The sequence below is a fragment of the Homo sapiens genome, chromosome 13 (assembly GCF_000001405.40).
Source record: "Homo sapiens chromosome 13, GRCh38.p14 Primary Assembly".
Taxonomy (NCBI): domain Eukaryota; kingdom Metazoa; phylum Chordata; class Mammalia; order Primates; family Hominidae; genus Homo; species Homo sapiens.
In genome coordinates this window covers 65901872-65973960 of record NC_000013.11, presented here as the reverse complement: position 1 = coordinate 65973960, position 72089 = coordinate 65901872, and the positions used below count along the sequence as shown (strand labels likewise).

The 72089-nt window shown below is 34.9% G+C and overlaps 2 long non-coding RNA genes and 1 other non-coding gene across 3 annotated transcripts, besides 2 other annotated features; 1 reads left to right on the top strand and 2 right to left on the bottom strand.

Moving 5' to 3' along the window:
- Nucleotides 1-7531: 7531 nt before the first annotated feature.
- MIR548X2 (microRNA 548x-2) lies at nt 7532-7631 on the top strand. Its single transcript, NR_039692.1, has one exon. It is a non-coding gene; the product is annotated as a microRNA 548x-2 (primary transcript).
- Nucleotides 7632-36793: 29162 nt separating this feature from the next.
- On the bottom strand, nt 36794-37674 carry LOC105370244 (uncharacterized). Its single transcript, XR_001750019.2, has 3 exons — nt 37580-37674; nt 37396-37439; nt 36794-36910 (listed from the first exon to the last, which is right to left on the bottom strand). It is a non-coding gene; the product is annotated as an uncharacterized LOC105370244 (long non-coding RNA).
- Nucleotides 46545-47044: an enhancer, noted in NCBI's record as "H3K4me1 hESC enhancer chr13:66501049-66501548 (GRCh37/hg19 assembly coordinates)". NCBI's record gives its function as "activates a minimal SCP1, AML or CMV promoter by ChIP-STARR-seq in primed H9 embryonic stem cells {active_cell/tissue: H9 hESC(primed)}" and the evidence as "EXISTENCE:reporter gene assay evidence [ECO:0000049][PMID:30033119]".
- LOC105370243 (uncharacterized) lies at nt 58854-71144 on the bottom strand. Its single transcript, XR_942033.2, has 3 exons — nt 71072-71144; nt 69735-69799; nt 58854-59166 (listed from the first exon to the last, which is right to left on the bottom strand). It is a non-coding gene; the product is annotated as an uncharacterized LOC105370243 (long non-coding RNA).
- Nucleotides 59687-60886: an enhancer, noted in NCBI's record as "P300/CBP strongly-dependent group 1 enhancer chr13:66487207-66488406 (GRCh37/hg19 assembly coordinates)". NCBI's record gives its function as "activates an origin of replication core promoter dependent on BRD2, BRD4, P300/CBP, MED14 and CDK7 cofactors, with strong dependence on P300/CBP, by STARR-seq in HCT116 cells {active_cell/tissue: HCT116}" and the evidence as "EXISTENCE:reporter gene assay evidence [ECO:0000049][PMID:35650434]".
- Nucleotides 71145-72089: the final 945 nt, after the last annotated feature.

Genomic DNA, 72089 nt, shown 5'->3' with positions numbered 1-72089 from the left:
GGATGACATCATATTAAGCAAAATAGTTCAGGCACAAAAAATAAATACTGAATGTCTCACTCATATATGAGAGCTAATATTAAACACACACACACACACACACACACACACAAAAACACAAAAAACTTGAGCCCATGGAAGTGGAGAGTAGAGTTGTGGCTCTTAAAGGCTGGGAATTGTAGGGGAGGGGAAGATGGTAAGCAGTAGAGTAATGAGTGTAGGGAATACAAGAGGAATGAGTTCTGGTGATCTGCAGCACTGTAGGGTGAATATGGTTAACTATAATTTATTGTATATTTTCAAAAAGCTAAAAGAGAATATTTCAAATGTTCACAACACAAAGAAATGAGAAATGTTTGATGTGATGGATATGTTAATTACCCTGATTTGATCATCATACATTGTATAGAGATAATGAAATTTCACTCTGTATCCCTTAATAATGTACAATTAAAAAAAGAAATATGAAGTCTGAGATACACATTTCTCTACACTTTCCCCATTATATTAGAACATATTATAGTGCTGATGCAACAAACATGCTGTTTACATGGCTTCATTTCCATTTACCTCCTAATACACACATTTATCCTTCAGATACATCCTTTCCACACTTTATTCCAACAAACATGTTCTTCGATTCAACAATTGTATTTTTTAGTTTAATATTTCGCTTATGTTTATACTTTTCTTTTTATTCTGTATCTTTCTTATCCCTTTTTGTATTATTATTAGGCTTGTTTTGAAACTTTTGACTCCTTCAATGAAATAATTCTACCTATGAGCAAATCAGTCATACAGTATATTGTCTCTCATTTGAAATAATGCCACAATGCCTAGCTATTTTATGAGACTGTTCCCCACACTTGTTGTTATGTGATTGTCTACTTCTCTGTCAGAAAATACACAAAGGGCAATACCAGGCCCTAAGCAAGTTCAGTTCCAATGAGCTCAAAATGTAGCAGAGTGGTTTGTGCTTCATCAGTTTGTTTAGATCAAATTGACATTCCACAACCTCCCTGGTCTTTATGGTTCTAGGTTAGAATATTTCAAAAGAGGAATTTACAGAAGCAAAAGAGCAACTATCACTCTCTGGAGGCCATTATAGTGAGAAGCAATGAGAGACGGCCATGATGTAACCAACCAGGGGTTCCAGTGTGCCTTTGCTCTCCCCAGATCTTCTCAGCTTTGTGCTCACATCTTCTTCCAAAATGCTGGTCTTGCTGAGCAACAACAGCTCTGGGCCCATCACTAAACATGTGGCTGAGGAGCCTCGGAGTCAACAGTTTCCATATATCCCTGTGCCAACTTCCTTTTTTGTAGTCCCACTTCAGTGTTTTGCTGCTCAGGGTGACCAGGCCAGTCACTCATTGATTCTCCAGTTCCTCCTTGGAGACCTTAATTTCTTTTCCCAGATCTTTCCAAAATAGTTCAAGGTATCACTCCTATAATAATTTCCTGGTGCCGTAACATGCTTTCTCCTTTCCTAGTTGTACCCTGAATAATAAGATGTAGAATGAGTACACTGAAACATAGAAAGCAACAACAGCAAAAAATCATAGTTAATCCTGTCTTAGCTCCTCAGCTCAGGAAGCCATCCCTAGCTAAGCAAAAAGAGATACAAAAGTGAGAGGGAGAACTTTGTCCTCTTGTTCTCCAGGCTTAGAGGAGTATAGAGAAGAGTTGGGGAAACACCTGTCCAAGGCACATTAAACCTTCAAAACCTGCTTTTCTCTGCCGAGTGCTATGGCTCACGCCTGTAAATAAATCCCAGCACTTTGGGAAGCCGAGGCTAGTGGATCACCTGAGGTCAGGGTTTGAGACCAGCCTGGCCAACGTGGTGAAACCCCGTCTACTAAAAATACAAAAATTAGCTGGACGTGGTGGTGAGTGCCTGTAATCCTAGCTACTCGGGAGGCTGAGGCACGAGAACTGCTTGAACCCAGGAGGCGGGGGTTGCAGTGAGCCAAGATCATGCCACTGCACTCCAGCCAACAGAATGAGATTTTGTCTCAAAGAAAAAAAAAAAAAACCTGTTTTTCTCAAGTCCTCATCTACCCATGGTTTTTGTGTTGCTGTGATTTTACTCTAGAGAAAACCTGCACCAGAAATGTGTGTCACTGCTGGTGTGGAGGCTGGCGTTGTCGGTCCCATGCAGAGTGGGAGGAGGCAGGAACAAAAATTCCAACAAGTTCTTTCCTATTTTTATTCTTTCACCACAAGGCAGGGCTGCTTTCTGCCCCCCTCACATCCCTCCTCCCTTGTACACACACCTTTTCAAAACAGCCTCCTCCAGGATTCTCACAGCTCTTTCAATGTCTTGCTGGTTTCTGTCATTGTTCCCTGGGGTGTCACCTTTCGTATGTAGCCAGCACTTGTGCTTGCCTGCATCTAGTTGTAACATTTTCTCTCTCTTTTTTTTTTCTTTTGAAAATGCATCCATTTTATTGAAAGGAATTTGAGGCAAATATATGTTTTTAATCTGGTATATTTAACTTTAAATAACTTTTACTTTCTTTCACACTTTATCTTAGCTAAGGCTGCCATACAAAATGCCATAACAGGGTGACTTAAACAACAGAAATTTATTTTCTCACAGTTCTGTAGGCTGGAAATTTGAGACCAAGATGACAGCATAGTTGAATTCTAGTGAGAGTCCACTTTCAGAGTTGCAGATGGCTGCCTTCTTGCTGTGTCCTCACATGGCAGAGAAAGCGAGCCACACTTTCTGTTATCTTTTCTTATGAGGACACTCACCCTACAGAATCAGGGCCCTAGCTTATGACTTCATTTAACTTAGATTACTTCTGTAAAAGCCCTATATTTAAATAGGGTCATAATGGGGGATTGGGATTCAGCACATGAATTTTGGGCAGACACAATTTAGTCCATAGCATAATTCTAATTTTCATTTTACTCCCCTTCTTCAACTCAGAAACTCGGTATCTTCCTGCTTCATCAAAGCTGCTCATTTTGTTCTCAGTCTTTTCTGCTTTGCTTAGTTTTACTCCCTGCCCGCCAACATACAACCTCCTAGAAATTTCCTTTCTGTGTATCTTCTAATTTTCATGAACAATTAGCTACCCTTTTTTTTTTTTAGTACCCTTGGCTAGGGAGGGTATATTAGTGTGCAAGTATTAATCATCTAGCCAATAATGACCAAATCTAGTTGAAATGCATGTGCACATTAAAAACACTTAAGGAGAAGTCTATCAACAAATCTGTATAGGCTAAGTGCTACATGACAAGTAGTATGCAAGAACTGGGAAAATAAAAATAAGAAAACTAAGACTGCAGCTCACAATAAATTTATACTAATGAAGGGATTTGATGCTCTTCAGTAGTAAAATCTGGGATTAAACACTCATTAAATTACATCACATAGTCAGAGACTCCTTAGTTTTTGGCAAGCAGGCCATGTATTTTCCAATTACAATAAAGACTCTGAGCTCAAATTGTGTGTTGTTGAGTGTGGATTTGATCTTCATATCTGGAGCAGATAATAAAGACATCAAATACTTTTACTTATTAAAAAATGTCTAGTAAACCTGTTATATTGTTTGAGTAGGCAAGCTTAATTGAATAACTATGTTCTTGAGGTATGAACCATAAACACAAAAATCATCATTTTTTCCCACAGAATTATGTATATTTCCAGTAAGTATTCATGCAAAATGACCTAATATTTTTGCCAAAAATATTGACATGGAAATATTTCTGAGTGTTTATTTTTCATCTAACATTTTTCATTGAGTCTAGCTTGGAAAGTGAAGGATAGAACAGATGATATTTTCATGCCTGTCCATTTAAAGATATTAAATATATCTTTTTATTACATGTTACTTCTAGAAACAAACATTATTAAACATGCATGAAAAATTAAAGTTATTTTTAGGAAAAAAGATAATTATTTATTGCTCAGTTTTTATTAACAGGCCGACATATATCTGCATAGTGCATCACCATATTTTCTGCCTTTCATTCAGAACTAGGCAAAGAGCAGATTAATGAATGAATGTCTTAGAGACAGGCATGGACCACAGCATCCCTCTACCCCTCCCCAAAAAACTAATAATTATTATAATGTTTCTCTCTTAGTATGACATAAAATTATTTTCTTTTAGGGAGGTTTCTATTAACATTTTTCTCATTACATGAAAATATAAATTGCAGATGATAACCTTTGTGAATTTACTTTATGCAAATATAGAATTATACAGTATATACTTATTGATAACCTGCTCCTTTTTACTCTCAGTATATTTTGTCTATCTTTTCTGGTCATTTAAGTTTCTTCCACAATCTCATTTCCTATTGGCTCTGGTTTAGGGCTGGTAAATAATTTATTTAAGAGTTACTTATAATTATGAATAATACTGTAAAGATTCCTTCATGTTTAAATAGTTTAAAAATATTTTGGCATGAGTGGAATTAAAAAGGAAAGTTAACACTAGTTTAGCTTTTAGTAAAATTTTAAAGAAAGAGGTATATTATGAAAAAGATAAGAGAGCTTCAATTCACTGTATTTAAATGTCACAAAATGTTTATCTAAAATGTCTAGGGTTTCTTGTTTTTCATTTGTATAAATTTAAGGGGTGCAAGTATAATTTTGTAACATGAATATATTGCATAGTGGTGAAGTTATGGCTTTTAGTGCATACACCACTCAAATACTGTACATTGTACCCATTAGGTAATTTCTCATCACTCATCCTCTCCCATCCTCGCCGCCCTTCCAAGTTTCAATTATCTATCATTTCACATTCTATGCCTACGTGTACACATTATTTGGCTCCAACTTATAAGTGAGAGCATGTGGTATTTGCCCATTTCTGAGTTGTTTCGCATAAAATAATGACGTCCAGTCCCACTCATGTTGCTGCAAAAGACATGATTTCATTTTTTTAATATCTGAGTAGTATTCCATAGTGTACCTATACTACATTTTCTTCATCTGATCTTCTGCTAATGGACAGTTAGGTTGATTCCATATCTTTTCTTTTGTGAATAGTGCTGCCATAAACATACAAGTGAGGGTATCTTTTGCTATCATGATTTATTTTCCTTTGGGTAGATACTCAGTAATGGGATTGCTGGATCAAATGGTAGTTCTAGTTTTAGTTCTCTGAGGATCCTCTATATTATTTTCCATAGAAGTGGTACTAGTTTACAGTCTCAGTAAGAGTGTATAAATGTTCCCTTTTCTGTGCATCCTCATCAACATTTGTTATTTTCTGTCTTTTTTGTGATAACTATTCTGACTGGTATAATACGGTATCTCATTGTGCTTTTAATTTGCATTTGTCTGATGATTTGTTACACTAAGTTTTTTTTCATATGTCTCTTGGTCATTTGTACGTCTTCTGCTGAAAAATGTGTATTCCTGTCCTTTGACTATTTTTAATGGAATTATTTATTTATTTATTGCTTTGTGTGAATTCCTTGTAAATTCTAAATATTAATCCATGTAGGATGCATAATTTGCAAATATTTTCTCCTATGCTGCAGGTTGTCTGTTCACTATTGGTTATTTCTTTTGCTGTACAGAAGCCAACTGATCTTTGACAAAGTTGACAAACTCATACACTGGGGAAGGGACACCCTTTTCAATAAATGGTGTTCGGAAAAATTGGATTGCTTGCTATATGCAGAAACATCAAACTGATCCCCTATTTCTTACCATACAAAAATTCACTCAAGATGGATTAAACACATGCAGGACCTAAAATGACTAAAATACTAGAAGAAAGCCTAGAAAAACTCTTTGGGACATTTGTCTAGGCAAAAAATAATAATAATAATAATCATGACCAAGACCTTAAAATATAAGCAACAAAAAATTCATAAATGGGAATTAATTAAACTAAATTGCTAGTTTTTGAAAAAGCTGTAAGACCAGACTGTTTTTCTAATGGAGTTTGATGAAGTAAGTCTTGAAAGATTAGTTGGAACCTGATGTTAGGGGGTCTTGGACACTGAGTTTACTTTGGTTTATAGGAAATTTTTCTCTGATATGAAACTATCAAAATTTTTTGAGAAGGTGATTAATATGAGTAAATATTTGTTTTTTTGGAATAATTTGCTCACAAAGTTGATTCAGTCATGTGATAATGTTTCAAACTCATATATGAAATCAGATAGGAGTCTAACACAGAAGGTCTATATTAGTAAGAAATTAAATTTAGTAGAAAACAAATCTCAAATATTGCAAGGTCTCTGAAAGCGGACGACAAAATACCATGGATTATTGGTTGCCAATATAGATTGAAGTGTACATTATTTTTCTAAAATATTTCTGGAAACAAAATAATGTGTATCTATCCATAAATGGAATCACCATACTTACTGTAACATAAGGACACATTAAGAAAGAGTTAACTTCAAAGACTAATGGATTTCAGTGGATAGAAATCAACAGATTTCTACTGAGCAGGACCATTTTCTCATTTTTCCTTTGCCAAGTTCTACAAGACTGAATAATTTAAGGAACTAGATGAGATAGGGAGTTAAGCAACCTGAGTTTTTGGTTGTTTCAAAACAAGCAAAAATGTCATTGCACACTGCCAAGAGGTGTTTCTAAAATGAGAGCCATGAGAGAAAGCAGATCATATGGATGTAAGAAAATAGAAAATAGAGGAAGTTGCGTAAATTGTCATGAGAGAATTGACTTAACAACCACTCCACTTTTATTTCCATTTTAGTTATGTACTTCTTAAGAAGCACATCTGATTTTTCGGTCTTGCTAGACATCATGAGAAAAGCTGTATGAACTCCTGCATCTCCACACAGTTCACCCAGGGGGCGTTCTAAGAGAGAATTTATCCTCCATTTGCTTCTCATCTCCTCCCTCCATTTCATCAAAGTTTCCCTCAATGGGAAATGACTCTCTGTACAGGCTCCCTCATCTGGCCTCTTCAACAACTGCTCTGGGACAGATTCTTTTTTTTTCCTGGAGAACTCAGGCTTTTCATTGTTGAATACTAAAAATTTCAAAGGCTTTTGTATTATTTCTATATTGATATCAAGAGATGCTACAAGCCACTAAGCAGTGTGAAGCCTGATATGTCTGCCTCTCTTCTAAGAATTTGACTTATGTATTTATTCAAGAACAAAGTTGAAGAGCAATTCCCAGGAGTTTGTTTACATTATTTCTGTTAAAATAAAAATCTAAATGTAAGTATGTCAATTAGAAATTAATGTGTGCAAATATCACATTTTTTATTTATTTAAATCAATCTTTATTTGTATCTGATAGTAAACCCACAGAAATTATGGAAAATTATATTTCTATTGTAATCAAAAAGTTTTTCTAAATTATGTCAAGTTTCTAGAATCCTACAGAGAATTAGAACAATTTGCTTTAGGAAATCCCCCTGATCCTTCAGTGTGGGCGCACATTGATTGCCACTGGAATACACAAGGTACAAGCCAGCATGACTGTTTCAGATCCTATGCATCTGGTTTTCTTTTTCTTTGCTTTGAGAATGATAATCTTTTAGAAGATGTCATGCTTCAGTGGTAAACCCCATAGATGCCAAATATTAGGTTGGCACAAAAGTAATTGTGGCTTTTGCCATTAAAAGTAATGGTAAAAACTGCAATTACTTTCGTGCCAACCTAATATTTGTGTGAGGTCTTACAAATTTCCTAAGGTAAGGTCAGAGAACAACGAACAAATCCCATCCTCTCTTTCTGCAGCCCAAGGATCTGCCATTTCTCAGCATGAGTAAACATTTGATTCTTTTTATCTCCATTCTCAAATCGCTTTTCTACATATCTTCTTTATATGAAATACTAGCATTATCTCTTCAAAGAACTTAGGAAAGTTAGAAAAAGCCTTCAACATGAACATTTGCTAAAATCTTCCCACAAACTAAAAAAAAAAAAATTTACACTTGAGATTTAGCAGATGTAAAAGGAGTACATCATTCCAAGATCATAAAATTCATCCAAAGATATGAAAATGTATATTATTCTATGAAAACAGTGCAACGTTATCTGACACTAGAAAAGGATAGTTTGACAAATGAAAATTATAGGCGAGTCTGATTTATGAATATTGATTCTTATTGACTCTCACTCTATCACTTAGATAGGTCAGGTAATGCTGTGGTATAAAAAGCTCCCAAATCTCATATGTTTAACAGAAAAAAAAAGTTTATTTTCCCTTATGCCCATTTTCTGGTTGTCGAAAGAACTCTATTCAATGAGTCATTCAGTGAACTAGAAGCTCACAAGCTCTATTGCAACATGTGCTTCCAAGATCTCTTTGGAAGGAGGAAGATCGTTCTGGACAGTTCAGACTTGTAATTAAATATTGCAGCCCAGAAGTGACACACAGGTCTTCCATTCACCATGAATTGGCTATGCCTAATTAAAGTTAGGGAAGAAAGAAGAGAAGAAACAAATATCAGTGAGTAGCACTAATGACTACCACATTTAGCAAGCAATGTCTACAAAAGTGATGACCTCAATTTCATCTACTGCATTCATTTCAAGAATACAGATAGGGCAACATTAGAAAAAATTATCAAGCAATTAATAACATTAAAAGATTAAAAGATGATTAGAAGATAAACAAAATTTTTAAATAATCCTACTTGGTGAAGTAAGAGTTAGATAGAATTCAATAGCCATTCATGATTTAAAAATATGCAAATGAAGAAAAACACAAATGAGACAGAATAAGAATTAAAAGAAACCTTGTTAATAAATTAAAAAGAAATATACATCAATACTATCATATCATAAGACATAAATCCTGAAAATATACTAATAATTAAAGTTATAAATAGTATCTAAGTAAATGAAGTATATTATATTCCAAAATTGAAGATGTCAATATGTCAAAGTTTTTTATTCATCTAAAAAGATATGCAGTTTAAATATAATCTCAATTAAAATCACATTTTTTAAAGACGAAAATCTGAATTTAATATTAAATGTGAAAATGTGAAGGTCAATGGGGTAGAGAGGGGCCTTTTCCTCACCAGTTATCAAAACTCACTACACAGCTACAGTGACTAAGACACTGTGGTATTGATACAGTGACACATAGATTGACATGTGGATTACACTACACAGTACAGAACCAGGCACACTTGGGCATGGAAACTTAGGCATGATGGAAGTGGTATTATATCCTTGGGGGAAATAATGAGAGTTTTGACATTTCAAAAAATGTCTATCCTTAGGGGGAAAATGAACAAGTACTTCACACAATTAAAGCAGACATACAGTTAAACAGAAGAAATAAGACATGGTGTTTGACAGATAAGGAGGATGATTAATCAATGACTGATTCATCATCGACTGAACATTTCAAAATAACTAAAAAAGAATAATTCAAATGTCTCTAGCACAAAGAAAAAATAAATATTTAAGATGATATCAAATTATCCTGATTTGGTTATGTGAATGTATCGAATTATCACATGTACCCAGAAAACATGCACATTTTTTACGTATCAATGAAAACTACAAAATGTTGATAAAGTTAAAATAACTCATTTCCTGGTAGATAAACCACCTAAATTTTATAGGCAAAATTTAAAACTTTAAAAGACAATGTAGATTATGTATAAATACCTTCAGGTAAGAAAAGATTTTTTTAAAGTACATAATGCTAAATTAAGTATTGATAAAATATTTAAAATTTAGAAGTTCTGCTCATCAAAAAATACAAAGAAAGAAGAGAGGCCACAAATGGGTAGTTGATATTTGAAATATAAATAACCAATAAAAAGCACTTCTCTAAATTATTATAAAAATTAATAATAAATTACAAAGCAGTCAAAAAGTAGGAGTAGGCATTTTACCAAATAAGCACATTTGAGGAATATATATTTGAAAAGATGATCAATTTTGTTATTCATGAAGGAAATGCAATGAAATATATTTTACCCCCACTGTAGATTATAAAAAATTAAGGTGTTGGAGAATACCAAATGTTAAAAGAGGCTGTGTATTTTTTAAAAAAATACTTATACATTGCTGTTTGAAATGTAAATTGGTATAACAACTTAAGAAAATAATATGATCTTATTTTATAAAGTTGACTTGTCACTCATCCTACATTACAGAGATTTACATGTACACCAGAACCCATACACAAGAATATTTGTAGCATCATCATTTTTGTAATAGCAAAAATACACACACAAACAAACAAAAAAAGGAAACAACTAAATGTCTATGGACAAAGAATGGATGGATAAATAAATTGCACTATAGTCAATCTTACAAGAGTGGGTTACACTACAGCACATGGGATGCATAAAGCACAGCTAAAGGAGTATATGTGTTAATTGTTGAAACATAACATTTTTTGAAAAAAATCTTATCTCAGAAGACTACATAAAGTTTTACATATCTCTATTACTTTCTTATTTCTGTTATAATAAGTTAACTCAATCATACGGTCTTAAAACAATGAAAATTTGTTATCTGACAGTTCTGGAGGCCAGAAGTTTGAAATAGGTTTAAACTGGGCTAAAATCAAGATAGCTACTGGGCTGTGTTCTTTTCTGAAGTCTCCAAGGGAAGAACCCCATTTTCTTGCCTTTTCTGACTTGTTGAGGCTGTCTGCGCTCCTTGGCTCTTGGCCCCCTCCCATCTTCAAAGTCAGCAATCACAACACTGACTTCTGCTTCTGTGGTCACATCTCCTCCTCTGACTCTCACTGACTCTCTATTTTATCTTTAAGGACCATTCTGATCACACTGGGCTCACCCAAATAAACCACAATCATCTCCCTGTTTTAAGGTCCGCTGATCATCTGCTTTAATTCCAACTGCTTTCTTGGTTTCCCTTTGCCCTGAAACATAACACATTCTTAGATTCCAGGGGTTAGTTTTTTTTGGGGGGGGGGATGGGGTGCTTTATTTTTATAAAACTTCAAAACAAAGAAAACTAGAAATATATAGTTCAGGAATAAATAGTCATATGATACAAGTATGGCAAAAGAAGGAGATGTTAATCCTAATGTTTAGAATAGGTGTTACCTTTGGGTTTAGAAAGGGTGATGGGATATGGAAAGAATACCTAAGTTATTGGCCATGTTCAACTTGATGGGTGGTTGGTTAATGGAAATTGATTAAAGAATCATGCACAACAACTCTTATAAATATTATGTATACTTTGGAATGTATAGAAGCTAGAATGAAAAAAGGAATTAAAAGACACCTGGAGAACAATTCATATGAATATCTAAGAAATAAATGCTCCATGATAAGGGGACAGCAAGTACAAATGCCTTCAAAAGAACTTTGAATATTCAAGAAACCCATTTAGTACAACATACATTATTCAATTGTATACAGTAATTATTTGTATATTACATATAATATATTCAATATTTTAATAAAGACTATATGCTAAATATATATACAAATAAAAATAATTAAAAGAATAAGTCAATAGTACTATGTTGTTATTCTTGTTTTACTCGTAAGGTAAATCTTGGATAATATTTTTGTATCCCTTATTTTGGGTTCCTTATCTACCATGTACATCATAAATAATAAATGGCACTTAAATTGCCAACAGAGGCCGGGTGTGGTGGCTCACGTCTGTAATCCCAGCACTTTGGGAGGCCAAGGCGGGTGGATCACGAGGTCAGATGTTCGAGACCAGTCTGGCGAACATAGTGAAACCCCGTCTCTACTAAAAATACAAAAAATTAGCCAGGTGTGGTGGCAGGCACTGGTAATCGCAGCTACTCCAGAGGCCAAGGCAGGAGAATTGCTTGAACCTGGGAGGCAGAGGTTGCAGTGAGCCGGGATTGCGCCACTGCACTCCAGCCTGGGTGACAGTGTGAGACTCTGTCACAAAAAAAAAAAAAAATGCAAACAGAAACATACAATCAGTTTTATGTTCCATCAGTTCTAATTTCCCATCACAATTGCATGAGGGAATAGCTTAGAATAACAGCTGGGGGTTGTCTAATTCAACTTTTTCTTTAAATTTAGTACTGTTATCTACTTAGACTCATGCTAAACACTGTAGAGAATCGAAGAGATATGAGTAAATATAAAAAATAAAAGAACTTTTTCATAGAAAAAATTTTTCTTTACATTTAATAGTTTTATGGTATGCTGTGGATAAAATCAATATTGGATAAGTTATTATTTAAACACTGATCAGTGGCAGATAACATTATATTTTAGATTTTCATAATTTATTATTTACCAAAGTAACCAACATTTGACTTTCACAAAATAGTAAATCTATTCATTTTCTATGTTTTACCCTCCAGATATGAAAATGATTTTATTAGTTATTTTAAGCAATTCTACGAAAAATACTGCCAGGATTTTGCTTTTACAAATATTTATTAAGTTGTAAATTTGTTAAACTCCTTGTTGCAATAGTGAAGCCTGAAGGCCTTTTGTCTCAATGACAAATTCCAATATTTAATTGGGTCCTATGGTGATTTCTCATCTGTTTATACACTTGAGAAAAAGTGTTTCCAAAAAACAGAATTTAATTTTTTCCTATATTGTGCCATTGTAAGACAAATATACAACTATATAAAAATGTTAAAAGTTATTTACCCATATGAATTTAAAAATTCATCAGAATACATTTAATATCTTCATTTAAAATATTAGCAAGATTTCTAGTACTGAAAGCAAAAACAACTATTTTTGCCAAAATTTGGGGTCTAAAATAAAGAAAAAGAAAAGAAATAGTGAAAGAACAAGAAAAAAATAATAGAGAAAACAGACATTTAAAAATAAAGTTATATATGTAGGAAAGTAAAGTAATCCTCAAAATATTATGTAATAGCAAATTGTAAGTGTATTCATGGCACAAATTTTTGCCATACCCTTCCCAAATTCAAATCACTTTCCTAAGAAAATTTTAGACCTGGAAACAAGAATATTTACTTTTCTAGATTTTCAAAATCTTGCCAATGAAATTCTATATGAATCTTTTTCTCAGTGTGATTTATTTGTATCTCTGTTTTAACATATCACATGTAGTTCAAATTAACTGTTTGCTTATTGGTCTCTTCTAATTTGTCAACTTTCAGAAAGAGAAAATATTTTTTTATTTTTCTCTATCCAGCATATTGAAGTACATGGTTGATACTCGATAAATTATAAATCACTGAATTATTTACAATGCATACTGCAACATATAAGACAAGTAGTATGATTAAAATGTAATCAGTGACAGTTTTTATATTTAAAAATGGATACTGGCTTCAGGTATCATATAACCCAGTTACCTCAATTTTTCATACTAACATGTCCAAGGAGGTGAAATATTACATCCATATTATTCTCACAGCTAGGTGAAGAACTAGGTGAAGTATGAAACTAGAAATAACATGACCTCTTTAAAGAAAGAATTGAAGAATTTGAAGCATTTCAATAGAAATGTTTGCCAAAATATTATCAATTAGCTAAATAAGCAACACTTATTCAAGGATAGTATTTATTCCTAGAGAGATCACGATATTAATTTCAAGGCAATTATTATTACACTGTACCGGAATCAGAGTTCTATAGTAAATATGCAAACTAGATGTAAAATTTAAGAACCACTGATTTACATAAAGTGATACTCAATTTGAAGTTCCAGTTTGTAAAAAGATAAAAGCTCTATCCATTGTGGAAATATCACATCTTTGACTTTTCTATTTCTATATTTACCTCAAATAATCACACCTATTTGACATACTCAGAATTTATTTTCGTTGTTGTTTGTTTATGATATAATACAAATATTCTCTACTCTTTAAAGCATTTTCTTCACAACTCTTTTTCCATAATTTTTTGTACATTTATCACTGGTCTTTATCATCATCTTCATAGTTGTCTTGTATAACTAGTTGAGTAATTTTCAGTTGTTTATATTTTATTTACACAATGCATTTTTAGTTCCCTCATGCATATTATTTTAAATATTTTAATAGTATTTTATGTTTTGTCAATAGACTAAAGCTAGTGCCTTGAAAACAGTAAGCATTTTTTCTCATGATGGGTGATAAAAGGCGTACGGTGTTTGAATAATGTTAGGGTATCTTTCCTAACAAATATCAACAAGCCACAGAAAGCTTCTATCTTTTTCTGTTGGTTCTAGAACTTAGTTGAATAACTAGAAATATGAAAATATGTATTTCTGAGACTGATTTTCAGTTAGAATTGATATTTTGATAACCATTGAAAAGGAATAATGATATAACTCAATTCCACTGAGAAATTAAAATTTAAATAGAAACTTCTAGCTTCTTGCCATGACAGAGCAGCTGCTATTGGAATTGCTCTCTTGCTGCAAACAACTATAAAACTAGATAAAATATAGGAAGCATTCACTGGGCAATGGAGAGCACAGGGCTGTGATATCTGTAAGCAGGAAAGCATGTGAGCTGAGTATTACATTTATTTAGCTTTCTGCCTGAGGCCAATTTCCGAACCGTCATCATGACCAAGTCCATTTTAATAGAAAGAGGTATCTTGTTAATCAGAAAATAGAGCCTTGGCTGAGTAAACTGAGATTGGAGTTTAGCTTTGTTAAGGCAATTGGAATTTGCAGGGCAGGATATCAGACTCTTTGGTGAATAATAAGCAGCCCATGCACAGAGTGCAATTCCATAAGCCTTGTGAAAAACAGCTGCTTAGGGCTGAGAGTGAGGCAAAGATTTCAGCAACTTCAGAGATATGTTTGGAAAGATTTCTATTGGTGAACAACCCAGGAATTCAGTCAAAATCTTAGAAAGGCCACATTTGTGCCCTAGAACTATGGTAAAAAACAAAATAACTCCCTCTAACCAAGACCCCAAATTATAAAAATAAAATAAAATAAAAAATAATCCCCCAGCAGTAAGTTCCTACCACATTAAAGCTCTATACTCTTCAAAGGAAGATAACACAAACCAAATCTTTTATAACATACTTTGTAATAATTTCCTGCATATGTTTAAAGCAAAACAAAATGAAATATGAGAAAAAGCAAAAACAAAATATATAATCAAGGGAAGGAACAGTCAATACAAGCATTTCCCACAATTAATCTGTATGGTGATATCTGTAGACAAGGGTATTAAATATGTCTTATGAATACATTTTAAAAATTTGCAGAAATAGTGAACAAAATGAATGAAAACAGAAAATTTTGGCAAGAAAATTGCAAAACTGGAGAAGAACCGACAAACTTTTATAGCTAAAAACATCAATATCTTAAATAAAAATTCATTGATACTGCTTAAAAGAAGACAAGACAAAGAAAAAATATTCATATTTAAAATCACAGAAATTAAGACATGTAGAGAAAAAGATAATTAAAACTAACAGAAAGTCTAAGTCTTGTGGGATAGAATCAAACAATCTACTATATATTAAATATATCATTAGAATTTTAGAAAGGGATGGAAGAGTAAGGTACAAAAATTAACCTAATATAAATGGCTATTTTTTTCCAAATTGATAGAAAAACAACTCATATCTTCTAAAGGTTCAGAATATCCAAGACACTCATACATAGGCATTTATAGTCAAACTGCTAAAACCAAAGGGAAGAGAAAAAATTATAAAAGCAGTGGGAAGGAAATTAATGTCTATTATATTTAATATACAACAATAAAGATGACTGCCTTCTCTTCCAAAAAATGTAGTAGAGTACATGATGGAATAACATTTTCAAAATGCCTTGAGGAAAAGAAAAATCCCTGTCAAATGGAAATTCTAGATCCACTTAAAGTATGTCCTTAAAGCTAGAGGCAGAATAACGATATTTTCAATATACAAAAGCTGAGATTTGTGTCACCAGTAGATGTTCACAACAAGGAGTAGAACATTTCTTCTGGCTAAAGTGGAATAATCACAGATAAAAGCCTAAATCTCCATAAAGGAAAAAGGATTACTCAAAATGATGAATATATGAGTAAATATTTTGTAAAACCTCAGAAATTATTAGAAAATGATTGACTATTTAAATAAAATATAATATGCATAGTAGGCTTTATAACATAATAGTAGTAAAATATAAATAATGATAGTACAGGGGATGGGGATCAATTAAATTATACCTAAACTTATTTTATTTTATGTGAAGTAGTATAATAATAATTTGAAATAGACTCTAATAATTTAACCATGTATATTTTAACTCTTAAAGTAGCAATAATAATAATAATAATACAAAAGAGGTATATTCAAGCCAATAGTGGAGAACACTTGAATGACAAAAATAAAAATTGATTTAAATTAACTCAATTAGGAACAAGGAAATAAATATCAAATGGCAAATAAATGTAAAATAGTACACTTATACCCAACTATATCATAGATTACATTAAATATAAACAGACCTAATAGTCCAGTCAAAAGATAGAGGTTCAGCAGATAAAAACAAAACAAAAAAACAGTTTACAATAGATCCAATTTAAATATAAGGATACAATCAGGTTAGAAATAAAATGTTGAAAAATATATAGTAGGCAAATGTTAAACATAAGAAATTGTGTTGGGTTCCAGTTTAAGATGGCTGACTGGAAGCAGCTAATGTGAATCTCACTTGAGGAGAGGAAAGAAAGAAGCAAGTAAATACTAACCTGGCAAGTAGATTGTCTAAGAGATCACACTGGGATTCACCAGGGAAGAAATGAGACCCATGGAGAGCAAAGAGGAGTGAAGCAGCAAAGGTACACCCAGTGAAGCAGCTGCCCACCCAGACCATTGCAATGCCTGGGGAAGCTCCATAGTGCAGAGAAAGGGTGCAAGAGTGAGAAATCACTGGGGATTCACTCTTCTGTCAAAGAATTTTGCAATCTTGACCATGAGAGACAACCCCTGGCCTCCCCAGGATTCCAGACTAACAGAGAGAACTGCCTGGAGTCTGTGTACAGGCACCACTCAAGCCCACATGGAACCCCATGGGCCTTTGATCCCTGAATATCCCAGCACCAGCTGCCACTGCCTTGCCAAGAAGGAAGACAAAGTACTTTTGAACGTCACCGGAATAGACGCCACAGCCATGGTACTGAAGAGCAAGCAGATTGCATACTGTGTGACCACTGCCCCTACTGCTTCTCACTCACAGACCCTATAAAGCAACTATGCAATCAAAACTCCAAAATGACTAGCTAACAACACTATGTAGAGAACAAAATCTCACATATCAATATTAATCTTGAACCTAAACGACCTGAATATCCCACTTGAAAGAGTGGCAAATTGAATACAAAAGTAGATCCAAACATATTCTGTCTACAAGAGACCCACCTACTGATCAAAGGCACATTCAGACTCAAAATAAAAGGACAGAAAAAGATATGTCACACAAATGGAAAATAAAATAAAATAAAAGTAGTCATTCTCATATTAGATAAGAGTTTAAACAAACAGAAGTTAAAAAAAGATAAAGAATAGCATTATGTAATGATAAGGGGTTCAGTAAAACAAGAAGATATAACTATTCCAAAAATACATGCATGCAACACTGGAACACCTAAATTCATACAACAAATTCTACTAGACCTAAGGAAACAGACTGATAGCAATATAATAATAGTGGGAGACATCAGGACCCTACTGACATCACTAAACAGATCATCAAAGCAGAAAAGCAACAAACAAACTAGACTATATTTTCTATAAACAGACTAAACCAGACTATAGAGCAAATGGATCTAATAGACAACTATAAAATATTCTACTCAACAACTACACAATATACAGTCTTCTCTTCTGTGTGTGGAATATTTTCTAAAATCAACTGTATGCTCAGCCATAAGGCAAGTCTCAATAATTTCAAAAAAATTTGAAATCCTCCCGAGTGTCTTCTTGGACCACAGTGAAATAAAATCGGAAATCAATACCAAGAGAAGCTCTCAAAGCTATACAAGTACATGGAAACTAAACAACTGTTTCTGAACGACTTTTGGGTAATCAATAAAATTAAGGCAGAAATGAAAAAATTATTTAAAAGAGTGAAAATAGACATACAATATACCCAAACCTCTGGAATACTGCCAAAACAATGCTAATAGGGAAGTTTATAACATTAAATGGTTACATCAAAAATATAGAAAGTTCTCAAATTAACAACCTAGTTTTGTACCTCAAAGAACTAGAAAAACAAGAACAAACCGAACTTTAAGTTATTAGAAGAAAAGAATTGTAAAAAGATCAGAGCAGAACTAAATGAGATTGACACACATAAAAAAATGTTACAAAGGATTAATGAAACAAAAACTTTTTCTTCAGGAGGATGAACAAAATTGATAGACTGTGAGCTGGGCTAACTAGGAAAAAAAATAGAGAAGATTCAAATAAGTACCATCAGAAATGATAAAAGTGGCATTACAACAAATACCAGAAAAAATTCAAAAGATTATCAGAGACTACTATGAACACCTCTTTTCACACAAACAAGAAAGCCTAGGAGAAATGGATCAATTCTTAGAAACATGCAATCTTCCAAGTTTGAACCAGGAAGAAAAAAAACCCTGAACAGATCAACAACAAGCAATGAAATTGAATTAATAGTTAAAAAGTCTCCCAACAACAACAACAAAAAGCCCAAGAAAAGACAGATTCACAGCCAAATTTTACTAGACATGCAAAGAAGAGCTGATACCAATCTTATTGAAATTATTCAAAAAAATTGAGGAGGAGGGATCCCTTCCTAACTTATTCCATGAATCCAATATCATCCTGATACCAATATCAGGCAAGCACACAATAAAAAACAAAAACAAAAGCAAAACTGTAGGCCAATATTCTTTATGGGCATAAATGCAAAAATTCTCAATAAATGCTAGCAAATTGAATCCAACAACGTATCAAAAGATAATTCGTCATGATCAAGTGGGCTATATTTTAGGGATTAAAGATGGTTCAGCATATGCAAATGAATAAACATGGGCCACCATATAAACTGATTTTAGAACAAAAACCATATGATAACCTCAATAGATGCAGAAAAAGAATTCAACAAAATCTAACATCTCTCTATGAGAAAATTCTTAACAAACTAGGCAAGATGGAACATACTTCAAAATAATAACAGCCATGTATGACAAACCCACAGTCAACATCATATTAAGTGGGTAAAAGTTGAAAGCATTTCCCCTACACACTGGAAGAAGACAAGGATACCCACTCTCTCCACTTTTCTTCTGATTGGAAGTCCTAGCCAGAGCTATCAGACAAGAGAAAATAAAAGACATCTAAAGTGAAAAATAGGACGTCAAATTATCTCTGTTCACTGATTACATGATAATATACCTACAACATCCTAAAGATTGCTCTATAGGACTCCTAGACCAGATTAGCAACTTAAGTCTAATACAAAATCAATGTCTGAAAATTAGTAGCATTTCTATATAACAATAACATTCAAGCTGAGAACCAAATTAAGATCTCAATCCCATTTAAAGTAGCCACAAGTACAAAAATAAAATACCTAGGAATACATTTAAGCAAGGAGGTGAACTACTTCTACAAGGAGAACTACAAAACACTGATGAAAACAATGGTAGATGACACAAGTAAATGGAGAAATATCCCATACTTGTGGATTGGAATAATCAATATTGTTAAAATTGTCACACTACTCAAAGCAATATGTAGATTCAATGCAATTCCTATCAAAGTACTGTCAGTTTTCACAGAATTAGAAAAAAAATTCTAAAGTTCATCTGGAACCAAAAACAAAAAGCTCAAATAGCCACAGCACTCCTGACCAAAATATCCAAATCCAGGGCCATCACACTGCCTGACTTCCAATTATACCATAAGGGTACAGTAACTAAAACAGCATGGCACTGGTATAAAAATAGACACATTGATCAACAAAATGAATAGAGAACCCAGAAATAGAGCCATATACTTAAAACAAACTGATCTTCAATAAAGTTGACAAAAATTAACCATGAGGAAAGGATTCCCTATTCAATAAATGGTGCTGGAAAAAATGACTAGTCATATACAGAAAAAATGACACTGGACCCTACTTCTCACCCTATATAAAAACTAACTCAAGATGGTTTAAATATCTAAACATAAGACCTGAAAGTATAAAAATCCTAGAAGAAAACCTAGGTAGTTCTTCTGGACATTGACCTAAGCAAATAATTTATGACAAAGACTCCAAAAGCAACTGCAACAAAAATAAAAATAGACAAATGTGATGTAATCAAACTAAAAAGCTTCTGCCCAAACACATGAAGAAATGAACATCACTAATCACCAGAGAAATGCAAATTAAAGCCTCACTGAGATACTATTTTACACCAGTCAGAATTGCTTTTATTAAAAAGTCAAAAAACCACAGATGTTGATGTAGATGCAGAGAATAGGGAACATTCATACACTGTTCATGAGGATGTAAATTAGTTTAACCTCTATGAAAAACAGTATGGATTTGTTTCAAAGAATAAAAAATAGAACTACCATTCAACCCATCAATCCCACTACTAATCATCTATCCAAAGGAAAATAAATTATTATATCAAAAAGACATCTGCACTCATATATTTATTGCAGCACTCTTTACAATAGCAAAGTCATGGAACCAGCCCAAGTGTCTACCAACAGTTGATTGGATAAAGAAAATGTGGTATATATACGCCATGGAATACTACATAGCCATAAAAAGAATGACATCTTCTCCTTTGCAGCAACATGGATGGAGCTGGAGGCCATTATCCTAAGTGAACTAAAAGAAGCAGAAAATGAAATGCTGTATGTTCTTACAATAAGAAGTTATAAGAAGTGAGAGTTTTATGTCCATGTAAGGCACACATGGACATAAAAGTGGGGAAAATAGGCTCTGGAGACTCCAAAGAGGAAAGGGCTAGGAGGGAGGGTTGAAAAATTACCCACTGGATATAATGTCTATTATTTGAGTGATGGGTACACTAGAAGGCTAACCCCCACCACTGCATGTGTAATACCCACAAAATAAACAAGCACATGTACCCCTGAATCTAAAATAAAATATGTTATTAAAATGTGTGTTCATATTAATGTCAGAAAAATAAAAATAGAATTTAAAAATATATATACTATTAGAGACAAAGAGGGAGGTTTCATAATGATAAAGTGATTAATTCCTCAGAAAAATATAATAATTTAAAACATATATTTATCCAATTACATCACTTCAAAATACATACAGCAAGTATTCACAACATTTTTAAAAAGCATGACTGTCACATGAGCTTCCTTTAGCTTCTTCCCATAAGATATAAATGCCTACATATCCCATTTTGTTAAAATATTGACTTCTTGGAGAAAAACTTTTGCTATCAATTTCCAGCAATATTTCAATAGTAAATGTTAATTTCAGTTACTCAGTTTCCTTTTTGAAAGAATAGATATTCTTCTAGCAAGCCAGTATTAACATAGGCCTCTAAGATTTAAACATTAGAAATTTATTTTAGGAAGACAAAAAATGTAAAGGGGTTCTGTATTATTCCTGTGCTTTTTATAAAATAGGAAAATGACCATAAGCTTCATTACCCCCAGAGACCATTTGGCTCTAATTTCTTAGTATATTCCTAGGGCTGATGGAGTACTCAGCACATGGTAGAAAAATTAATAAATAATTATTGAATAAGGGAATAAATTTCTTAATCAATGCACTAGTTTCATAAGCTTGTTAACTTCTCAAGCAATCTAATCTTTTTTTTTAGTGTGTAAGTGTAGCTATAAATGTACAATATGCAAATGTAACAAATCACAAGAATATAAATTATCTACTAAAGGCAATAGACAAAAGTGTATTTCTAGCCTGAAGTTATTCTGAAAAAGAAACTTAATAACTTGACAGAAAAAAATAGAATAGTTAATGGAATACATGTAAAACCAATGCATAATTGAGTTGTATTCCATAGAGAGTTATATACTTTAAATTTAGCTCTGAAAAAGATGAAGTGCTTACTAAGTAATTATTTTGCTGCTATTTACACCATGATATTTAAGTTTGTGGCAGCACTAAAATAATATATATGAATATATTCATGTATATTTGTCAATCATATATGTCTTTAAATGAGGCTGCCAACATAAAATTGTTTCAAACTTTACAATGCCATTGCTGTCAAGAGTTTATCTCCAGTAAGAGAGAATTGAAAAATTTTAAAGTTGAGACAAAATAAAAAAATAAAGATGAATAGGTGATATTTTTCTACTTCTTTTTGCTAAAGAGAGAGAGATTTTCCAACATCTTATTTTTATTTTTCTCCCACGTCTGATTAAAATATTTTGCAGAAAACATACCAACCACGAATAAAAAAATCAAGAATGCCTTGCTTTTATCTGTCTTCCATACTTACTACCTCCAGAATAGGACAGAAAACCAAACACTGCATGTCCTCACTCATAAGTGAGAGTTGAACAATGAGAACACATGGACACAGGGAGGGGAACATCACACACTGGGGTCTGTCAGGGGGTTGGGGGCTAGTGGAGGGATAGCATAGGAGAAATACCTAATGTAGATGACGGGTTGATGGGTGCAGCAAACCACCATGGCACGTGTATACCTCTGTAACAAACCTGCACGTTCTGCACATGTACCCCAGAACTTAAAGTGTAACAATAATAAAAAAAATCACCTTTGGTAATTGAAACAAACAAACAAAAAGTATTGGAACTCTTTAGTAAAATATTTAAATATTTTTCCTAAGATGTTCAGTAAAGCTTAAAGAAATAGAAATGGTTGGACAAAATCAAAGAAAATTAGAAATGTGGATTTTACAGGATAGATGAAGAACTTCAGTAGTCAAGAAAAAAAGACACTAGATAATGTTTAATGATAGAATGTATCACACTCAGCTATTGAGGCCCTTATATGGTGTCATTTTAGGTAATTAATAAAATATCAGAAGTGGGAAAATGAACTATTAAACCAGATTGCAATGTTTCAAACCCTGGCTCCTTCGTTAATTAGCTTGTTGACCTTGGGAAACTCACACAATATACATGTAACTCACTCACGGTATGTGATATGGTTTGGCTGTGTCCCCACCCAAATCTCTTCTTAAATTGTGGTTCCCATAATCCCCATGTGTTGTGAGAGGAACCCAATGGGAGGTAATTGAATCATGGTGGTGGTTATCTCCATGCTGTTCTCCTGATGCTGAGTTCTCACAAGATCTGATTTGTTTTTTTTCTTTTTCATAAAGGGCTTCCCACCCTCTCCCGTTTGCTCTGCACTTCTCCTTGCTGTGGCCATGTGAGGAAGGACATGTTTGATTCCCCTTCTGCCGTGCTTATAGGTATCCTGAGGGCTCCCCGGCCATGTGGAACTGTGAGTCAATTAAACCTCTTTCCTTTATAAATTACCCAGTCTCGGATATTTCTTCATGGCAGTGTGAGAACAGACTAATAGAGCACACAACTCATGTGTTCATTTTGATAGTTAAATGCGTGAGTACAGATTCAAATCACTTTTCTGAAACCCTAAGGCCCAAAGCTGTTTTAGATTTAAAAGTTTTCCAGTTTTAGAAAGGTGAAATGCTATTTACACTGAAGAATTCCCAATGGGTTACAAGGCACCTTGATATTTTCATAGTGAGAGCTGACTATATTCATATAAAGTGGGATAAATAAAGTCTATGAATTTCCAACTTATGATTCAAATCAGGTTTTGCAGCAAACAAGTTTGCATCAAACATTAAAGAAACGCTTTCAGTTTTTAAAGTTTTATGGATTAGAGAATGACAGAAAATGGTTCTGTAGATGGAAGGCTCATGGAACCATGCCTAGGGAATGTGTTAGCTCTTATTAATACAAAGAAATGTGTTTAATCCTACTGGACTATAGACGGATCAAGTCATTTTTGGAATATTTTATCTAGTTCTAGATACTTCATTTTCTGTACAGCATGATATATTAGCACATGTCACATGGGATATTTTTATAATAACCAGAGATCAGTCAAACAGGAGAAAGTTCAGGTGAGTTCACTCTAACAATTTCTTTGAACTAGGCTAACTCATTTTTTATTGTTACCTGACTATCTAATAAAAATAAGTCAAAAATGTGTGTTCAATTCTGTGGGCATTTGTTTGAGAACTTGCTTTCTACCTTTGATCCAGATTTTCTTGGACTTGCTTTCTTTTTCCTTTTTTTTTTTTTGTTTTTTTGTTTTTTGTTTTTTTTTGAGACGGAGTCTTGCTCTGTCACACAGGCTGGAGTGCAGTGGCATGATCTTGGCTCACTATAACCTCTGCCTCCTGGGTTCAAGCAGTTCTCCTGTCTTCTGAGTAGCTGGGATTACAGGCACGCACCACCACTCCTGGCTACTAATTTTTTGTATTCTTAGTAGAGATGGGGTTTCATCATATTGGCCAGGCTGGTCTTGAACTCCTGACCTCAAGTTATCCGCTTGCCTTGGCCTCCCAAAGTGCTGGGATTACAGGCGTGAGCCATCATGCCCAACCTCTTGGACTTGCTTTCTATGTAACTGCAAACCTGTCTCTGCTCTGGATACCACTTTGCTACCTCAATCTGGCATTCCTTGAATTAGTATTGCCCTGATCCCTTTACTGCCTTGTTTTTAACTTTGCCTCATACTATAGCATGAGTTTTCATATTGGCAAAGGCAAAGAGTCCCTTGAACCCCTCCTCACCTTCTTCCTGTGTCTCTCAGTAAGGGTTGTGTCTTGGAACGTGGAGTAGCTCAAACAGTGTGCTCTTCGAAGGTATAACCAGCACAGAGGTGAAGTAATAGTAACGAACCATGTAGATTTTAATTAATATAAGTAAGAATGTAATTCTGTTAACCACATAATCAACCATCTTACCAATTGGTGTGCTTCTTTCAGTAGCTGAATATCCATCAAAGATTTTGATTTTTGTCAAGTTGCTTGGTTATTGGAAAACAATTTAGCTCTCAGATATGATCCACTGTGACAATTCTATAGTAATTGTAATTAACTACTATATTACATAATTTATTTTTAATTAACAATCTGATATATTTCATTGAAAAACGTACATATCTACAGTTAAAATGTGTACATTTTTTATATTTGCATAAAAACAAAAGCAATTTCAGTCAATTTATAAAACTGTGACTAAACCTAGTTTTTTCACTTGTTTGAGAAGAGAAAAGAACAAGTGTAGATTAATGGTTGTTCTAAGACACGGGATGGTGTTGTTTTGGCATAACTTCTCTACATGTTCAGCTATTTGGGGCCAGTATTGATTTATTACAGCAATAAATACCTGAAACAATTATTTTCACCCTGCTGAGAATATTAAAGTTCCTGAGAAATGTAAATGCTAAACTTCTAGTGCGATCTCTGTGGGAAAAATAAAGTGGCTTTCCTTCAATGAAGTAAGGCACTGCTGGGAACTTCTTTTCTGTCAACTTGGCTAAATGTGTTAAGCAAAATTTAGTCAATAAGGTACAAAAAAATAGTAAGTGGTAGAAAATTGATGCAAATAATGAATCACATTTAATACTTGAAACATGTTAAGGTAATTAAAGTAAATTGTGTTCATATTTGTAACCATTCAAAAGTGAGATTCTTGCCAAATATAGTTTGCCTTTTCCACTGCTGAAGACAGTTCAGAAAATAAAGCAGAAAATCCTTAAAGAGCAGCCTAGATTCATGTTAATTTTCTATAACATAGGATTCTTACCTACAAAGAGATTGCTCATTCTGCCTATCACTAAATTTTGTGCCTAATTATTTGAAACTTGTTGTTGAGAGAGGGGGTCAGTTGTATTTTTTTGTTATTATTTCTCAAAAGAACAGTGAGACATATCTTATTTTTTCCTTTACTCACCAGAAAACAAGAAACCAGTATATACACATTATTAGAAAAGCCTGTGAAAGCTCTTCTAAATGAGGGTCTGGAGCAGTTTACACTACTTCAAGCCAGGTCTTGCAGCACAATCCCTCAAAACATAACATCTTGTTTTCGCTAAAATTTATAGTCAGATTCAAGGCATGTCACTCACTATTCATTTCTTATCTCATGAAGGGAGAAAATAAAAGAAATTGAATAGTTGGTGTAAAATGTAGATTTAGAGAAAAAATATTGCTGAACATTTGAATCTTATAGAGTGCTTGACGATCAGCACACGTGTTCTTCACAAAGAATTTGAAAGGTGGAGGAAAGAATAGGGAATAAACCCTTTCTACAGTAAAGGGGCAACAGTTTATTTTCATTGGGCAAGATATATATATATATTACTTCTTTCCAAAACAATTAAAATCATGAAATCATGAAATATAGTGGCATCTCTTGGTAGCTGCTATTTTAAAAAGAAAAACAGAAATGATTCTGAAAAGAGAATGATACATGAACCTAAAAAGATTCATGTAATTTGGTTTTAAAAGTAATTTAACTATTAAAAGAAGTAAACTACATGTACACACATACATTTAATATTGTTAATTATGACAATATCAGTACTCATTGATTTTTCCAAAGTAAACATTAAAAGTATAATAAATTACATATTATGGAGAGACATAATTTAAAACTCATTGTGTGTGTCTGTTAACAAAGTCAACATTGGCAAAAGCCGTATCCGTCTTTATCCCATTTTTACAATAAAGAAACATTGTCAGTTGTATGAGTTCAGGAATAATTTTTGATTTCAGTTTCCTCAAGTCTAGTATAGTATTATATGTGGAATGGCTATTACTAACAAAGCTACCTCATCCTTGTGACTTTTTCTTGCTTTTTAATTTAAAGGTAAATTAGGAGTATTTTTATAATCAAGTGATACTCTATTTGCTGCAAACACCTAGTTTTAAAAAGCAATTGGTGGTCTTTCTCTATGCATGTGTGATGCTACACGGCTAGTTCTCTGCAAAGCTCAGTAAGTTTCACTAATATTGAAGGGAGAGCTAGAATAAAAGATTATTCAGCTTATGCTGATCAACTCTGCGTTAACTAATATTGTGTGGCTAAAAATTTTATTGCCAAGAGAGTTGACCTTGTTATTAAGAGTCAATTCTAGGAATCTCAATGCTTGTATATACTTGGAAAAAACACAGTTTGGGGTCAAACTTAACCTTTGAATAAGTCAATAAAACATTGGATTTTATAACTTTATTATGATCTCCATAATAAAATTATGCTAAATATTGACTATAAAATTAGGCTAAATATTGACTATAAAAAATGAGAATAGTTATCAGTCAAGCACTTACATTCTCATTCCTATTCTCTTTTTCTCTTCCCAATTATTATTTCACTCAAGAGTATTCATGACTCGATAGATATTTGGGGAACAATTACGCTTTTCTTTCTCCTATTTACCAGATGACCAAATAAGAGTAGCTGAACTCATACAGTTGACAATATTGCAATTTCCGTTTTCCTTAAACTTTATGTTACTCATTTTATGGCATTGTTTATAGTCAGCCACACCTTTATTTGTTTATTTTTCCTGCAATACTTATTCACTCATCATCACTCATGACAAACATGTCACCTCCAGGAAGCCTGTTTTGAAAGCCAAGTTGAGTTGAAGGATAATGCTTGCACATCACACTATACATGCATCAATCCGATCACAATCTTTCTAAAATGGCATTATCTCTTTGGAAGTGTCTTAAGAGAAAGGACCATATTTTCTTCTTGTTTGAGACCTGTGTACTCAGCAGCACTTGAACATAGCTTAATATATACTGAATTCACTGGTTTTGATCCCAATCACTTGTAATTTAAACTTATTTATTTAAAACTTTTTTGTTAGATTTTGAATTCCCTGTGTTCTTCTTTCATCAAAAGTAATTTAGTTTTCAATTATAAAACTTCAATCATGTATTTTTGAAAGTTTTAGAAGCTCTGTTTTGATGCTAATGAATTTATAAATCATTAAAAATGACTCCAGAACAATGATAAAGGTTGAAATCACTAATAACCACAGAAAGTGGAAAACTAGAAGCAGAGAAAAGATTAATATAAATGGCATTTAGATTATTATGATACTTTTGGAAAAAAAAGAATCAATGATGATTCATTCTCTGCACAGAAATAAATTCCAGATAAATTAAGTACTTTTTGGTTAAATAGAAATGTATTAATAACAGAAGAAATTATGGATGAATTTTACTGTATATATGAAAAGGACATTTCCATACATGAATTATATAAAGTAATGAAGAATCAAGATGGAAAGATTTGCCTATATAAACTACAGTATATCCCAAATCATCATAGATGATATTAAAAAGCAAATAATTTGGAATTAAATATATGCATCACACATAAAAGGATTGCTGCTTATTTTATCAAATTCTTACAAAAAAACAAAAAATGTATAAACATCCTAAAAAAGAGAACATATAAATGAACAAACCACCTAAGATAGACATCCTATTACCAATAAAAAGAGATTGGTTAAATCATAAGTTCTACCCAATTGATAGAAGTGTATGCAAACATCAAAAGACATGTTACTAATTTAAAAATTTTTTTTTGATAAAACAAGCATGTAAAGAGAACACTGAATGATTTTATCCATCTTTGGAACCTAAAAATGTTAATTTCATGGAAGTAGAGGTTAGAATAGTGGTTACCAGAGGTCAGGCATAAAATGGTTGGGGGGACCAGGAAAGATTGGTCAATGGTTACAAAGTCATAGTTAGACAGAAAATGTAAGTTTTGGTGTTCTATTACATAGCAGGGTGACTATAGCAAATAACAATGTAATGTACATTTCAAGATAGCTAGAAGAGGAGATTTGGAATGTTGTCGTCATAGGGAAATGATAAATATTTAAAGTGATGGATATGGTAATTACACCAATTTGATCATTATCTAATGTATGCATGCATTGAAACATCACACTGCACCCCATATAATGTGTCAATTACAAATAAAAATTATGAATATTAATTTTAAAAATTTGAGTAAGTTATGTCAAAAAAATTTAATGTTTATAATAAAATAAAAGACCAGATAGCAAAAGAAAATGCATAGGGTAATTTTAATTTGTGTCTGTAGGCTTTTTAGCTCTTACACAACTAAACTGATGATAATTAATTACATAGAGTTAGAGAAGATTTTAATTTTCAATTTTTTTCTTCTTTTTTCTGAGACAGGTTCTCACTGTGTTACCCAAGTGGGAGTGCAGTGGCACTATCAGGGCTCACTGAAGCCTGGACCTCCTGGCCTCAAGTGATCCTCCCACCTCAGCGCCCCCCAATTCCACAGTCCCACCCAACAGCTGGGACCAAAGGCATGCACCACCATGCCTGGCTAATTTTTGTATTCTTTGTAGAGATGGGGTTCACCATGTTGCCCAGGCCAGTCTTGAAATCCTGAGCTCAAGCATTCTGCTCAGCTCGCCTCCCAAAATGCTAGGATTACAGGCCTGAGCCACTGCACTGGCCTTTTCTTCATGCTGAAGCTACATGCAATAAACACATACAATAAGAAAAAATGAAGAAGTAAGACAACATTTCAAAATATAAAAGTTCTTATACTCTCTAAAACCTTATTTCTATCTAGATGCCATTAGATACTTAATGAATACATTGAAATTTAGCTTCTGGAGACAATGACCATTAGTGTTGTATGCTATTTTAAGCAATTGATAATCCAATCTTATAAAAATATTTTCTTCTGTGTCTAACTCATTGTTTACATATTTTAATATGATTTTCTGTTAATGCAACACACAAAAGCTAAAACCTTCTCAAAATGAAGAAAATAATATCTCCAGAACAAGAAAGATCATATCCGGGCCTCATCATTTCACGTCAGGAGTGAATAGCATATAGAGTCAAAGATAAAATGCCTAACACAAAAATGTGAAGTGTAGTTTTGGTAAACAAGGTATCCTTCAGTTTGTTTTTAAATTCAGCATTAGCTACATTACACTCTTGCTAGTGTGACATTTTTAATGTCCTCTTTTACTAACCATTTTTTGAAAAACTTGTTTCAACAATGTTCAGCTAGATAATAGGTCCCTTAGCAAGCAAAAACGAAGTAGTACAAACACTAAAAGCATTCTGTGCCCTTTGAAAATATTATGAAAGTTACTGCACAGATGGGCTGAAAGTTTAATTACCTCTAAAGAAGAGTGTCAGAGTCATCATCGCTCTTGCAACAACTGGAAATTTACCAACCAAAATATCCATCAGGAAATTACTCCAAACCTATTTATCAAATGCACTGAAGAAACAGATGCCATTTCATTTATGTCAGCCAGATATGAGCATTGCAGAGATTGAAGTAACACAGAGATGGCACATTGGCTTTTTCTAAATTTTATATTTTCTACGCATTTTGCAACAGAGCCAAACTGAGAAATGTATGGAGCAGAGTAACATGCACCAAATAAAATAGCACAAATTTGGTTTTATGTATTTTGAGTTCATACTTTTGCATAAAAGTTACAGTGCTATTACAAAAAGTAGGATTTTATTTTGGGTATAAGTTTATTATACAGGTAGAATAATTCATATTATTTATCTAAAATTACCAAGCTTTCTGTAACTGAAAATATAATGCTGTTTAGATTTTTATAAATAATCTCAAATAATGGTGCATACTCTTACATACCATACATGGTGAGATGAAATCCTATTTCAGGATCATAGCCGTATGGCCAGATGTAAGAAAGTATGAGAACAAACTACTCAACAAAGATTAAATTTTCAGAGTAAACATTCATTCCTCTGCCTCACAGGAGAGTAAGTGCCTAAAGAAATAGTAAGCACATTTTAAAACTGCTTTTCAAAAAAATTTACTACAGGTTCTACAGCTGACTGTGGCATCTTGCCATTCTCTATTTCTGGAAAGGTTCTGGCTGGAGTTCTTTGAGTCTGACTTATTATTACAGATAATAGTAAACTATGTACTTAAGAAAGCACAATGTGTGCTTTCAAAAGCTATAAAAATGATGTGTGCACATTTATATTTGGCAGAGTAAATTTTAAAAGTATAAGAAACAATACCCAATATTCTGGAAAACATTAAGAATTCATGGCATAATAAAAATATATTTATTATTAATATCAGGTTCTGAGAATCATTATAATTTGTAGTTTCTCAAGCCAAAATATACTGAGTTTCAAGTGAACAATTTATAATCCATTTCAACCTCCCAAATATGTGTTTAAGATAACTAACTCAAATCTTACCTGAGGTCTTGAGAAACAATAATACACCTGAGAACGTTGTAACATCTACAGTAGCAGCTAATAAACAATTTGAATTTTCTTTTAATTTAGGCACATAAATGGGCCCCTATGATCAAGAAGTTTCCAAAACTTTATGCACAAGAGGATATGCAGAAAATCATAAACCATTTTAAAGGCAATTAAAGACCTTAAAATTTATAATTATGAATTTCTTGATATAATTATGTCTTAAAACTTTATCATGATGTAATGAAATATCATCCCAATGGGTGAAGAGACTTAGATTTTAGAGAGTCATAAATAAAGCAGTGCAAGGTCAAGCGTGGTGGTTCACACCTGTAATCCCAGCACTGTGGGAGGCCAAGTTGGGAGGATCCCTTGAAGCCAGGAGTTTAAGGCTACAGTGAACTATGATCACACCACTGCACTCCAGCCTGGATTACAGAATTAAACCCTGTCTCTGAAAACAAACAAACAAACAACAACAATAACAACAGTGCAGATTACATATCAGTCACCAAGTAAATAATACACATATATTTCTTCGTGTGTATATGTTCGACTGCTGTCTTCTATTTGAGTTACGAATAAACATGTCAGAGATCGTATCTCACTTCTTGATCTCTTGATTATTATCTATAAGGAATGGTTCTTGGACAAATCTGATACATGGTTCAAACACAGTAGAACCTAGAGGTTGTGATTTAATTATTTTATGATGGTTTGGGGATAAAGACATTATGTTTAGTAATCATTAACTCTGCATCCTGCAATGAGCTATGTGCTTCCTATACACTATTTCATTTAAAACCCCTGAACAACTTTTTGATATACTGCAATTCTCATTTTACAGAAAAGAAAATAGAGGCTCAAAGAGGTAACATAATGGAAGCAGGGGATTAATATTTGTCCATTTGTTTCTGTCCTTAGTGCCTAGCAGAATGTTTTAAACTTAGTAATTATATTTAATACATTCTATAAGCAAATCTTAAGAATTGCTTTATGTTAAGACAAAAAGGAGTATGTTCATAGAAATTTGGAGACTGAAGGAAGATATAGGAGATAAATCATTGCAACAGGCTAAACTCTTAAAGTGTGATTGATTCTAAGTTAGGATTTGGGGAATATTTCAAAGTAAAGCAAAAACCACAAATAACAAGCCTAGCCAGTATCAGTTAAACCTGAACAGAAAATGTCAGCATTGCTTAATTTGTAACGGGAAGAGGACAACTGAAGACATTTTCCTCAGAACAGAAAGACTTTTTTGGCTTTCAATAGTAAGTACAATGTTAAGTCTGTTATATACCTGATATCTGAAACCATATACAATTCATACCTGAAAATTTAAGCAATAAAATGAAAACAAAGAATATTTTCACCACTTTATTCTTAAATTATTTTGAAAAGTTTTATAGTTCTGTTATATTTTGCTGTTTGCTTATTTCAAAATGTTTAATATTTTATAATATTAATACTAAAAGGCAATATTTTCTTTAAAGACCTGAGAAGATAAAATTATTTCTTCATTTCCAAATGATAAAGAGCAATGATAAGTGACACCTGTTTTCACTGTGCTTTCGATTGCTTTTTCTGATAGTGTTAACAATTTAAGTTTTGTTATTTGAAGGTTTACATTCATTGAAATACAGTTTTAAGTAAAAACCATTCTAAATGTACCTTTCCAGAGTTCACCTTCTCGAAACAATCTATTCTGCAGCCATGCAGCAACGTAGACACCAACTTTCTGCCTTACGTATTGTCAGTGAGAGGAGAAAAAAAGTGTCTTGAACAAATGTCTCTCCTCAAATGGGAGAAAGTGACATTGCCAGTGAATAGAGGTGCTGCCTCTTATCTGTGCTTAATAACCTCTCTCGCTGGCACCCATTCAGCTGCCATTTAGCACAAAGACACGTCTGCATGTCATTTAACAGGCCAGCATTAATACACCTAACCAATCAATGGCTGCTACCCATTCCACAAGGACACCACTCTGTTACCGTTACTAGACACTGTCAACAGAAAATGACACCAGAGTCACAAAAGGCAAAATGATGTCAGTTTAATCAGAGAGCAGACAAAAAGGCAAACAATGCTACCCAGGATAGAAGTATAACAAGGAGACTCAGAGGTTGGCATAAGCCACTCTTGGCAGGTCCCAGTGAAACTGGTTTGAAATTCAATGATATGAAATCCAATAGAATGACATAGACAATCAGAACTGTTTTCCCCCATTCAATTAAAATTGGTTACTGCTGTTGGCAGAGGGAAAATCTGTATGAAAATATTGGAAGAGGGTGCAACATGAATAGATGTTATAGGAAATCAAACCATGTTTTATCTATTCTAATAAAAGCATCAGCATCCTAAATTACATTATTTTAAAATTTGTTCAATCCGTTACTTCAGTTTTCTTTCTATGAAAAATTAAACAGACATTTTTTAAAGTCTCATTATATTAAGCCAACAGCTTTGAATCAGTATATGTATACACTGACAAGATAGCTGTTCACATTAAGTAGTGATAATAATGATGGATTTGTACAATTATGGATGTGGAATAGGCCTCAGAGATTATCTGGCCCAACCTGCTCATTTTACAGATGAGAGAACTGAATCTAAGAAAGAATAAGTGAAATGCCCAGGAGCACAATGGCAAAGCCAGGGTCCTGGCTCTCAGTCCAGCTCTTTTTCTAGAATACTGTTTAAGATTCATCTTTTGCAGTAATAATGACAATTTCTGTCTAGCCAAAAGATAGCATTTCATTAATTTTCCATACATGTAGTGCATGTTATCGTGGAACAGGGAAAAGGGAATTATTTTAATTAAGTTACTTCAAATAGAACATTTATAAACAATGAAGCATAATTTTACTGACCTTGTAAACCTCATAAGACTCCTCTTTCCTCTCCAAATATTTGAGGATGTGCAGTGCCTTTCAAATCCTCTAGAGATGGGCTGGGCACGATGACTCACACCAGTAATCTCAGCACTTTGGGAGGCTGAGGTGGGTGGATCACCTGAGGTCAGGAGTTCGAGACCAGCCTGACCAACATGGTGAAACCCCGTCTCTACTAAAAATATAAAAATTAGCTGGGCGTGGTGGTGGGTGCCTGTAATCCCAGCTACTCAGGAGGCTGAGGCAGGAGAATCACTTGAGCCCAGGAGGCAGAAGTTGCAGTGAGAAGAGATCACGCCATTGCACTCCAGACTGGGCGACAGAGCAAGACTTCGTCTTAAAAAAAAAAAAAAAAAAAAAAAGTTCCTCGAGAGATAAGCATGACAACCAGGCCAATAAGAGCTGGCTGAGAGCAGCAAATACTTTGGCAAAGTTTCAGAGATGCCATATCCTGATTCTCTACTGTACTATTCTGAGATATCTAGCTGGTTTATAATTCAGTTTTCACTGGATTGACTATTTTGTTCTCACCTCTAGCATTGTTATCTGTACCTCTTTATGTAGAAGCTTGGTGCTGCCTATGCTGCCTACTTGAGACACCACTTTTAGTCAAGTTGAACTCATCCCTTCTTCCAACCCAGTTTCCCCCAGCTCAATTTCTGCTAAGTCCTGTAGCTCTGGGATGTGTTATACATGTGAAGAGCCAGGTGGACAGGCCTTTTTCCCTGGATACATTCCACCTCCCTGCCCTGGCCTGACAGCTTTTACTGGTTGCTAAAATTAAAATTTGGTTTCAGTATTTACTCCACCTTTATTCTCTAAAGAAGTCTATCTGAACATTTTAAAATCCATGTTCTCTGTAAATAAAAAAAGAAATCTCTTTTTAAGGATAAAAATTTGGATTTTATTTTCACTCATATTATTTGGCTTTAATACATACATGTATATTCAGAGAAATTTTTGAATCAGTGATTACTTATGAATGAAAAGAAAGGTTAAATATAAAATAAATGATACTTTCAGGTCAATAGCTAACACTAACCATGAGTATTAAGATCCAAATGCCTAGGATTACACTAGATTTGTAAACCAAATCATGGATAATCGACAAATATTAACAATATGGAGGTTTTCTATCCCAGAACACAGTATATTTTCCATTTATTTAGTAGTTCTCAGACTATAAGTATTGTGTGTGTACACATATATATATGTATATATGTATATGTACGTACATATACATACGTACGTACATATACATACGTACATACATATACATACATATATGTATATATAGTCAAATTCATCCCTGAGTATTTCAAGGTTTTAATGCTACTATAAATAGTAACATTTAAAATTTGTAATTTGTAATTGTTTATTGCTAGTATATAGAAACAAACTTTTTGTTTTACATACTGACCTTGTATTCTTCAACCTAACTAAACTCACATATTAGTTCTAGTAGTGTTTTTGTAAATTCCTTAGTATTTTCTACATGTACAATCATATCCTTACAACTTTTACTTTTTTATGTCAAGGATTCCCTGCCTCTGCCTCCGATTCTGTTGCAAGCATTTAAGGGGTATTCGTGGGACTAATTTAGAATTAGTGTTTCTGTTACCCATCAGGACTACCCATTAAGAATGTGTTGATATCTGGGGCTCTGTCACAGAAATATATTTCTTTATATTTAAAAAAAATGTGAAATATCAAATGTGTATATTCAAGCTACATGTACCTTCTCCTAAGATTCTAATATGGGCCGCCCTGTTTCCTTCTCCCCGTGCCTCCACATTGGTATTCCTGCTTTCCAGGGGAAATGTGTACACAAAACAGTGCTATAACCTTCTCTTCCTTCTCCTTAGCTCTTCTTTCTACCTCTCCCAGCTCATGTAATTTCACCTTGAAGCAATTTCTTTTTTAAATTCTCATATATATTCTTTCTTTCAATTTCCTCATCAATACTCACCCTTTGCACCTTTATTCCAGGAGAGTCTGTCTGTTATTTATCCTCTCAATTTTATGATTAAACACACATGCACACACACACACACACACACACACACACACTGAGAGAGAGAGAGAGAGAGAATTATAATTATTATGGCTATCTAGTATAAGAATAGCTCTAGTAAGAAATATATATGTGTACACATACATATTTTTCTCTATAGGGAAATTTTTTAAATTTCAAAAACAATGTAGAAATTTGGCAAATCAAGATACATATTGTAAAACTATCAGCTATGAAGAGTCATAAGTCAACTTTTCATTAGTAAATAATAAAATCAGCTAAAATGGTGACTTTCCAATATATATAAGGAAAGGATAGCAGCTACGAGTGAGGATCTAAAATCAGACTGATTTCAAAACTTGGTTCTACTATGAACTCTCATGAACAAATAGCTTACTTTTTCTCTCCCCCTCTTTTTGAATCCGTAAAATAGAGACAATGATAATACCACTCTCCTAGGGTTGTTAGAAAGGATAAATGAGGTAATAAATATTAAGCATTTGGAACCATGCCTGGCCTCCACTAAGGGTTAGTAACTATAATTATAGTAATAAATACAGACACTCTCTTGCTTCTGAAGGGCTGTTCTGATTTCAGTGATGTCTCCTACTTCTTCTGCACTCCTGATGCCATTCTACACCAGGAAATAAAGGTAACCATTCAATTCCTGATATACCAAAACAAATGTATTGGTCACCTGATTCTTTTACTGGATCAGAGAACAATACTTTCAACTCCAGCAGATGATTATAGCCTTTTCAAATCAGTTACATATTTGAGTCTAAAAGGATATATACTTACCAGAGAGTATGTAGTAAATTACATCTATCAAGACCTCATTAATAATTTAAATCTTCCAGGCTTAGTTTTGGCAGTTCTGCTTATCTCTGAATCCTGCTGTAATCTCAACTCATTCATCTGTAATAGTGTATCATATTCATGTTTCAAAATCATACAATAACTAATGGTCACAGTACAACAGTATTCTTTTACAAATACAGCAATATTTAATTTTATAGCTATAAAGCACATTGGATTTTGTCTACAGCAGTGCTTTTCAAAATTTAATGTGCTTGTTGAATGATCTGGCTTTCTTATTGATATGCATATTCTTCTGGCTCAGTCTATCCTGGGTGGGGCCCAAGTCTCCATTTCTAATAAGCTCCCAGATGATACTAATTCTGCTCATCAGTGTCACCACACTTTGTTCCACATAAAGATCTGTAAAACATTACTGTGATTTTGAATAAACTAAATTAAAATATGTAATTTCAATTTTTAGTGTCTACATTTTGAGACTGGGAATTTTAATTTAAATTCTAGTTTGCAGTTATATGATGCCACCAGAATTTAAGTTAATGTTGCATTTGTCTACATGTATATTGAACCATTCACATACTTACATTTTTAGTCTGATAATTCTCATGCTTTGCTTGAATTTATCAATCTAGAAGACATTTTGCAAAAGAGAACGAGAGAAATGATGTGACAATGAAATCCAAACATGGATTTTCAACCAGTGTCACTAAGTGTTGTCTTTCTATGACAAGTGTTAAGATATAAAGTATGGCAAGGTTTTTAAAATACCTTTGGTTCATCTAGGAGTATACACTGCAGTTCAGGAGCCGTCAAACTATTACTTCACTGCAATTCTTTTCCTTTAAATAGCACTGGTATACAGGCTGGAAAAAAGCATGCAATATTAAAAATATGACAAGAAGAGAAGAGCGGAGAGGAAAGAGAAATGTCAAATTGTGAAAATGTAAATGGAAATGAAACATGTTCAGGAATAAGAGTACATCATGTTGGACTCATATACTGTAACACAGATGAATAAGGTATGAGGAAGAAAGATCCTGCTCATAATTAATTCAGCTTATGAACTCCTGTTTTTTTTCTGATTCAGCACATTGATATATTTTTAAAATATAAAAGTCATAAAGTAGGAAAAACGTAGATATCATCATTATTTCTATCTGCCATTCTAAACAAAATATAAGCAAGTGTGTCTTATAAGATTCCATTAGATATGGCAGCGGGGGGATTAAGTTATTACCACTCGTCTTTAAAATTTTTTATTTTGAAATAATTTTAGATGTTTAGATTTGCAAGGATAGTATAGGGAGTTTTTCTACATTTTTACTGATGTTTACCCTAAAGTTAACCTCTTACATAGCCATGATGTGTTTATCAAAATTAAGAAACTAACATTGGTACAATACTGTGAACTAAACTACAAACATTATTGAGTATTCACTAGTTTTTTCAATAAAGTTATTTTTCTGTTCCAGAATCCAATCTAGTTTACCACATTGCATTTATTCATTATGTTTCCTTAGTCTCCTCCAATCTGTGACAGTTGCTCAAGTCTTTCTTTTTAATGTCATTGAAAATTTTGAAGAGTATTGGTGAAATATTAATAGAATGGTCATCAGTTTGGGTTTTCACATTGTTAGCTTGAGGTTAAGATTTTAAAAAAAATAGCACTTAGGCGAATTTACCTTCTTGTTGCAGTTTATCAGGGAACATGATATCAACACAACTTACTACTGGTGATATTAAACTTGATCATTTGGTTTTAAAAAAGATGGCCTCTGCCTGTTTCTCTATGAAGTTATTAGTTTACCTTGCCTACGTTAATTAACACAAATGAGTTATTGAATCCAGGCCACCCTTAAAGATTAATTGGCTCAGTTGGGGTTTCTCTTTCCTCTTCCAGCTATAGAAAGTTTCTACCAGAACCTTCAGGCTACAGTTTTTATTTTCCTTGTAAGTGTTTTTCCTTCTTTCTTTTTTTCTTCTCTCACCTTCTTTCTCTCTTTCTTCTTTCTCTTTCTTTCTGTCTCTTCCTTTCTCTCTCCCACATCCCTCCCACTTTCTTCTCTCTCTTCCTCTCTTAGGGTTCTCTCTAAGTTTCTCATTTGGCAACTGGTGGTGTCCCAGGGAGAAAAAGCCTGCAAGGAGATGGGAACCCCCACCTACGTCTGTGGCCATCAGTACAGTTTTCCATCTCCTTTTGGTGTTTTTACACTGAGGGTGCTTTTACACTCTCATAAAATCCCACACTTGGGAGGTTAGCAAGTTTTAAGAATTTCTCACTGAATTTTCTTCCCAACTTAGATGAATCCAGATGCATCCAGTAGCATCATCTCATTTAAGCAAGTGCCTGGGTTTGTTTCTACCTGCTGGCAGCCTCTCCAGATTCCGGGTTAGGTTACTCTGCTCTGTAACCTCAGTTTTTTGATAGGATTCAGAAAATCATTAATTTGAAGTTTGCCCAGGATTTCACTTATTGTAAAAATAGGAGGGATACTTTTTTTCAGTTCTTTACATCTGTGAACTAAAATCACAAGTGGATTATCTCTTTTTCCATTAAAGAAAGCGTTTGTTTCCAAGTGTTATTTGATATTGTTTGATCATTTTGTAGTACATCTTGGTAGTGGCATGATTTCAAAAGTCAAGCACACATCAGGAATGATCTTCTCCAAACCTCCCCAGGTCCTGCTTCATGGGACAGGAGGATGCTAATAAGTATTGTTTAAAAAATACAAGAGATTGATTTGTTAAATGCATTTGGAAAAAATGCCTGCTTTAACTCTAGTATACAGCTTTTCTTACTGTGACTTTCCAAAGTTTTTAATATATAAATGAGCCTGGCAAATTAACAAGAATGTATTTTTCTAACTTATTTTAATACCAACTGCTTCTCTTTCCTCTAGAAATTTCTGGAAAGTTATTTGTAGGCACAAATCATTTTGTAAAACCTGACTAATTGAATTAAGTGATATGCAAAGTACTCTTGACTCTCCTGTTTTCACATTGTGAATATTCATATCCACTTCTGCTTTGATGGGCCTTCCTCCTCTGACTGGACACCTGAGATTCCAGGACTGACAACCTGTGACACCTGGCACAGCATCTCTTTGAATTGGGCTAAGGGTGGAGAACTTTCCTATTGTCCAGTGGATAGACAATATTACTTTCTCTGGTTATTCCTAAAGTTGACCGTGAAGAGAATGGCCAAGTTATTGTGTGCCATGTGAGAAACGGGTAGAAAAATATGGCAATAAAAATGGAAAGGGAGAGGTTTTTCTGCCTCACATTGAGCTGTTTCATTTTCCCGGTCAGAGCATCTGGGAATATGGCTTCCTTTTGGCGAAACCCAGTAATGTATGTTTTTATATTGACCATTTTCCTTAACCTTTTTAAGCCACTTAGTTGCTGTGAAGTCAATTCTTCCTAACTTTTGATATTTGGAATATGAAAAGAAACAATTTTTTTGTAGGGATATAGGTCAGAAACACCTTCATTTCACTTTCATAAGAAATTCACAGGTAAAATTGGATTTAAAAGCTGGTCAACGACTGTTAAGAAACATACCAATGTTATGATAGTTTAAAAAAATCATTTCAAAAGGCAGGCCTGTGTGTGTGTGTATATGTGTAAGTGTGTGTGTGTGTGTGTGTGTGTGTGTATGTTGAAATAGCTTATAGTCAGGTTTCTATAACAGAGATATGGGGAGATGCTTAACCAATGGTTAAGTGCTAGTTGTTCATAGTTAGAAGTTGTCCTTTTAGACTCATCAATTTATTTCAAAGTGGATTCCTACAAATGTCAGTTAAATTAGCTGGCCAGGACAAAGAAAATCAAATCCAAATGGTTGGATTCTCTTTATTTTATTAAAATAGCTGTTTTCTATAGAAAAAAAAAATCATACATTGTATTTTATGGTCACTCCCGAAGCATTTTGGAGATGTCACATATACATGATCTCAGGAGAATTTCCTTCCTGGTTCAGGCAACCTCTGTAGTTGGCTGTGCCGTCTTATATTACTTTAAGGCTGTAACTTTTGAGTCAGAGGTGCCTATGGCATGAAAAGCCTGGGTTGCCCTCAGGGGATTTGTCACACTTTATTTAGCTCAAGCATGGACTCAGAAACCTGGAAAATGTACTCTACTTGGCAGCCCAGCACTTTTTACAAGTAGTAAAGTTCAAGCTATCAAAGAACTTTTCAAGCTGACAATTATATAACACAATATGTGACCTTTACAACAAGATTTAGGCTCAGAAATTTGTGCTGAGGGGTTTCCAGCCTGCTGGTATGTACCTTGCCTGTTCTCTGCCTCCTCTCTTAAGCACATAGTTTGCACGGAAAACAGTCTGGTTATATATCAACCACTTATTCTATGACATACTAGCATAGCAAATGGTTTTAACACTACAAAGATAGTAAAACACATGTTACCTTCCTGCTACTCTGCCTGATAACTTGAAATAAGTACAGCTTCTAACGACTTCCCTTCTGGTTGGTAAGAAATTATAGTGTGCAAAGATATACTTAAAAAAAGGCTTTTGAAAGGATTAGACTGACACTTATTATAATTCAGTGTCCGTAAGCTGACTTGACCTATAAAATACGTGAATCTTAGATGAAATGAAAGGAAGGGAGTGGCTATTTAATGGCTGAGGTGAGTTGGGGGAATAATAGTCCATGATTAAGCGGAATTGAGTAAATGCTTTGTAGACTTTTTTCCCCAGTGGGATTTCATAAATTTAAATTAAATATATCAAATAGTAGAAAAGTATTTCACAATGCAACAGTGGGGAAAAATAAAAGGTAAAAATTCCTTTACCTTCTCTTTTCTCTTGTCCTTTTTAGGTAGTATTATATACCAGTTTGTTTTTATTCTTTTAGTGAAACTCACAGAAATTTCACACATTTGCCAAGAAACCACAGCAGAATCTGCGAACTACCACCAGTAGAGGCAAGATAGAAAGGAGAGGCCACACGAGTTGACAGTAGTGTAAAGGGAGTTATATGGAGTGCTTCTAGAGCTCCTTTCTTCAGTGCAGTCAAAGGTGACCCCAGGAAGTGGAAAGGGAAAAGCTAAAGAGAGTTACTTTTTGTTAAATAAGCCCAGGGGTCTGTGGTTCAATCCTACAATCTGAGGTCCATTTGTATTGCATGCAGTAGTATTTTACAGTATCAGGGGTTAGAACAGAGTCATCTCACAACACAAAACACTGTATTTCTGAAGAAAGTACAATTTTTTTCTCTTTTCTCTTCTTTATATTTTTTTATTTCTCTATCAACTAGCATAGCTCCTTTTCTTGCAGTGACATTTTGATTTTGTTTTACCATAAAACAAAACTGGAAAACAAAGAACAACCAAAACATAGCAAAACTACTCATAAGAACTGAATGAAATTTAATAAATTGAATGGAGATCCTATTTGAAAAAATTAAATGGAATTTCTATTTTAATTTTTGACATAACTATGTCATTAAAAATTAACAAGCCAAGAGGCACATTGAAAGTTGTGATATGACAGCCTATTTAATTGAATTATTATACTGATATATTTTCATTCTACTTTTAACAAAATAGAGGCACCCATCCCTGCCTTCCATGTGTCAACTGTTCAGAATTTATATTTTTCACTATGAATCAACATCTTACAAAAACTGTTTTTTTTTCCTTGTTTCTAATATAAATGTCTGCTCCCTAGCTCAGCTTTACAACTTGTGGTATTTCTTAAATGATAAATGCCAACGAGCTCTTGTGTATGGAGTTCATAATGAAATCTAATTAAGATACCTCTTGAAAGAATAAAGAATCTGACATTGTATCAGTCTGAGAAAAAGTTCTATATTAATACATGTAATAAGTGTAAAATTAAAGGAAAGTATTTTAGTATTAATATTTTTAAAGCACGAGGGGAGCAATTTTCATCATCACATCCTGATAAAGTACAAAATGTGTCCACTGTAGATTAGTTTATTAAATATCTGAACATTTAGTCAGGCCACACAGGCTCCCTTTTCTTGGAAATTCATTGATCTGCTGAAGACTTCAAGGTTTAGTACCTTGAAGAATATACATCTTATAAATTAGTGTACCTCTTCACAGCCCCGGAAATCTGGGATATGTTAGGGAATGAGTGTGTTTCTAAGATTTGAGATTATGACATTTAGGTATATACACCTGAGATAATTTGTCCTGAGCCCATGCAACAATTCAACTAAAATCAGTGTATCAAAAATGATGATAATTTTTCTTAAGATCTGCCTTTGCTACTCTTAATTGGCTTTAGGTGTGTTACTATAAGAACATGTCAGAGTTGTATGAGTACAGGAATAACAGTCCCTGCTAAGAGAAAATGGCCTATATCATTAAAAAATTGCAGGTTTTGGACAAGAAGCATCAATGAGAATCATGAGAATGTGTGTGAGAGTGGATTTTATCATATCATAATAAATTAATCATATAAAGGTACTTATCTTTACACAAGATTCACTGTTTTTGCCAGTGGCTCTAATAAATTTTTCTGTTTGCTTTTATTGCCATTTAAGTGATTATGAATTTATAGCAATATGATATAGTGGTTGGGACTTCTTTAGTATTTTATTTAAGAAAAGATTAGGCCGAGCACGGTGGCTCACACCTGTAGTCCCAGTACTTTGGGAGGCCTAGGTGGGCAGATCACGAGGTCAGGAGATCGAGACCATCCTGGTTAACACGGTGAAACCCCATCTCTACTAAAAATACAAAAAGTTAGCTGGGCATGGTGGTGGGCACCTGTAGTCCCAGCTACTTGGGAGGCTGAGGCAGGAGAATGGCGTGAACCCGGGAGGCAGAGCTTGCAGTGAGCCGAGATCCCGCCACTGCATGACAGAGCAAGACTCCGTCTCAAAAAACAACAACAACAACAACAAAATCACAAGAGTAACAAAGATGGAGATAGCAAAGTACATTAATTCATGAGACCTGAGAATCCATAATTTGCCTATATGCTGCTAAGGGGCCCAAAAGATTATTCCATCTATAGGGCAATAGGAAATATAGGGGTGAGAAAAACACCAGTCTCTTCATGTGATAAAATTCATCCAGTCTCCTGGAAATGACATGACACTGAGTCATGTCTCCTGGGTTCAACCAATTCTCCTGCCTCAGCCTCCTGAATAGCTGGGACTACAGGCGGATGCCACCAAACCTGGCTAATTTTTGTATTTGCAGTAGAGACGGGGTTTCACCATGTTGGTCAGACTGGTGTCGAACTCCTGACCTCAGGTGATCCACCTGCCTTGGCCTCCCAAAGTGGTGGGATGACAGGCGTGAGCCACTGCGCCCGGCCTAATCCCTGTTTTCATTTAAGCCTTCTGGGTTTGGTTTCATGCTCCCCCTGTGTTTCTGGAAGTCTTCTGAGATAACTGCAGGGTTTATGTAAATATAGATGTTACTCACCACGTGTTTCTTTCTGGAAGTCTTCTGAGATAATTGCAGAGTTTATTTAAATACAGACGTTAGTCAGCACTGGAAGGTATAGTGGGTTGAAGAGTATTTCTCCCAAATTCACATCCACCCAGAACCTCAGGATGAGACCTTATTTGGAAATAGGGTCATAGCTGATGGAATTAGTTGAGATGAGATCATCTTGGGTTAGAATGGGTCCTGAATGCAGCAGTATCCTCCCCTAGAGTCTCCAGAGGGAACTGAATACTATTGTAATGGACTGAATGGCGACCCCCAAAATACGTTGATGTCCTGTTCTCCAGAACCTGTGAATGGAACCATATTTGGAAATAAGGTCTTTGCAGATGCAATTAGTTAAGGATCTGGAGATTTTTGTACATTGATTTTGTATCCTGAAACTTTGCTGAAGTTGTTTATCAGCTGGAGGAGATTTTGGGCTGAGACCATGGGGTTTTCTAGGTACAGATTAATGTCATCTGCAAAAAGAGATAGTTTGACTTTTTCTCTTCCTATTTAGATGCTTTTATTTCTTTCTTCTGCCTGATTGCTCTGGATGGGACTTTCAATACTATGTTGAAGGTGAGAGGGAGCATTCTTGTTTTGTGCCAGTTTTCAAGGGGAACGCTGCCAGCTTTTGCCCATTCAGTATAATGTGGGCTGTGGGTTTGTCATAGATGGCCCTTATTATTTTCAGTTATGTTCCTTCAACACCTGGTTATTGAGAGTTTTTAGCATGAAGGGATGTTGAATTTTATCAAAAGCCTTTTCAGAATCTATTGAGATAATCCTGTGTTTTTTTGTCTTTAGTTCTGTTCATATAATGAATACTTAACTTTGAATATCATGTAATTGGACTACAAATCACCTACCGTTCCTCATTGTTTTGTCCAGCTTCCTGTGTTATTCCTCCTCATTTCCCCATTTGTTAGTTCCTGGTTTACTGTAACTCTCTTCATTACTCCTGTTTATTTTAATCCTGTTTATTATACTATATACATAGATACTTCTCTGAAAACATTGAATTCTCAATTTCTTAAATTCTCCTTCTTTCCTCTATCTCAGTCACTCACCCTCATGGTCATGCCTTGGACCTTGCTTCACTGCAATTTCTCTATAATTTCAGTTTTATGCATCACATTCCATGATAACTACTTCCTATCTATGCATCTCACTCCCATAGGTTTTTGACTCTAAAAATCTTTTAGCACTATTAGGATCTCCAATTTACTTATTTTACTGGTTTTAGTAATCTTTTGCTTCTTTGAAGTTTTTATTTATCTCCTAATCTGGCTTAAATTTCATAGTTAATAATCACTTTAAATCCCTTTCAATATGTCTAGCTTCCTTGTTGTTTTCTTAGTTTGTGGTACTCACTTGGAAAATTAATCCTGATATGTCTGATTTTCTCAATATTCTATACCTGGACCCAAAGCAACAGACCATGTATGGAAAAAGAAATATCATCTTGGTGGTCTGACTTTAATTTCATGACTGCAAACCTCATGTGAGCTTTTAATGCTGACTAGAAATCATATTTCCTTAGTTCATTAATTTCCCCTTCTCTTAACACCTTTTACAATTTTCTTCCCTCCTCATTCAACTTCTCTTCCACAGATGAACTATGTATTCCTAAGGCCTTCTTAGGTTCCATCTCTTCTTCTCTACTCAGGAACATTCCTTCAATTCTTTTCCTGCCTATATCACTACTCCTTTCCCCTCATTGAATTATTTCCATCTGTACAAATTTATTGCTATATTGTCAGTCTTCAAAACATTGCTTTCTTTCTACTGCTTTATTCTTCTGCTCTCCTTTGAAGCAAAACTCCTTGAAAGAGTTGTCAATACTAATTGTGTCTAATTCTTCTATTTTCACTCCCTGTTAAGCCCACTGTTGCTCCTATTACTTCATCAAAATTTTTCTTTCCGTGAACACTATTGATCTTTATATTGGTAAACTCTAATGTCAATTCTCCCTCCCCGTATACATAAACTGTCAGTAGAATTTGACCTTTCAGTAGCAGTTGGACACTCTCTTTTCTTCAATATATTTTATTCATTTGGTTTCCAGGACATGAGGCTGAGAAATTCTAGGCAGAAAAGTGCAGGTTCCCAGCGAAACCCCACTCTTAAACCCAAAAGCCTGAAACCCACTGCCCAAAGTGAGAAATTCTATCCCTGTTTTCCTGCTCCAGTGTTGCCTTTTCCTAAACTACCCATGACCCCTCCACCCTGCATCCTGTCCCTATAAAAACCTCAGACTAAGCCGGCAGAGAGGAGAAGCAGGTGGACGTCAGAGACTACAGCTGGACATTGTAGAGAAGCGGCTTGACTTCAGAGGGACAGCTTGATGTCATAACTTTGAGAAGAATCCTGCCAGAGATGGCCACACTCCAGGGAAATGTTACCTTTCCACCCTGTCCCCTTTCAGCTCCACTTCCTGCTGAGAGTAACCTTCATTGGCAATAAAATCCCCTACATTTACTATCCTTCAATTCGTTACTGCGACCTCACTTTTCCTGGATGCCAGGCAAGATCTCGGGAACCACAAGTGTGGACACAAAAGGCTGTCACGCTGGCCCTTTGCCCTTGTTGCTGGAGGGCAGCCACCTCATGTGAAAAGGCAGAGGTTTCACTGAGAGGTAAATATATAAGCCATCCATGGACTGCAGAGCTAAAAGAGCACTGTAACATATCCTCTGGGGCTTCAGAGGTTGCAGGCGCCCCCACCTGGACGCTGCTAGGGGGCCTGCATAGAGTTTGCTCCTGAAGGTGCCCAAAACTGCTAGCTCCAGTTCCTGCACCTGCTCACCTGCATGCTCCCTCCCATGAGGAGTGAAACGCAGTAGTTCTGAGTAGTGGAGTTTGATCCCACCGCGCCAAAGCAGCTGGCTGGTTCCAGCCCTCCTGCACTCTAGTTCCTGCCTTGTTCACTCGCACACTCCCTCCTGCAAGGAGTTGAGAGCGCTAGGCTTAATAAACGAGGCACACGCACGCCTGTCACGAGTCCCGCGAAGGGATCGGGGAAATATCCTGCTTCATCACTATTGATTTGGTGTATGTGTTTTTTTTTTACACTAACTGGAATTGACAAATACTCTAGTTACGAGTTTGCATTCCCTTCCTGTAGTACTTCAGACTACAGCCCATCCATCCAAAAGTTTTTAAAACACTGTTTTTTTCCCTGAAGTTATCTGATATTATCACTGTTTTCAAACCAGACTTCTATACTCACTAGTACAGAAAAATAAAGAGTGAGAAACGTAAAAACGCTTCTTTGGCATAGCTCCTTTTGAACTTAAAGTTGACACCCAATTAGGTGTTGAGAACAATTATATTAGCACATCAATTACCAAAATTGTCTGATAATAAGACTTAGGTGAGGAACGTGTAAAATCATAGAATCCAAAGCCCTTCACCTGAATGTTGATATTTATTTAGTTAAGTGGCATGAAGCTATGGATTTTGTCTCTGTTACTGACCCAAGGTTGATTATAACATCAGATCAATTCGAAGATAGTACATCAAACTATAATATTAAAGCAGCCTCAACAATAAATTTAGAGCATTCACTTCAGAATTTAAAAAGGGAACTGATATTTTGATGAAAGAAGTGTTTGATTGTGATATTTATTGCATTGCCTTTCTGTTCCCTTTGTTTTCGTGTTTACGCTTCTTTTTTATAATTATGCTGCGAGGTCATTTTGTGTTTTACTTCTCAGCAATTAAACACTTTCCTATAAAAATTTGAATGACATATGTCTGTTTATTTCTAAACTCTAACATGTGCTATGCAAATAATAGAAAATTGCCATCAAATGACTCACCCAGCTAAAGGTAGGATATGAATGGTAAATACTTTTGTTTAGATATTTGAAATAATATTTCATCCTTGCTTAACAGGAACCAGGGAAATAGTCACCTTAAAAACTGGAAAATATTGTTGACCTGTAACACTCCGTTTCTTATAGTTCAAAGTGAAATGAAAGGAATAGATATAGTCCTTCTTACACTGCTATTTTCAAAACAGAAAATAATTTCTATGGGCACACGGAAACTATCAGGGTAGTTAGCACTAAATTTCAATGTGATGAACCAAATATATTGCTATGCTATGAAGTAATATATTGTGTCATATAAAAACAGGGAAAAATAGACATTGAATGATCATTTGACTGTCTTTTGGATGAGCATCTGCAGAGCATTCTGGCTCTTGAGAATAAGGTATATTTTCATACAGATTTAAATCTATGTATTTTTAGCACTATTTCTTTTTTGGTGTGTAAGTTAATATCTCCTGTTGATTCAAAAGATATGAGACACTATAATACACAGATTTTCAACCTGGCAAGGTATCCTTTCTATTCAGTAGTATTAGTGCAGAAATAGATTTATATGGTTAGGCATGGTGGCTCAGGCCTGAAATCCTAGCAATTTGGGAGGCTGAGGTGGGCAGATCACTTGACCACAGGAGTTCAAGACTAGCCTAGGCAACATGGCAATACCCTGTTTCTACAACAAATACAAAAAAAAAACATTAGCCAGGAGTGATATCACATACCTATAGTCTAAGCTACTCAGGAGGTTGAGGTGGGAAGATTACTTGAGCTTGGGGAGGGCAAGACTGCAGTGACTCAAGATAATGCCACTGCACTGCAACCTGGATAACAGAGTGACATTCCATCTTAAAAAAAAAAAAAGTATGTGTGTATATATTTTGTAAGTTGTAAATTTTATATAAAGTATCATTGTTAAAACAGAAGTTAAGAAATTATTTGAACAAAGTTAATAACTATCCAAAAACAGCTAAATATTATTTACTACTTTATGTGCTAATCAAAGAATTTCTTAAAACTCTATTTCTAGAATTTATTATTTATATGAGTAAAAATGTCATTACTGCACTCCATCATGTGAATTTCGAACCAAGCAAATTTTGCTCATTACCTGGCAAAAAGATTGCATGTTGCACACCTCGTATCTCTTCAATAAAGTTTCCTCTAGAAAATTAAGAAAAGTTAATTATGTTCAGATTAAATAATCTTAACATGAGTCCTTTAATATCTGAACATAAAATATTTAATATTGTTTATTTATTAAATTACAATTTGGACAACGTTAAGTGTTCAGGGTTATAGATCCTCATGGTGAGCCCCCACAGTCCTCTAAACAAATGTAAACATCCTCTTTCAATAGATTTGTGTAACTAAACAGACCCTGAATATGTTTTATTTAAAAAAATTCACAACTCTGATTATTTTTAAATGTTACTTTTCCAACTCTTCCTATTTCTTGCATATTATTTTCCACTTCTGTGGTATTACCTGCTTTGAGGTAAAAAGAAGCCACTGTTTTATATTTAAAGGATTCGTAATTCTAAAAAATCCATAAATACTTGAGAATCTTTCATCATATCTTAAAGGGATTTTTGGTATATAGAAGTAAAAAACTGGTTATTCAAGCTGAAAAAGATAAAACTGAATCCCTACCTCAGATCATACGCAGCTCTAGATAGGCAGCAGACTAAATGTCAAAATACAAAACTTTAGGTTTCTCAGTAAAAAAAATTTTTTTAAGTTGAAATATCCCTTAGATCTTGTGGGGGAAATATTAGGTTGGTGAAAAGTAACGGCAGGTTAAATATTTGTTGAAAAAGATACAAATTTTGTTGACTATAAAAAGCTTAACAAATTTGACTCTATTAAAATTAAGAAATTCTGTTTTTTTAAAAAGACACATTAAAAGAATGTGAAAAGGCATCCTATACACAGATAGAATACATATATTTATATAATTTATATCAAAACTATGCCAGGTGCAGTGGTGTGCACCTATAGTCTCAGCTACTTCGGAGGCTGAAGTGGGAAAATTGCTTGACCGCAGGAATTTGAGACCAGCCTAGGTAACATAGGATGACTTTATCTCAAAAACAAAACAAAACAAAACCCAAAGAAACAAACAAACTATACATATAGAACATATAGGGCTTCCTTCGTTCCTTCGTTCCTTCGTTCCTTCCTTCCTTCTTTCCTTCCCTCCCTCCCTCCCTTTCTTCCTCTCTCTCTCTCTTTTTTTTTTTTTCTTTGACAGAGTCTAGCTCTGTCGCCCAGGCTGGAGTGCAATGGCACGCAATCTCAGCTCACTGCATCCTCCGCCTCCCGGGTTCAAGCGATTCTCCTGCCTCAGTCACCCGAATAGCTGGGATTTCAGGCACGTGCCACCATGCCCGGCTAATTTTTTGTATTTTCTATTTTTATTAGAGACAGGGTTTCACCGTCTTAGGCAGGATGGTCTCCATCTCCTGACCTCATGATCCACCCACCTTGGCCTCCCAAAGTGCTGGGATTACAGGCATGAGCCACCGCACACAGCCGGCCTTCCTTCCTTCCTTCCTTCCTTCCTTCCTTCCTTCTCTCTTTTTCCCTTTCTTCTTTTCCTTTTTTTTTTTTTTCAGGTCTCACTCTGTCACCCACGCTGGAGTGCAGTGGGATCTCTACTTGCTGCCACCTCCGCCTCCTGGATTCAAGCAATTCTCCTGCCTCAGCCTCCCCAGTAGTTGGGGCTACAGGCCCACACCACTGCGCCTGGTATTTTATTTTGTTTTATTTTATTTTATTTTATTTTATTTATTTTATTTATTTTATTTTATTTTATTTTATTTATTTTATTTTATTTATTTTATTTTATTTTATTTATTTTATTATTTTATTTTATTTTATTTTATTTTTTAATTTTAATTTTATTTTTATCCTTTTTGTCCTTTTTGTAGAAGTGGGGCTTCACCATATTGCTCAGGTGGGTCTCAAACTCCTGAGCTCAGATGATCCACCCGCCTCAGCCTCCAAACTGTGGGAATAAGATGAGCCACCATGCCCAGTTCCTAAGGTTTTCCGTGTGTGTGTGTGTGTGTTTGCAAATGGAAAAAATAATGAGAAATGCACAGAAAAGTAACAGAAACAAATGGACAAAAATCATGAACAGGCATTTTACATAGGTCACCACACAAAAAAAGATATTTATTAATAACTTCATTGTAATCAGTGACATCAACATCAAAACCACTGTAATTTTCTGTCTAATTCTTGTTACATTGGCAACATTAAGATTTTACAATACCAAGTGTTAGACGTAGTGGAAATCTGTAGAATCTCTTATATATTACCAATTGGAGAGTTAGTTATCTATCACTGAAACAGTTTGGCATTATTTTTTAAGTTGATTATTCTCATGTTTTATGACACAGAAAATTTATTTCTAGGAATGTCTAGGAGAGTCTCTTGCACTTATACAATCAAACACAGGTTCGGAAATGTTGTATCACTAATTTTCACTTAACAAAAGCTTGGAAACAACTCAAATGTTCATCAGTGGATCCAACATCCATGGAATATATTGTAACAGTATGTTCAGACAGTGCCGTATTACCCAACAGTTAAAGATGAATCCAAGACTATGGTTGATGTCTGCAACATAATACAAATGAAAAACTTAGTTTCAAAATATTACATATGCCTGACACCCCTTGTTAAGTGAAAGAAAACTAAAAATAAGGCATTCCTTGGAGATATTGTGGTTTCATTTCCAGACCATCACAATAAAGCAAATATTGCAATAAAGTGAGTCACAAGAGTTTTCTCGTCTCCCAGTACATATAGTTTTTCTTTTAAATGGTTATATTGCTTCCTATTCACTGCACTAAAATCTTCTGTGTTCCACCTATTCATCCCTCTTTCTCTCTTAATCCCTGGCAACCACTGATCTTTTTATTCTCTTCACAGTTTTTCCTTTTCTAGAATATAGTTGGAACCATCTAGTGTTTAGCCTTTTCAGGTTGGCTTTCTTCACTTAGTGATGTGAATCTAAGGTTACTCCATATCTATCATGGCTTGATAACTTAAATCATTTTAGTACTGAATACTATTCCATTGTCTGGAGGTACCTGAGTTTGTTTATCTCTTCACCTCCTAAAGGACATCTTGTTTGTTTGCAAGTTCATACAATTATGAATAAATGTGCTATACATGGGTGTGCAGGTTTTTGTGTGGGCATATGCTTTCAACGCATTTAGGTAAATAATAAGCAATCCATGACTACTGGATCTTGCGGAAACAGTATATTTAGTTTCTTTACAAACTTTCAAAATGTATTCCAAAGTAGCTAAACAATTTTGTATTCCCACCAGCAGTGAATGAGAATTCCTATTGTTCCACATTTTCACCAACATGTGATGTCGTTACAGCTCCAGGTTTTGGGCATTCAAATAGGTGTATAGTGATATCTCATTGTTGTTTTAATTTGCATTTCCCTGATGACATATGATGCTGAGCATCTTTTTATAGTGATATGCCATCTGTATATCTTCTTTGGTGAGATATCTGTTTAGATCTTTTATACATTTTTAAATTTTGGATTGTTCTTTTTCTACTTGAGTTTTATGAGTTTTTTATATATTTTAGATAACAGTCCTTTAACAGGTATATTGTTTGCAGATATTTTTCTCCCAATTCTGTGGCTTTGCTTCATATTCTGTTTACCATGTCTTTTACAAAGCAGAAGTTGTTAATTTTTATGAATTCTGGCTAAACAATTATTTATTTCATGGATTGTGCCTTTGGTGCTATATCTAAAAAGGCATTGCCAAACCCAAGGTTATCTAGATTTTCCTGATGTTATCTTCTAGGAGTTTTATAATTCTGCATTTTACAACTAGGTCTATGAATCATGTTTAGTTGATTTGTGAAGAGTGTAACATCTCTATCTAGATTCACTTTTGTTTTTTGTATATGGATGTCTAGTTGTTCCAACATCGTTTGTTGGAAAGAGTATCTTTCTCCATTGTATTACCATTGTTCCTTTGTCATGGATCAGGTGACTATATTTGTGTGGGTTGGTGTACCATTTTTTAATTGGTTTCTATACTATTTCTAATATTCCTTCTAATAATTTTAAGACCAAACCACTCTCCTTGGCAGCTGTAGCCCTTTGGTATCCTGGGGTCACCTACAGAACTCAGAACCTAATTTTCAGAGAATGTTACTGATGCCAGGAGGAACTCATGGGCACTATGAGAAGAAAGCTATGGAAATCTCCCTTCTAAACTGTGAATTGAAAAGATCTTTTCCCATGGCAACTTTTTACACTTCTTTCTCATAACACTAAGAAATACTTGACTCTGACCTTTTTCATACTTCTGAAATGTTTTGTTATTGGAACATCTTGTGAGTGCTTTGCTTCCTATGACTTTCTGCTCACATCTTTGCGCTTGGTTCCTCTCATATTTTCATCAGAAAGAGATCAAACCAGAACCTAGATGATATGAGTGCTACCAAACAACTCAGGAAGAGTAAAAGAGGGACTTGGAGTCAACTTGAAATTGTTCAGTTTAATTGACAAAGATATATCAAATGATGTAGGAAATAAATTTCCTGATCTTAAAAAATAAGATGAAATTGACATTAACTAGAGATAATTAACTTGAGGTAAACCTGAATATAGCTCCCACAATTGTTATTTAGGCTACCCTCAACCTCAATCAATATTGTTACTCTAGAAAATGGGAAAGATTATTTATAAATAATATTTATATTCATTATAAATCATCATGAATATTTCTTATAGGTTTTAAAGAACACAGCTAAAAAAATGGTGAAGGCATTGTTTTCCTTTACCCTCTCTTTGTTGTCATTATTCTTTATATTCTAAGTGCATCTGTTTTTCTCAGGGTTCTTTTGCCTGGAAAGTAATCTGATATTAATTCCTACTAATGTGCCCATGTCTCAATTATTCATTTATTGTAAAAATAGGACTCTTGTCTTAAAGGTAGATTTGGAATGATTTTCTTGGAATCTAATCTAAAGACTCCTATTCAAGAAGAGAGATCTGAGGTAAGCCGCCTAGGTTTTCTGTCTTTTTTGTTTTTGTTGTTGTTTGTTTGTTTGTTTTTAAATTGAGACAGGTTCTAGTTCTGCCACCCAAGCTGGAGTGTAGTGGTATAATCACAGCTCACTGCAGCCTTGACCTTTCTTGACCCCCCCAAACTCAAGAGATTCTCCCACCTCAGCCTCCTAAGTAGCTGGGACTACAGTCACATGCCACCATGCCCAGCTAATTTTTGTATTTATTGTAGAGATGAGGTTTGGCCATGTTGCCCAGGCTGGTTTTGAAGTCCTGGACTCAAGTGATCCTTCGACCTCTGCCTCCCAAAGTGCCCACCTAGCTTTTCTGAGCCTTAATTATCTTTCTTGAAAACTGCTCACGCCTTTTAACCCAAACTTTAGGATTGTAATATGAGTCAAAATGTCAAAAAGTTGGGATATTAGACAAAATTATTCATGTGCTACATGTGCAATGTATTATTCTGATCATCGTCATCATTATTAATCTCGTAGTATTGGCAGGATTATTGCAATGGTACATATAAAGGACTTAAGGTACTGTCTAGCACTCAGGAAGTCCTTAAAAGTGCAGATCTTATGAAAACCTATTTACTATAACAGGGTTGAATGTTTAATCTTCTCCTTTCACTTATTACGTGTTTCTTAACATGATTTAGGTCAAACTATTCTTCTTTTTAGAATAGGGTTTTCTGTAACTCCTGTACGGAGTCTTAATTTTAATGTTAATCGTACCTCCAAAAGATCCTTTCTTCTATTTATCTGAATTCCTACTGCTAGCATCCTAGTTGGTTTAAGCTAGAAACTTATTTTTTCCTGAATTGCTATAACACTGTTAGGTTTGATTTACTTCTTTCCACACCTTGCTCTTTCGAAAGCGTGATCTTGAAGCAGACGATTGGATCATGTTGGTAACTGCTATGTACCATTGTGCAGTTGAAACACTGAAATAAATATACCGTCTCTGATGGTAGCATGGCTGAAATCCAGCTTGCTTCCGTCTGACCAATCCATATGCCTTCCACCTCCCTCAGGAGAGTATCTCTTCCCATACAGAGAGAGGCCATGTGGTCCCAAGCCTTCTTGCCCATAGGACAGTGTCCCACCAAAATTTGAAACTTAAACATTTTCACAAAATCCCAACCAGGGTTGTGGTTCTGCATGTAGCTTTTTGTGGAGCACCTACCATTGCTATCCATTATACTTAACATGGAACTTGAGGAATTAGCAGAGCCAGCAAGGCCATGCACAGATTGTCTCTAAGACCCACCTTCATCTCAGACCACTTTCTCCCTCATACTCTCAGCTCCAACCATGTTTACTCACTTTCTTTCAGCTCCCTCAAAAGCTCAGTCATTATGCAAAACCTTTGTGTATATACTTTCCTCTAATTATAACGCTTATCCCTATGCCCTATTATATCATCTAACTCCCATGCATCCTTTAGGTCACAGGTTAAATGTCACTCCCAACAGCTTTCCCTATACACCACTCCTTCTCCAGGAAGAATTAGATCTCCCTGTTCAGATTCTGTGTTTTTGAACACTTATGACTGTACCAATATATGTCTCTCTGTCATCTTGTCTGTCTTTCTCACCAAATCATATGCTGTAAAAGGAAGAGAGTGCTTGTCTTCAACTCATAACTACATCTTCATCACCTTGTAAATTAATAAATAAAACATGAAGGGATGGAATGAATGAACTTCATAATACTTTTTAACTCATATTGAAATTCATGATTTTGCTAGTTTGCTATTTTAGGAGTCTGGTCATAAATCTAAATATTAAAAATGACATTAAAATTGTATTGCTGCCAGCAACATTGATACTTGGTTCTTTACCAATATTGCTTTTACAGACCACTAAGGCCTTCAGGCATTTCAGAGAGAGATTTATAAGAGCCTTTAATCATTACCTCCTGGGCTTCTTGGCAGGCAAATGTGTGCTGCCAGGACTGCTTCCCCAGACTGTCTGTGATATCCGAAGAGCGCAAGCAAGGCAGCTACAAGTGTTATAAACAATACTTGGTCCCTGAAGCCCGCCTGTGGTATTGCTGTCTCTTTACTGGCCTTCATAACAATGTCAAACCAAAGCTTTGTGCTGGAGGATTTGTCTTCCGTAACACCATTGGGTAGGTAGGATAAAATAATAAATAATAATAATAGTTACTGAAAATAATCAACAAGATAGAGCAAGTAAAGGGCTCAGTGGCTATATGAAGCACAATCACTAACATACCCCAGGATTCTATCTAGGAAAATGAATGCATGTTAGATGTGTTATGCTTTCATAGGGTATTTTTTTTCTTTTCTTATCCTCTTCTCTTTTTCCTTCATTTTCCTTTTTTTCCTTTCTACTCCCCTAGCAGTTTTCTTTCCTTTCCTTCCTGATATTTTTTCCACTCATTCTCCAAGTTATTATTTCATTTTTTGTCTTGCTATTGTTAAACAGCACCTCACATACAAATCCAAACACATGAGAGAAAAGATCAGAGCTGTGTTGGTCAAAGAGAGGTAGGGTACTAGAATTGCTCAATATCCACATTTTTTTTATGTGGACCTTGGGTAAAGTCTATTGAACTCTAAGAAATGTAAATAATGCAATTTAAAAACAATATCCAGGACCAAAGAAATGTTTGTTTGTTTGTTTGTTTGTTTCTTCAATCTGGCACACAATACATGGGTGAAATGAATAGATAGAAGTGGACTTGTGTAATAGGCTTACTCATGGTAGTAGGGACCATATTCCCATACACTGGCTTTTAGATTATTTGGCTGTCTTTTTAAATGTTAGCCTTTTTGAAGTTCTTGGCAGAAAGAAGATAACTTTTCAAAATGCCTTTTAAATCAAAACAACACTTGGGAATTTTATTTTTAATATAAATTTATTATTTCATCTCTTCTCTTGTGTTAGGACTTACTCCTTATTTGTTTTAAACTTTAGCTTTTATATTTTGCACTATTTCTAGGTACCTAAGTTAGTCTTACATTTGATTATTTTACAGTTAATTTGTGTTTAGTTTGTGTTTTGCATTTGGGCAGTTTTAGAAAATAATGAGACAAAACATAACAAAATTAACATATTGCCACATAATGAGCTAAGAGAGAAAAATTATATATAGCCAAACAGTTTCAATAATTCACACTTGCCAAAATTATACAGGTTTCTAGGACTTAGTTTTCATATTCTCCAGTTGCATAAAATTCAATTAGAAAATAAAAACTAATTCAAGTAAACCCAAAGTAGGTAGTAAAATGATAGCAAAGCCTCAAATGATAAATTAAACTAACTGGTAGAAAGTAGAATTAATATATATTATTTTAAATGGTTATACTGTTTATTATTCCCCTAATATGCTAGCACTTTTGTTTGCATTTTGCATTCATTTCTGTTTTTCTTTAAGCCTAAAGTGCCTTTACTGTGTGTGTGTTTTTTTTGTTGGCAGTCTTTTTGTCTTAGAACAGTTTTAGGTTCATAGCAAAAGTTGAGTGGAAGGTAAAGAGATTTCTCAGATATTCCTGCCCCAACAGACGTACAGCCTCCATGACCATCAGTATTCACACCAGAGTTGTACATTTGTTATAATCTATATACCTATATTGGCATACCATTATCATCTCCATAGTTTGCATTAGGGCTCATGTTGCACATTCTACAGATATTGACAGACATTCGCACCATTTGTTGGCAGTCTTAACGTGTGCTTCTTAAAGTCATCTGGATTCTACCAGAAAAGTTACTCACTCAACTCCCTTAATTTATACAATATTATCCCATGGTTTTGATAGTCTTTTGTTATAGGTTTTTCTTCTCTAGTAGGATGTCAGTAAATTAGGAAGGGGGCTATTCCTTGTACCTTTTCATAGGCCCAGCATTTATCAAAGTGTCTTGAAAATAATATAAACTTTAATAATGTTACTGAATGAATGTAACCTGGAAACACAATGCATATTATGCACCCCGCCCCCCACCCTTTTATGGACCATTTTATCGGAGTCCCTTGATGAATGTTGTTTAAACAACAAACAAACAAATAACTTCAGGCCAGGACAGGGTGTGTCATCCTTAACAATTTCTTGTTTTTAATATAAACAAATGATTTATCTCATAACAGTGCAATGAGGACACCAATATGGAAGGACCATGACTTGAAGGAAAAAAAAATATCCTAGATGAGTGTTAAAATTACTGAGAACAACCTGTTCCAGCAACCATAGGATAGTAGGTGAAAAGGGACAGAAGAAGGCAACATAAAAATATGTACTGAAAAGACTTTCCAGTGATTTCTCATGAGAGTCTATCTTGAGAGCAGACAGGCTTATTGCAATCAGGAACTGAGGGGTTTTCAGGCTGGAGGATTCTGGCCTAAGGTGATACCAAGTAACAGAATTGCAAACAGTGACAAGCTCTGCAAATAGCAGCTGCAAATCAAAGAACAATCTCCATGTGTGCACAGTGTGGAAGGGACTGGAGGTTACAGATTGGTCTTTTCCTCTTCACCCACACACACAAATAGCAATCACTGACAGTAATGTCATCTTTGAATAGGAAGGGCGCAGAGAAGATTCATTCATTTGTGTATTTATGTATTTATTTTTATCTTGTGTACTTACTGTGAGGCAGTTTTATCAAGAATGATCCAATGTAATAAATTTCATACATAAAAGTCTAAATAAGATTATTTATTTGGTTAGAATAAATTTCTGTAGCTGATTTTGACCTCTAATAAAGACATTTTAATCTGATCCCTTTCGAAGTGGTAAACTGCCACCAGAATATATGCCCAATAGCATATTAAAATTATATTGCTATATTTTTGAAACAGTAGGATGTTGAATCAAAATCATCATCTCTGGGGAATGCTCCTGACATGTAACTTGTGTTATGCATTGCCTCCTCTGAGAGTGTGAGGAAAACTAATTCAATTCCTGGAAGGATAGACTGACTCAGATGCAATTCACATTCAGAGTGCCTCTAAAAAGAAGATAATGAAACTATCTGTATGATATCCAAGCATTTTCAGTGCCTGAAAAATAAAAGTAATTAGATATTCTTAATAAGTTGGTACTCTCCATTCTTTTTGCAAATATTAGAGGAAAAAAAGTAAAAGATCAATTTCAGGAAAGTGATTATTCAGAACTGAAATTATTTTTACTCAGATTCAGTACAAAGTCTCTATTAGGGACTTCTCACTTGTGAGGAAGCTGGAAAGGAGAAAACAGTACAACTCACTTCAAATTTGTTTTTGGCTTCCATCTCTGGGCACGTGAATTGAATAGTTAAATATTTTATTTCTTATAATCAGAATATGTAACAAGAAACAATTCATTTAGTCATCAGACACTATGTACTATTTTTATTATTATTTTTTAAACAGGGTGTATTAGTCAGGGTTCTCTTAGAGGCACAGAATTAATAAGATATGTATATATATTAAATTTATTAAGTATTAAATTACACAATCACAAGGTCCCACAATAGGCTGTCTGCAAGCTGAGGAGCAAGGAGGGCCTATCCAAGTCCCAAAACTGAAGAACTTGGAGTCCGAGATTCAAGGGGAGGGAGCATCCAGCGTGGAGAAAGATGTAGGCTGGGAGGCTAGTCCCATCTCTCCTTTTCATTTTCTGCCTGCTTTATATTCACTGGAAGCTGATTAGACAGTGCAAACTAGATTAAGGGTGGATCTGCCTTCCCCAGCCCACTGACTCAAATGTTAATCTCTTTTGGCAAAACCCACACAGACACACCCAGGATTAATACTTTGTATCCCTCAATCCAATCAAGTTGACACTCAGTATTAACCATCACACAGGATCTTACTCTTTGATTCAGATTGGAGTGCAGTGGCGTGATCTTGGCTCATTGCAACCTCTGCATCTCATGCTCAAGCAATCCTCCTGCCTCAGCCTCCTGAGTAGCTGGGATCACAGATGCACACCATCACACCTGGCTATTTTTTTTGTATTTTTTTGTAGAGATGGGGTTTTGCAGTGTTTCTTGGGCTGGTCTCAAACTCCTGAGCTCATGCTATCCACCTGCTTCAGCCTCACAAAGTGCTGAGATTACAGGCCTGAGCCAATGCACCTGGCCGACTATATACTATTCACTTTGGTAGTCACTAAAGAAAAAGAGACATGAATAAACCGACAACCTTGTCCTTGCAGAGATCACAGCCTCTCTTATCTGCAGCGGTCACAGAAAACTGATGTATTAACAAATAAGTACAGTGAATTGAGAAATACTGTCATAAACAAATGTCCTGTGTTCCAGGGCCACAGAATAAGCATCCAATATTTTGTGTAGTTGGGAAAATATAAAGTTTGAATAAATAAGGCTTCACAGAGGAAGCAATATTAGACACCACTTGAAAGATGAATAGGAATTTTCGTGGCTGAAAAGGAGGCCAAGAGGAAGGGCATTGGGGATATGACTCAAAAGCGAAAAGGAACATTACTCATGCTGAATGTATTTCCTAAAGTCTAAAGCTTAGATCATAAGAATGAACTTTGCCAGTAAATGGATTCTTAAGACAAATGAAATTTTTGTTTTTAAATAATATATTGCCCCCTCAGGGTTTTGAAAATATAACCTTCCTTACTCTTTGCACATAGAGGCATAATGAATAGTGGAAACAGCATCAGCTCTGAGGTTTGGTAAACTGAAGTTGAGATGCTACCTCAACTAATTATGAGCTAATTTACCTTTGACATGCACCTGAACTCTGAGCCTGAATTTCTGCAGGTATAAAGCGGTCATCAAAGCACTACTTCACAAGGTTTAGTAAGGAGCAAAGAAGATATTAATCTCAGACTTAGGGACACAGAACACAGGTAGAAAGATACATTGGAATATGACCTCTTGCTTTTCTCCATCTGTGTCCTAACTTCTACAAACTTTCACTGTGGTTACATATTTTTTTACTTTAAAGATGTAAGTCTATTTAAAATGTGATTTTGATTTTTTAATCAAAGGTAACGCTTTTAATAATCAGTCATTTTAGTTTCAATCTAAATATATTATATAGTCATACTTGAAATCAAGCTTACATGAGAAAAATTCAGTAGAACACATAGGAACTAAAACTAAACGCTGATTTTTTGACCAGTGGCAAGGTCTTCCTGTTTTTCAACTGCATCTGTCTTATTGTAGATTGAGTAGTTTTGGCTACCACATGTTATTCTTTTTTCTGAATCCACGTTATTTGTAGATGCTTTTTGAAGGACTTTGTCAGCAAGGCAATAAAATTTGGTAAATTGGCCCATACTTGCTGTAGTTTACCTACATCCCCAATTATTAATTTAGAGGGTAAGGAATAAAAGAATCAATGAAATAATTGTCACTCATCCTAGCAAATGTGCATGTACCTAGTTGATATTTTCATTGATCTAAAAACTTAAGGTAAATATTGATGTGGTGAAAGGAAATTCTTTAAGAGGAGCTTCCTGAATAGAAGATGGAGAAATTTTGTGGCATTTAAAAACTTAATGTCCTCTGAAATATGTTTTACTTGATTAAAACTTGGGAACTTTGGTTGCTTTACTTCCCATTTAACTGAAAGAAATGACAGCAGTGATATTAGCAGCAGTAGCAATCATTGAGTACCTATTTTGTGTTATATTATCACACTTAATCATGACAAAAAACTGTCATGTTAGCTGTCAATATCCGTATTTTGCAAATAAGAAACTGAAAGGTGAGTTAGTGAGATCACAGATGGCATAAGTGAGGGAGCCAATGTTAGAATGCAGACTTGTCTGATGCCAGTCCAGAGAATGTCCTTAATGCTACAGCACCTATTAATATTCCTGGTTTGCTATTACAATGAAACAATGCTCCCAAATTCCTTTTTTCTAGTACTCAATATTGTGCAATACAAACACGATGATCTTCCTAGTAGCTCTATTTTCATTTCTTCTGAGAGTCTTATTGCATGTTTCCCAGACACTAAGTTTCTGTGCCTCCTCTTGGCCATAAACTTTTCTTTTATTGTGCTCTTTCTCTTTTCTCCTTCCCCCAATCTAAGTTGACATGCTCTAGACCCATCTGTGCTCCAGTGGTTACTCTAGACTAGTGGACACTGTGACCTTATTTAGCCAATGTTGAGCACTAAAATTGGCCTTGTATTCTGATGTTCTTTCCAGATTCAACTCACTAGAACTTTGCTTTACAACGTTTCTTCCTCTCTGAGTAACTGACTTGGGTTTATTGGAAGAATATTCCAGATAAGTTGAGGGATTCCACATCATTTCACTCTCAAGAACATTTGTCATAAAAATCCTTTAATCTTGGACTAAGTTCAGAATAAGTTCTCATTCAGCTGAGTAAATTTCTTCTCTGACCTAGTCCCTTTCAGCTTGGACATTTCTTTTCTTTTTCTTCTTTTTTCATTTTACTTTAAGTTCTGGGATACATGTGCAGAGCATGCAGGTTTATTAAATAGGTATACATGTGCCACGGTGATTTGCTGCACCTATAAACCCACCACCTAGGTTTTAAGCCCAGCATGCATTAGGTATTTGTCCTAATCCTCTCCCTACCCTTGCTGCCATCCCCTGACAGGCCCTGGTGTGTGTGTCATGTTCCCCTCCCTGTGTCTATGTGTTCTCATCATTCAACTCCCACTTATGAATGAAAACACATGATGTTTGGTTTTCTGTTCTTATGTTAGTTTGCTGAGAATGATGGCTTCCAGCTTTATCTATGTCTCTGAAAATGACATGAACTCATTCTTTTTTATGGCTGCATAGTATTCCATGGTATATATGTGCCACATTTTCTTTATCCACTATACCATTGATGGGAGTTTCAGTTGATTCCAAGTCTTTGCTATTGTAAATAGTGCTGCAATAGACACATGTGTCTTTATAGTAGAATGATTTATAATCCTTTGGGTGTATACCCAGTAATGGGATTGCACCATTTTATAAACCAGGTATTTTAGGTTTGGGCCTTATAGGCTGATTGCTAATCTCAATGCAGTCTTTTGTTGCTAATTTTTTGGAATCAAAGCATAAATGAGATTGGAACCCCAATCATATATACTCCTGATAATTCAGTTTATGGTCTATGAACAGGAGTCTTCTTATAAAAATTATACCACATTTTCTTCTTAGGAGACCCTAATGGAAGGATTGGGACTTGGATCATTTTATCTACAAAAGATTACCTACAGAAATTCACAGTTTTATAAAACTATTAGACAACTTAAAGTTGCTTTAATCTAATTAACATTTTTTATAAACAAGGCATCTGATGCTAAGACCACTTAAGAGAATAATCCAAAATGATACAGAAAATTAGTAAGAGAAAATTGATTACTCCATTTAGGCATGTTTTCTTCTTAAACTTAAAGAATTGTGGATTTTGAGATTGGGTTCAAGATGGCTGCCTAGAAGAAGCAGCTATAATGCACCAGTCTTGCATGGAGAGAAAACAAAGTGGTGACTAGATACTCACTCTTCTCGTGGTTGTCTCTGATACCATGTTGGGATTCACCAAGAAAGTGAGGGACTCCACAGAGAACAGAGAGGGGTGAAGCTGGATAACTACCCACAGGGGACCAGTGCAATAATGGGAGAAGCTCCCTGACGTGAGGAAAGGATAAGTGACTGAGAATCCCCAGTAAATCCACACTTCCACTACAGACCTTTGTAATCCTGGGCATAGGAGAACCCCCCTGACCATTCCAACACACATACTCCCCAGCCTCAAGACCAATGCAGAGAGCCAACTAGGGTTTTTGCAGAGACCCCACTCAGGCCCACTTGGAGCCTCACAGGCTTTGGATTTCTGAGCACCCAAATGTCATGATCCAAATAGAGGCTGCAACTACAGTGCCAAGGAGCAGCCAGACTGTCTCACTCCTCCTCAGGCAAGGCTCGGCTCAGGCTTCCAGTGCACTGATCTCGCTGCCTGAACATTGCCAGTGGGCATAGCTCTGCATTCCCCTAGGAGCCCCCCAGATTGTAGGCCTTGCAACTACCCCCAGCCACCAGCCCCCACCCCCACCCCTGCTGTTTCTAGCCAGGCAAGGTTCACTGGTTTGGACTTCCAGCACAATGGCCCTGCCCTCACCTGAACTCTGCCAGCACTGGCAGCTCTGCATTCCTCTGGGGCAAAACTCCCAGAGTAAACAGATGATGCTTGGCATTTTTTCATGTCCCCACCAGGAAAGTTCAGCATCACTTGGATGGGAGAGAAGCATGAGGATGCCATGTGCCCCACAGCTGCCAGTCTCCATTGTTCCAGCTGAAGGGTCCTGCCCTTCCCACTGAAAGACCCATAGCACAGTCACACCGAACCTGACTGAACATTTCCCTGCAACCCAACCATTGAAGGCCTGTGATATTCCCTCCATCTAAGCATTCTGCCTGCCCCTACCTAAGAGTTCAGCCAGTGACCCAAGGACCAGCCTGCCACCCCAATCATAGCCAGCCCCTGAACTCTGAACTAGCCAAACTCTAAGCCAGGCCCTTCAGAACTCATACAAAATGTCTAGCAGCCATCTAGGGGCCTACAAACTAAGAACTACCTACTCCATTCTAACTTGCTGGTACCTGTCCACTTCCCTCAGGGCCTGAGGTCAGGCAGACCCAACCACCCAACACCACTACAACCAACACCCACTTTCATATGCTCAAGGATGGAGCTCCCATCCAGCATTGACAAGAAGCAGTAGTATTGCCGCATCGGAGAACAGATGAGCCATAAAGTTATCTATATGAGGGTATGCCCTGAAAGCACTCCTACTGTCATAAAACAGGCATTCCCCATGGCTCTCAGCCACATATTGTGGTACAGAGGTAGACTACAGTGTGCATCTAAACTAAGAGTCATGAGACCTGGAACAGGAGTGTGATAGGAAAACAAATCACATTCTTGCCTAGGTCAGTGAGCCAGTGAAACTTTCTCACTCCCCTGAAGAGACCTCAGCACATTTCACCAGGAACTCCTCTCAGTCAGCTTTCTGAGGGCTAGTGCCTGTGATCACCATCAGGGTATGCATGGGCAAGTCAGGGGCTCAAGCTCTGCCCAGCTGTGTCCCCCAACTACATGGAAGAGGAAGCTCAGAGCACCAAGCAGCCCACTCTGCAGCCCTTCACCTGAAACAAGAGCACACCTCACAGTAAATAAATATCAAGTCTACATCCACCAGCTTGTGCGGTACCTGACTCCTACCTGCAAATGCCATCAACTGGTCAGTAGGATGAAACACACAGCCCAGTAGAAAACCTACTGACAGAAGTGCATAGGAGTATACAAGTAAAGCCAAAATTACCCTACCCAACAAAATTTATTGCAGATGAGAAGGAAGCGACATAAGAAGTCTGCCCACACAAAAAAATTTGAACGTTGTGATCCCACGAAAACATCACTCTAGCTCTCAGCAATGGTCCCAAATCAAGTTGGAAATTCAGGAATGATAGATAAAGAATTCAAAGCATGGATTGCAAGGGAGCTCAAGGAGATCCAGGACGAGATTGAAAATAAACACAGTGAAAATTCTGAAGCAATTCAGGAAATGAAGTAAGAGATAAAAATCTTGAAAAGAAGTCAATCACATTTTCTGGAACTGAAAAACTCACTTAAGGAATTTGAAAACACTGTTGAAAGCTTCTTCAGTAGATGGACCAGGCAGAAGAAAGAATTTTACAGCTTGAAAATGAGCCTTTCAAATTAACCCAATCAGAAAAAAAAAATGTTTGAAACATTTTTAAAAAATGAACAAAGTCTCTGAGAAATATGGGATTATGTAAAGCAACCAAATCTGTGAATTATTGCCATTCCTGAGACAGAAGGAGAAAAATAAACAATGTGGAAAATATATTTGAGGTAATGACTCAGGAAAATTTTTCTAGTCTCCCTAGAAACGTAGACATCTACACATAAGAAATTCAGACAACATCTACCAGATAGTACAAAACAGGGGTCCCCAACTCCCAGACCACAGACCAGTACTCATCTGTGGCCTGTTAGACCAGTGCTCTTCTGTGGCTGCACGGCAGGAGGTGAGCGGCAGATGAGCAAGCATTACTGCCTGAGCTCTACTTCCTGTCAGATTAGTGGTGGAAGTAGATTCTCATAGGATTGTGAACCTTCTTGTGAGCTGAGCATGCAAGAGGTCTAGGTTGTATATTCCTTATGAGAATGTAATGCCTGATGACCTGAATATAGTTACCAGACCCACTATGTCAACATTAAAGAAAAACATCTTAAAGACTGATAGACAAAAAGTTCAGATCACATACAAAAGGAAGCCCATTAGGCTAAGAGTGGGCTTCTCAGCAGAAATATTACAAGCCAGAAGGGGCTTATTTTCAGCATTCTGAAAGAAAAAAAACAAAAACAAAAACACCTCCAGCCAAAAATATCATATCCTGCCAAACTAAGCTACATATCTGAGATCATCTCACCCTCGTCTTCATTGTCCATGTCACTATCAGCATTTTGGTCAAAGCCATTCAAAAAGTCTCCAGGAAATTCCAAACTTTCCCACCTCGTCCTGTCTTCTGAGCCCTCCAAGTCTCTAGAAAGTTCCAAACTTTCCCCACATTTTCTTGTCTTCTTCTACGCCCTCCAAACTGTTTCAGCATCTGCCTGTTACCCAGTTCCGAAGTCACTTCCACATTTTCAGGTATCTTTACAGCAGCGTCCCACTCTCTGCAGTACCAATTTACTGTATTAGTCCCTTCTCACACTGCTAATAAAGACATACCTGAGACTGGGTAATTTATAAAGGAAAGAGGTTTAATTAACTCACAGTTCCACATGCCTGGGGAGGCCTCAAGAAACTTACAATCATGGCAGAAGGTATCTCTTCATCAGGTGGCAGTAGGGAGAATAAGAGCCAAGCAAAGGAAGAAGCCCCTTATAAAACCATCAGATATTGTGAGAACTTACTATAATGAGACTAGTATGGGAGAAACTGCCCCCATGCATGATTCAATTATGTTCCACTGGGTACCTCCAATGACATGTAGAGATTATGGGAACTACAATTCAAGATGAGATTTGGGTGGGGACACAGCCAAATTGTATCAGACCAATATCAAGTTCCAAAATTGAATCAGTTAGAAGAAGCCTACCAACCCCTCAAAAATATGCTAGACAGGACCAATTCAGAGCTGAATGCTGCCAGACATATGATGAAGAGGTGGTACCAATTCTACTGACACTATTCCAAAAAATAGAAGAAGAGGGACTCCTCCATAACTCATTCTACGAAGCCAGTGACACTCTGATAGCAAAATCTGACAAAGACATAACGAAAGATTTAAACTGCAGTCCAATATTACTAATGAACATAGACACAAAAATCCTCAAAAAAATACTAGGAAACTGAATCCAGCAGCACATTGAAGAGTTAATTGACCATGATCTTTAGGAATTATTCCAGAGGTCCAGAACTGGCTCAACATATGCAAATCAATAAATGCGATTTATCACATAAATAAAATTAAAACCAAGACCAGATGATCATCTCAATAGAAACAATAAAAACTATTGATAAAATCCCATATCACTTTATGATAAAAACTCTCAAAAAATTAGGCAATGAAGGAGTAGACATCAAAATAATAACAGCAATCTATGACAAACCTGTAGCCATCATCATACTGAATGAATAAAAGCTGAAAGCATTCCACTTAAGAACTGAAACAAGACACATATGCGCATTCTCCGTACTCCTAGTCAACATGGTACCAGAAGTTCTAGCCAAAGCAATCAGGCAAGAGAAAGACAAAAAAGGCATCCAATTTGGAAAATAAATTAAACAATCCATCTTCACTGATAATATGATTCTATACCTAGATAACCCTAACCTCATTAAAAAATGGGGAAAAACCGTAAACAGATTATCCTTAAAAGTAGGCATACAATCAGTCAACAAACATGAAAAAAATGCTTATGATCACTAATCATTAGAGAAATGCAAATAAAAACCACAATAAGATAGTATCCCACACCTGTCAGAATGGCTTTTATTAAAATGCCAAGAAATAACAGATGTTGATGAAGGTGTGGAAAAGATAAAATGCTTATATAATATTGGGGAGAATGTAAATTAGTTCAACTGCTATGGAAAGCAGTTTAGCGATTTCTCAAGGAACTTAGAACTACCATTCAACCCAGCAATCCCATTACTAGGTATTCGCCCAAAGGAAAATGAATTGTTTCACTAAAAAGACATTTGCACTTGTATGTTCATTGTAGCACTATTCACAATAGCAAAGACATGGAATCCACCTCGGTGACCATCAATGGGGGACTGGATAAAGAAAATGTGGTACATATACACCATGGAATATGAAGCAGCCTTAAAAAACGAACAAAACCATGTACTTTGCAGCAACATGTATGTAGCTGAAGGCCAGTATCATAAACAAATGATCACATAAATCAACAACCAAATACCAAAAGTTCTCACCTATAAATGGGAGCTAGACACTGAGTACACATAAACATAAAGGTGAAAAAAATAGATACATGGGACTACTAGATGGGGGAGGAAAAGAGAGGGGTTATGGCTGACAAACTATCTATCAGCTATTATCCACTCACTACCTGGGTGACAGGATAATGCACACCCCAAACCTCACTGACACACAATACAACCATGCAGCTAACGTGCCCATGTACCCGAGAACCTAAAATAAAAGTTGAAAAAATAAATAAATAATGGCTTTCAAAGCGGTATCAGTTACTCTTGGACAAAATTTTTGGGCCATACTCAACTACATGAGATTCTTCCAAAAAAATCAAATGTCCACCCAAAATAGTGTATATTTAAATTCTTAAGAACTGGCTGAAAAAAAAAATCAGCAAAGCCTGCTTTACACAGAGCCTTGTGGAGCACTTTCAACCTAAGTTCTACAATTATACTATGACAGAATTTTGAATGAAGATACAATGAACAGAGTTTTTGGATATCTGCAAATAAAGAGATTAAATTAATGATGGACTGATGCTTGGAGAAGGTTGTTTTGCCTTTTTGTGCTTTATTTTTAGAGAGTTGTAGGAAAGAGCTATTTAGCAAAGGCTTTTGTTTTTCATCCAGCTCAGATTGCTTTGGTGTTCTCCATGCCAATGTTTTTAACTGTTTCCAGTTGTGCTATTACAGTCATTTGCTTCTTGACTGTCACAGTGTTCTATAGTCAATGTTTATTATCATATGCTTTTTAAAAACCACTACTGGCAGTTTAACATTAACTCTCTATACATAGCGAGATGGGCATTATGAATACAATAAAAAATTATGGCTTCTGCATTATAAATTTGCAATTAACAATGTATAAGGACAGAAAATGTAAATAAAATCGAATTATGAAATGTTCTTTAACAATTAAATTGCAAAGCATTAACATTTCTATAAATTGTGTAATAACAATAACAATTGGAGTAAGAGAAAAATTAGCTCAGCAAAATTGCTTATTCTAATGTAACATATATGTAACTTAAAGAAGATATTTAAAATATCTTTCAGCTCCATTTTGAGTGGAAGCTTTTACTAGAACTAGCAATAATTTTTACTTGTCTCTGTTAACCTGTGAACCTTAGCCATATATAAAAGCTTAATGTACTTTTTTAGCTTACCTTGGCTTTTTGAATGGTGGTAAATTTAATGTGACTGATTTTCTGCTCCAGTTTCTTTATTTGTTCTATAAGCAGAAGATACAGAAAACTAATTTAAATGTGATTCTAGTTTAGAACTGTCTTTTAAGTTACCATATTGGATTTTACTTAATTTTAAGTAGTATTCCAAACCATATCTTTCTAAAATCTCAGTAATTTAATAAGCCTAAATCTATTAACTCAATTGAGTTTTTCAGACAATGTAATTTGAAGTATCATACATGAATGCAGCTCTCAAAAATATATCATATAAAAGCATTTTATTCTTGCCTGAGTCTGATTTGTTTCATGTAACCCTTTTGGGTTTGAAATAAATGTGTGTGCGCATGCACTCTATGTAGCTATATTGTTGCACACAAATTGACATGAAGACATTGTGTAATAACAATAATAACATGTTTATATAATAAGCACAATTGAAAATTAGTAGACGCAATATCGTTTACCTCTTGAAGAATGCACAGTATTTCCTTAATGTATGAACTTATGAGTGCTGTGTAAATAATAGAACATGGGTGTTCAACCTTTCTGCTTCCCTGGGCTACATTGAAAGAAGTATTGTCTTGGGCCACACATAAAATACAATAAGAATAACTATAACTGATAAGCTAAAAAAAAAGTCCATGCACAGTTTTTGTGATATCTGCCATCATAGATAAGCAAAAAATCCTCACATTCAAAGGGTTGAACACCATCTATTAATAGATTTTACTATTAATTTTCCTTTGATTATGAAAATATAAATCAAACCCAATTCTAACCAAAAAACATTTATTCAACAACTACTATTTTGCAAAACACTCTTCAAATGAAGAAGATACTCTTTAAATAGTTTCATACAGACACAAATTTGGGTACAACTGTATAGCCAGTATCTTTTTAGAATCTTCTATGTGTCAGGGCTAATGTTGAGAATTGGCAATAATATTAAGAACAAGAACATTATGAGTCCTAATCTTATGGAATTTATAATCTAGGAAATTATTATCCTTCAAAAGTTTCCATTTTAAAAGTAAAGTTAGCTAAAACAATATATTTGGCACATTAAAAATTTTAAGTAAATATTTAACTATGAAATAAAATTATTATGATGATTTCACTTTTGAATCCTAGTAAATATTGTGATGTTGCATGTTTTTACCGGTTAACACAAATACATGTTATAGTGAAAAACTGTTTTACTTTTTAATTTCAGCTTAGACAATAACATACACACGTAATAAAACATTGACTACAATTTGGACAAGATATATTAAAATTTTGCCTTTGATACATCAACTAAAATATTAGTTACTTACTTGGAAAGCAGTTAGAAGGCTCAGAGTTGTAAGGACTAGACGAATGTAGAGAAATCAGTAACCTCTTTCTTTTCTTATTACCTCAGAAAATTAGATCCACATTAATACAATGTTATTTTTTAAAGATTTTTATTATATGAGGTATGCCCCATATATATGCACAATACATACTACATATTTTTCTATCTCATTATCTGTTTCTCTGTTGATTCTGTATTATGATACACATGGTGAAATAATTACAGATAATAAAATATTTTTATTATACAAATAGTATAAAAATTTATTAAACCAATATATAACAAGTATTAAAGTGCACATAAGTCAACGTGGGGTACTTTTAAATGCATATTCCTAAGCAAAACTTCCAAAGTTTTTCATTCAGTAGTTTTCTCAGAAAGCTCCAAAAACAAACAAACAATTCAACAAAATGAGGAAAACAGTAAGCAACCAAAATGAAAAATTTAATAGAGAAATAGACATAATAAGTTAAAACATCAAACTGAAATCTTGATGCTAAAAATATAATGACCAAAATGAAAAATGCAATAGAGAACACCAACAGTAGAATTAATCAGCAGAAGTAAGACTCTGTGAACTCAAACACAGATTATTTGAAAATATACAGTCAGAAGAGAAAAAAAACTTAAAAAAGGGAAAGTGAAGAAAGCTTATGGGATTTATGGGACAGTGTCAAAGCAGCAATTGTTAGAGTTGTAGAGGCTCAAGAAGAGAAAGATACAGGGATAAAATTCTTACTTACAGAGACAATGGCACAAAACATTTCAAGCCTAGAGAAAGAGATAAACATCAGGTACAGGAAAGTCAAACATCTCTAATCATATTCAATCCATATAAGATTACCTCAAGACATATCATAATCAAATTGTCAAAAATAAAAGACAAAGAGGATCTTGAATGCAGTAAGAGAAAACAAGCAAATAACAGATAAGGGAGTTCTAGTATGCCTAAGAGGAAAATTCTCAGCAGGAACCTTACAGTCCTAAAGAGAGTGGCA